The 72089-nt window shown below is 35.6% G+C and overlaps 5 protein-coding genes across 6 annotated transcripts; 3 read left to right on the forward strand and 2 right to left on the reverse strand.

Annotated features, from left to right (window-relative positions):
* Window positions 1-5753: 5753 nt before the first annotated feature.
* LOC108783105 (uncharacterized) lies at window positions 5754-12846 on the forward strand. Its single transcript, XM_018551584.1, has 9 exons — window positions 5754-8763; window positions 9028-9272; window positions 9345-9522; window positions 9866-10044; window positions 10165-10346; window positions 11106-11217; window positions 11293-11475; window positions 12366-12608; window positions 12749-12846. The coding sequence occupies exons 1-9, from the start codon at window positions 5754-5756 to the stop codon at window positions 12827-12829; spliced, it is 4413 nt and encodes a 1470-aa protein (XP_018407086.1). The 3' UTR covers window positions 12830-12846.
* Window positions 12847-13218: 372 nt separating this feature from the next.
* Window positions 13219-17391, reverse strand: LOC108783106 (partitioning defective 3 homolog). The gene is made up of 3 exons (XM_018551585.1): window positions 14538-17391; window positions 13526-14047; window positions 13219-13464 (listed from the first exon to the last, which is right to left on the reverse strand). The coding sequence occupies exons 1-3, from the start codon at window positions 17389-17391 to the stop codon at window positions 13238-13240; spliced, it is 3603 nt and encodes a 1200-aa protein (XP_018407087.1). The 3' UTR covers window positions 13219-13237.
* Window positions 17392-19446: 2055 nt separating this feature from the next.
* On the forward strand, window positions 19447-22448 carry LOC108783075 (UBX domain-containing protein 4). Of its 2 annotated transcripts, none has more exons than XM_018551527.1 (7): window positions 19447-19646; window positions 19852-19986; window positions 20121-20563; window positions 20637-20909; window positions 21001-21318; window positions 21391-21623; window positions 21806-22448. In XM_018551527.1, the coding sequence occupies exons 1-7, from the start codon at window positions 19565-19567 to the stop codon at window positions 21939-21941; spliced, it is 1620 nt and encodes a 539-aa protein (XP_018407029.1). In that variant the 5' UTR covers window positions 19447-19564; the 3' UTR covers window positions 21942-22448. The 2 variants fall into 2 exon arrangements, with proteins under 2 accessions (XP_018407029.1, XP_018407030.1); XM_018551528.1 differs by having other exon boundaries at window positions 21001-21309.
* A 2594-nt stretch (window positions 22449-25042) lies between these two features.
* On the forward strand, window positions 25043-34650 carry LOC108783093 (homeobox protein ceh-19). The gene is made up of 5 exons (XM_018551555.1): window positions 25043-25231; window positions 25645-25767; window positions 30880-31106; window positions 33697-33833; window positions 34362-34650. Exons 1-5 carry the CDS (start codon window positions 25063-25065, stop codon window positions 34573-34575), a joined length of 870 nt encoding a protein of 289 aa, XP_018407057.1. The 5' UTR covers window positions 25043-25062; the 3' UTR covers window positions 34576-34650.
* Window positions 34651-35637: 987 nt separating this feature from the next.
* On the reverse strand, window positions 35638-37411 carry CycH (cyclin H). Its single transcript, XM_018551503.1, has 6 exons — window positions 37160-37411; window positions 36611-36835; window positions 36353-36526; window positions 36047-36272; window positions 35850-35961; window positions 35638-35779 (listed from the first exon to the last, which is right to left on the reverse strand). Exons 1-6 carry the CDS (start codon window positions 37274-37276, stop codon window positions 35638-35640), a joined length of 996 nt encoding a protein of 331 aa, XP_018407005.1. The 5' UTR covers window positions 37277-37411.
* Between the last annotated feature and the right edge of the window lie 34678 nt (window positions 37412-72089).

Consider the following 72089-nt stretch of genomic DNA (forward strand, 5'->3'; position numbering starts at 1 on the left):
CTCACGAAGTCAATGGAATTAGGGAATAGAACAGTTTCCTTCTTCTCCAAGAGTTTTCGGCTAAATGTATATATATATACATTTAGCCGATATATATATATATATTCCTAAATAATACGGAGTTAAAATAAGAATTACGATCTACATGGAATACGAATCCTAAATGCAAAAACACCGCAAATATAAAAATATCGCGTGATGAATTTCGTTATTACTATAAATCGTCACATAAATGAATTGTTATCAGTCTGTCACAGTAGTTTTATACCTCGTTAAATAATGAATATACGATGTTTTGTATTAAAGTTTTCAGTATGATTATCATATTATCTGTATTTTATTTTATATTAATTTATATTAGTTTTTTGACATCACTTAATATTCTGACTATAATTACTGTACATAAGTTGAAAAGCAGATCTAATATTTTCAAATGTGGTATGACTTTGTTGGTTTGCAGAGATATATACACGTTGTTAATCGTGCGCTATCAATGCTTTTCTCTTCACGGAAACGTACATGGTCGTATTCAAAAAGCTAAATTGTGATTATCTGACTTACATGTATTTCAACGCCAGTGATAATTCTGAAGAGGACTCAATAGAAGAGTTGAAACTAGTCATATTTTGTATTCGTAATTCGTAAGATCTTAAAGTAGTTATAAGTAATTTTTAAGTTATTTTTGTTAACGGTTTAACTAATTATACGTTTATTATGTAACTTACAGTATTATCATTTAAAATTACCTTTACAATACCCTTTTTCAACGTTGATCATTTTTATACAAAGGACCCTTTTTCTTTTCAATTTTATTGAATTGTCATATACATAGTCAGTGCAAAAAGTACTCGTATAAAGGAAATATCCTTTTAAAATATAAACTTTATTTTTTAAAAATGAACATTATTAGCAGCGATGTGGATATACAAAAATGTGCAATAAAATATATTTTATTGCAAACGATCGTAAATAAAAAATTGTATGATTTCGGTCCACAAAGAGTATTTGCACAATCGACAAATTTAAATTTCTGCGATCAGAATGCGTTAAGTTCTTTTGTTCGTATTAGAGGATACAACGCATTATATAAAATTATTAATTAATATTTATCTTTTATAAATAAAATTTTTTCATAAAAATTTTCTTTATACAAATATTTTTTGCATTTACTGTATAGGAAAATTATACTTCTCACGTCATATAAACAACCAGTATACTAAATGGGTGCGATTAACAAAACAGTTTTATAACTGTTGTAAATTTCTTTAAGTAATTTATGATTGATTCTTGCCCTTTAGATTCTTTGATTGCTCCGTCGAAATTTTTGCATAGAGAAATTTCCTCTGAAACGCAGCGAATTTTTCGGTTAATAAACTTCTGTATGCAAAGAGCTATATACGATTGCGCAATTCATTATTTTATCATCACGAAATCATATTGATTATCTCGTTATACGTGTCTATAATTATAGTATAATTTATATTTCATCGCTAAGCATTAAAGGGAAACTATTCGTCACGCTCGTCGCGAAAGAATATAATCGTGCGATTTCGCGAAGTTATCCACGAAAACACTTGAGTTGCGGTAATTGCGAGGTCTTCACCAAATGATTATTATTGTGATTAAGGTACAGTAAATCTTTCGTTTATTTTCACCAAGCGCGGATTCAGCTCGTGTCTTTGTTTTACATCCCGAACCCTGAATTCCCGATGAGTCGTCCGAGCGTCGAGGAAGTCGATCTTGTTCCGTCGCTTCGTATAATTAAGGAAGATTGGGAAAGGATTATTTCTATAACTCTATGTTCTACCAAGCAGAACAAACTACTAGATACTAGATAGTATCTTCTTGCTATTTGCAAAACGTGGATGAATCTATGTAATCCGAGCGAATCATTCGTTCAATAACAGAATTTAATTAATTTTAATGGCACGATCGTTGGTTGTGCAGTTGCAAATTGCTCGAATAACACGCTTCTTCCTTTTGTTGTTCTAATTGGTTATGCATGTTCTCTCTCTCAGTAGATTATGTTCTTGAGCTATGGCGAAATAGTTGTCTGCATTTGCGCTTTACACGAAAATGCGTATGTTTGTTTGTATTTACAGAATCGCTTTAGTTTTTATGGACTTAAGTCTATAAAATAAGTATACTGAATTAAACACGTAAAATATAATGATATAATAAATTAAATATTAATAAATTGTAAAATATTGATGTAAGAAAAGAAATATAAATTCTTAAGTAATAAGATATTGTATACCTAATAAAATTAATATAATTACAGAAATTTATAGTTTACAAAGGCATTAAATACAGCCATTGACAAAATTATTAGGCACCCTTGCTTTTTCTAAATTTTTCACAACTGAATGTACATAAGCTCTCTATTTGCGTGTTGTTTTCATGCTACTGACTTTGTGAGAAGGTCAAGCAACTGAGGCATATAAGTTTCTTAGAGAAATGATAATATGTACAAAACTGTTTAGTGTGCATTTCGACTTCGAATAATACGGACGTTATCAGTCTTGTTTCGAGCAATTGCTAGGCAATTCTTTATCTTATTATTGTTAACATATTATCCGAGATTTCAAAATATGCCTAAAACACGCGAGTTGAGTGAAGGAAAACGGGCTCAGATTATTGTGTTGCATTCCATAGGATTATCTCAAGTGCAAATAGCAAAAAAAATAAAATGCTCCCGTTGCGCAGTTCAAACTACAATAAAAAGATATAATGATACTAAACAGTTTAAATCCAGATCTGGAAGAGGAAGAAAACGAAAGACTACTGCCAGAGAAGATCGATATTTAAAGCAAAAAGCATTTATAAAGATAGTGTTATTTATTTCCTTATAAATTGAAGAAATTGTTAAATAAATAAGGTGCCTAATAATTTTGTCAATGGCTGTAATTATTTTATCAATAGATGCATAATATTTCTAAAATAAATATGATCAATATCCATTTATACAAATTTGAATTATTATATATTATTCGCAAATAAAAAGAAATTTAATAAACAAATGTGCAATGTGCATGTGGCAGAAAAAGAGAGATTTCTTTAGTCTGTACGTCAACGCGTTAAATGCGAAATAAAATATTGAGAAAGTTACTTTGTAAAAGAGTAACTATAAATTACAGTTTTATTTTAAACTGTTGCAAGTTATTGATCCTAAAAAGTAACACGTTACATTTATTTAAAATGTAATGAGTTGTTACTTCTCAGTTATGATTCTGTTCATTTTTTGTAATATTTTGCAATGCTATTTTAAATACAAGAATCTTACAGGTTTCTAATATTGTAAAATCGCTTTACTTATTAAACATTTGACTCATAATATTTATAATAATAAAAGTATGTACATTTACAATTAAAATTATAGAATCAGTATTGCGTTTATATACGAACAAAATTCTAGGTTACTTCTTAATACAGACATTTACAAAGAGTGTGATGATTATCAGAGATAAAAATATACATTGTACATATATTTCAATCGCAAGAAATAATCACTGATTCACCGAATTTTATTTTGGTCAGTTTATATGTCGACGAATGAGTTATAAAGTATAACTATAAAAATAGTTATTATTAAATAAATTTACATTAAATAAAATTACATATAAAAAATATAATATCCTCAAATATAAAAAGGTTAACATTTATGATCGTGTATTTTACGTCATATGTGTTTTAAAAGTCATATTTACTCTTTTTTGTTTTAATAGACCTATTAAATTAAAAAAAAAAACCATGATTTAATATTCTTGCTAAATATTATTTATCACCTACGTGAAATAATTAAATCTCTCTCTCTCTCTCTCTTTCTCGCATTGAAATTTATAATTAAATATAATAATTTAAAATAATTAGTATGATGGAAAATATCACAAAATTCCATATGCCTAATGACAGTGTCGCTACGTCTGCTGCTTCTACAAGAAGTTCCACGTATTTTTAGAGAACGCAGTCCGCGAACGTGATGTGCAAACTACGAGTTTATTTTCGGTGGAAATCCTACATGTTGCGGGGCAGCATCCGATCAGCTTAAAAAAAAAGCGCGTGTCTGTGTTGCGTGGGTTTTTCAAGGCCACAGAGAAAGCTTTTCGGGATCATTGTATTGTTTGCCGCGTTTTCGGAATTTTGTCAAAACTCTCGGACTCACGCTCTGACTCACTCGACGAAGAAGAGTCACGCGCTGCCACAGTGGCAGCGCCTGGTCATCGCTGCACTAGTCCATGCCCTCTCACGGGATTAGTCAAATCCCAAAATAATACCTCACATGCACCGCGCGATGCAAATGGACATGGCGATGTAAATCAGACGTTTTAAGATCTTTTGAACTTCAGATTCAACATAACCGGCTTGCTCTACTGAGCATAGATAGTGCTTAGCATTATTACGAAAATAAATACGATTGTGAATACCATGTACTGCAAACACAGCTTCTGTTGGAGAACGAACGATGTTTATTCAACGCGTTGAAGAGCTCACGTATCTACTACCTATTTATATGCTACATCATAAAAATAAAGAAATATATTTTTTTAGTAACCTATGAAGCTTCTGAAATGTGATACGAAAATAATTTCGCGTTAATTTCTTTTGTAATGTTATTATTTTAATTATTAAATTATACGTTTAACTGATAAACATTAAACAAAGATCTTACTAAATATGAAAGAAGCGCTATTTTCGGCCAAAGTTAGATGTTAAATCAACACATACATATATTGTATATATGTATTCTTTAAATGAATTTATCTGAAAAATATAACTGCGCGCCGATTACTTTTGGACTTTCAACACAATCAATCTGAAATATTAATAATCCTTCCATATTTCATAAAGAAACATCTTAAAACCTATAAAGAAGACTTACAATTGACGAATAAGTTAAAAACACATTAGCTCGTGCTATATAATTATTTTAAACAATACGATATTGCTAACGTATTATCGAATTTCTAGGATAAGCTAGATCGACATTCATCATTTTCCCGCCACGCCCGCCCATACTTTTTCATTAGTCCAAATATTTCAGATGCAGCCGTTGTTAAAATATCAGAACGGAAACTGTACTGCGCGCAGAATCGCATATCACTTTCAATCGGAAACATTTCAACGTCAACTAAAGCCCGAGGCAACCGTACAATGGTATTTTTTTCACGAAGGCTGCATTAAAAAAGCGCGCACGTTAGCCCGTATTTCTCTGTTTTGATTTTGGCCGATGGCGCGCGGTGTGCAAAGTGGACTTGAAAATAACCCCGCCACGAGAGAGACCACCCGATCTATTAATAGTTTACCGACATGAGTATCTTTGTCGCCGGTTCGGCATCGACTACGGGCGATTCGGCCGCAAAATCCGCCGATATACAGTCCGCGCGCGTGCACGCGTGTGTCGTCGCCCGAAGACGTCGTCGCGATGCAGCTGACACCTCCGTTGGTTGAAGCGAGCAATGGACGATTCTCGACGCGGATGAGTTAGAAGCTGCCAGTTAAATACGCGAGAGCGAAGGTCGGATGAGAGGAAGTGCGAGAGAGGAAGAGGGTTCTACAGCGAAATGTCTATTCGGCGGACATGACCGTCGTCGCGCGGGGGACTCATCTCCGATTGCTCCGAGATTTTTGGCGTTCGCGTATAGCAGAAAACTGGAAGGAACTTAAAACCACGTTTCGAGTGAATCTAAATAAAGAACTATGCAGTGTGGCGGCTGAGGCGGGGAGCGGTGGGATATGTGAGAGAGTGAGTAAGAATGGTACAGCAAACCGCATACAGCAACGAGACAAGCGCATCCCTCAATGGAGTACCGAACGGCGACCGCAGAGGAAGAACGTCCGGTCTCATCGACGGTGTGGTAGCACGTAGTGCTGTCGATGGTGGTGAAACGACTTCTCTAACGCGCGGCGGTAGCGGGGGTGGCAGCGGCCGGTTCTCCCTGTTCAGGTGGTTCAAGCGAAATCGCGATTCAACCGTGGAGAAACGACGGAGAACGAGCGCGAGGCCGGACGACGATGGCGTCGTCCGACGACGTAGCAGCATCTCCTCCAGCGTAGAAAGCGTAAATACTTTTTACAGTACTACCACGGTCCGCAGTTTCGCATTTCATACGGGAACTCTGGGCCGTTGCAACGTGCTGTCTTTGGATATACTGAAACAAGCAGCTGAAGTTGGTCCGTTCGCTGCTGGAGCCTCGAAGGTGTACTTGGGTAACAAAGAGAACAACGCGTCGTCGGCCGTCGCCTGCACGTTACCGATTAATGTGCACTCTAGAAGACAAGACATCACCGCCAGGTACTCGTTGCAACCAACGACGTTCAGCTCATGTGAAAACTTCCTGACAACTGGGAAGAATTTATCAGATTCGTCGAGAAGATTTGATGAGAGCGCGAGAGTCAATGGGTCCACTCGGCGACGAGTTCACGTGAAGGGAAAACGGAAAGCACCCAATCCTCCAAGCGCGGTGGTGAAGATCGTGGAGGTCAATGCACGCGAAACGCCGCCAAGGAACAGCAATAGACGCAAACGACGGGCGCCGCGACCTCCTGAGAAAGTGACTGTGGAACAGTCAAAGCTCGTCACCAATGGCGACGGCATGGAAGTAGAAGACAGGCGGAAGGATGTCGATGAAGGGCAATCGATCTGTAATGATACACTAATCCTTCAGGGTGGTATGTTGCTGTCGAAGAAGGACGTTTGCGGCAGTCCAAAAGCCGCGAAAAAAAATAACAATAGCGACCCAGAAGCGCCGTCGAACGTGACGGTCCTGCAAGAAAGAGCACAGAGTCCAATTAGTACCCTGAACATGCCTCGACCTTGGTACAAACGTAACGTCTTCGAGCACTCCCGCGATTCCGGATCATCCAAACGAGGCGCCGTCTTTCGCAACCCCATGACATCCGCCGAAATGAAGGACGAGTGTGTCGGAACGAATATAAATTCTTCTCCAAGTTATTCCATCGACGCGTCCCTGTCAAGGCTAAATTTTTTTCATCGCGGCGAGCGGCAGAGCGACGACAGGAAACGACAGGAAGTTAAACGAAAATCCGGCTTGTCTATTCTAACGAACATCAGCGAGCTGGATAAAGAAGCGGCGGCGATCGTACAGGAAGAGCAGGCTCGAGCACGGGCGTCGATGTTGTTGAAGACGTCAAAATTTGCTGAAGAATTCGAAAGGAGGAACGACGTCAACGAAGAATTAGTTCAGGACATGGTTACCTCGACGATTGATAATTCATCGCCTAGACGAGGCACGCGTGCGTTAATCTCAAAATTCAATGCCATCAGCAATATCACTAAAGTCACGGTCAACGCTAATTTCTTCGCTAAACGGGATCAATCAGGTTATAAGTTTGATCGCGATGCAACAAGAAACGACAGATTCGAACAAATCGGGGATTGGAGAAATCAGAGATTCTCAGTGCAACAAGATCTCGGTCAAAGCGTCCGCATTGATAAAGATATCACCAGGTACTTTTTGCCGCAACAGAGATTCTCAAAAAATAGAACTGAATCAACGAACATGGATGTAAAGTCAGTAGATATCAAAATTACTTCTAGCAAGGAACAAAATGATCAGCTGATGAAGGACGCGTCTAGTAGAATATCATTTTTACAAAGTCAACTCGCTGCGAATCGCGCGAATGAGTCTTTAACTGTTCAGAAGGATATTACGTTTCCGGAAGAAAAGATTAGATCGCGGCAGGAAATTACCAAAGAAATGAAGGGCAAAGAATCGCCGAGATTGAACAACGAAACAAGAAGAAAATTTCTACATTCTCGTACTCGTAACCTACCCGAAAGTACAGGAACCGCGTTAGACCTCTTAAGAGAGAAGACGGAGGGGGAGAAGGAATTTTCGGACATTTTCAACGAGATCGACCGACAGCTGCGTTCTAGAGAGTTCAAACTCATCGAGCGGAGACCAGTAGCCGAATCTGACAATGTCAGAGACAAAGTTCCAGAGGCTGAAGCCGTATCGAGCAAAGTGGCCAAAGTACTCGATATCCTTGTGGAAGCCGAGAAGGATGGTAAAACGAGATCGACGATACAGCCGGAAAGATCGATGCAAGACAAGGGAACGTCGCGTTTGATTGATTCAGACCAGAAGGTGAAGTCCAGCAAGACAAAATTAACCGCTCTCAATACCGTCGAGGACCCAATTACTGCGGATTTGAAGGAGATGCTGAAGGAGATGAAACACTCGTTACCGAAACGGCCCAAGTCGAAGAAGACTGTGTCAAACGATGTTCTCGAAAAGGTTGAGAAGCGCTCGCCCCTACCTACAAACAAGACCTCTTACATTGCTACGACGAGGATAGCGACGACGTCGAATGATTACGAGACAGATAAGCAAAAGGTATCCTCGTCAGCGCAAACCAGTGGAAACATCCGTAGATTAAATCAACCTTCTACTTCCGCCGAGCGACCGTCTACATCGGGATGGAAACATGAGAATGTACTCTACAAGACTTCTGGCAAGGGTTCGGTTCTTGTGAAGAATACTTTCCAACTGATACGACCGCGTGATTTCGCCGAGATAGAAGCTATGAAGACTACGAAGGAGGTATGCAAGGAAAACACTTATGCCAATGTGATAGAACCGTCGCTATACGCAAATACTCACGTACCTCCAATATCGCCAAAACAACAACCGGATCCGACGACATCTAAGGATATTTTGCAAAGTAGTCATCCTAAAGAGCGATCCAATATTGCAGACGAGAGTAAGATCATGTTGAACGATGACGAGCTTACAAATGAAGGTAATTTCGCAGCTTATATTTGCTGAAATGATAGTTTTATTTAAAAAAAATGTCTATTCGTGACAAAATATCTGTTTCAATCTATTCGATTATAATAAGGAAGAAATATTCGAATAAATAATCTCTTTTAAATTTACTTTTGAAAGAAATCTACTTTTGAAATTCACTTGTTTCAATAAAATAGTTTCTAATTAATTTTTATTTTGATTCAGTTTTTTTTTTTTTAATTATAGAAAAAACTCCAGAATGTGGTTATTGTTGCAGACGATAATTCAACAGCGAGAAACATGAATACTCTGGCCATAAATCGATTATTGAGAAAACTGGAAGGGGCCATCGCATCGGGTCATCATCAGCAAGCGGCGGGATTAGCGAAGGAATTGGCAAGACTCAAAATCCATTGTTCCGTGATACGACAGCGTTCGGCGGCGCGTTTGAAGGATCAGTCGATTAAAGTCAATATGTATATCGAAGATAAACTCGCTCACCAAGGGCCCATACCACTTCAGGTAAGTAACCGATACTCTGACGGTTGCTCGATATGCAAACAAAACGTTTCATGCACCGGGCTGTGATAACAGTTGCCGACAAGAATGACAGTAGCCGAGCTGAAGACAAAGATACATACGGAGTTTGAGATACCCACGAACGTGCAGCGATGGATCATTGGGAAAAACTTGGCTGATCACGACGAGACCACTCTCAACGAATTACACGCAGTGGATGGTTCGCCGGTGTTTCTTTACCTTGTAGCACCCGGTAAATTTGATTTATTCGATTGAATATGATTCCTCAGTAAACAAAAACTTATTCCGGCATTTTTTATTTTAATAGTGTAATAATGTATTATTATTAGTTATATTGAATTCAATTCAAATAAAAAAATATCAGAGTTTTTTATTAGTCCAGCTGGTTCACTTTTACCGCGCGAATTTTTATTTCAAAATTCTTTATTCTAAACGCAAAATATAAAAATTTCTTTTAAATATATTGTCATATATATATTACATAATTAATTATTAAATAGAATTTATAGAATATTTTTTATGCTATCTTTATATCATTACTTAGTTATAAATTGTAATATACTACAATACTGTAGATAGTGTTGCGATGCGTATCGACAATGCGGCGCAAGTGAACAAGCCACAGCCAGCAGAGGAAGTTCCTGAGGAACTGCCGCAAGATCCACCAATTTTGGAAATTTTGGAGACAATCGAAGAAAAGCAAGAAACCAAAGAAATAGATCAAATAATATCAATAACCAATGAACATGATGAGGTAATAAATACATATGTATATTCGCGATCTTCTAATTTTCATTTGTTTACCTTACAGTTGTATATTGATCAAAGAGGGAGATATGTAACGTACGTTTTGTATGCTTATATGGAACAATAGCAAGAAACAACAGAGACGGACATGTCGGAAGACATCAAGATAGGACGATACGAGGAACTGATATTGTTGGAGAATTGGGATGTCATTCCAAATTCCGAGCCAATCGAGTGCCCAATATGCTTCGTTACATATGGTCCACGAGAAGGTGTAATTCTGAGGGATTGTTTACACATGTTCTGCAGGTAGAAACCTTTAATCTTCACATCCCAGCTTTAATTACTGTTTAATCCGTTAAGAACAGGAACCAATTTCAGTAGCTGTATCGTGCTTTTGCACAGATGCTTTCCCTGTGTACAGGGACAACCTACAATAGATCACTTTCGCTCATTGTAGCTGTTCGCTAGAATCCAGTGAGAAATGACCGTCAATTAGACGTCGAATTGATGTCAACATCATCGTATCGATGTTGATTCGCTATCAATTCAACGAGTCATTTCTCTCTGGAATCGCCATGTATAGATTCTAATTTATCCTAGCGAAATGTATTTATACCTAATTCGAGCGTTTAGATAGACGTTATATATATTAAATTGCGATGCATCACAGATATATTTATCTGCTCTATAATACGATGATTCATGCATTCATACACATTACTAACGCGACAATTATGCTAGCTTAATGCTAGCGTTTTCGCTAAACACTGCGATCGTATGCATGAATATCTTAAGATGAGTTCAGAATCGTCGTCCGGATGCACCCAGATGTTGCTCTATTCTTGTTGTTCACGAATGATAAACAAGGATAACACGACACCTGGATGCGCTCACATGATTCTGAACGCAGCCCTAGATCATGTAATAAACTTCACAGAAAGAAAAAACGCACGATGGCTCGCAGTTATACTTTTCACTTGTTTATTCATTAATCAAGAGATAAATATGAGTTACTTTCTACGTATAATGAATTTTCGTTGTATGATAAACTTTTGTTATTCAAAGGCCATGTATCGCCAATACGATCGCGTATTGCGAAGAAGCGGAGGTGAAATGTCCATACAGAGACTCCGACTATACGTGTGAATCGACCCTTCAAGAACGTGAGATCAAGGCGGTAAGCTTCTGTTTAAGATTATCCGACTGAAGTTTTAATAAAGTTTGTGATGATTCTATTATTGTTTACACCCAGCTCGTTGAGCCAGAAATTTATCAGCAGCACCTCGCGAAGTCGATCGCGCAAGCGGAGAACAACGCCGGAAACAAAGCTTTCCACTGCAAAACACCGGACTGTCCTGGTTGGTGTATTTACGACGACGACGTGAATAATTTTTTATGTCCTGTATGCGAAGCTAATAATTGTCTTACCTGTCAGGTGAGTGTCATTTGTATCCATCGTAAAATGAAGAGAGAGAATGCTAATAAACTTAGAAAATTTGAATAACAAAAATGTATGATAAATATGAAAAAATTACTATTATAATTGTGAAATTGATATAAAATTTATATTTAACAAAACAGTATATATGTACAATAAAATTTCATGTTTTATTTTCACTATTAACAATATTATATAATGAATTGAAATGATAATTAAAAGTTATTTAAAAAATATATATGTATGTACAAAAATATATATATGCATGTAGATCAAGAGAATTCTTTCTTTGTGTTATTTCGATCGTTTTTCACATTCCAATATAGTTTTTCATTTTAATTACACAGTGCATAAAATATTAATATAATGCTTTTATTAAAATTGAGATGATACTTAATTGAGAAGAAATGTTTAAAAATTCTATATCTCTTTTTTTCTCGTAATATATTGCAGTACAGAATGCATTTAGCAAAGCATATGCTTAAAAAAGATATTAAATCCAATAAACATCAATTAAAAGTAATGTAACATCAATGTTATAATTTAGCATCCAACACTGTCAATGTTATGTAAGATATGTGTTACATAATATTTATATTGTCGAAGGTAAAATTATAACACTGATGCTACATTACTTTTGTTATTGGTATTTAGTAACAAATAAGATCAATTTATAATAAACATACTCTTTAAAATGTTTAGAGTAAATCTTACTTTAAAAAAAAAATCTTACTCTGAAATCACACTTTTGAAAATTAAAAATTTAATCACTCTTTTTCAAGACAAGCTCAATTTTCACTCTTTAGAGTAAGAAATTATTCCAAAGAATTTAGAGAGTAGATTTTCAAAAGATAAAATAAAGAGCTAAATAAACTTTGATTTCAAAGGTTGTTCATACTGGGAAAAATTGTAAGCAATATCAGCAAGAATTGCAACTTTCGAAAGAAACTGATCAGGAATCTAGAAGGACAGCAGCAATGCTCAAAGAGATGGTCGATAGAGGAGAGGCACTTGCATGTCCCACGTGTGCTGTTGTTCTTATAAAAAAATGGGGTTGCGACTGGCTGGTTTGCTCTATGTGCAAAACAGAAATATGTTGGGTAACCAGAGGACCGCGTTGGGGCCCAAGAGTAAGTATTAATTTATTTTCTACAATTTTTATTTAGATCTTCGAGATCTTATAAATTCTAACAAAATTTGTTAAATATTAAATACAATAACATCATATTTTATGAGTTTATTGATCATACCCATTGCTTTTTTATCGCAGGGTAAAGGGGACACGTCCGGTGGTTGCAAATGTGGTGAAAACGGAATTAAGTGTCATCCCTGTTGCAATTACTGCCACTAAAGAATTAAAACTATAATAATAAGCAAATAGAGGAAGTTTATGGTGACAATAAGATGTTCTAGAAATGCTTTTATATTATATGCTTTCATATTGACGCGATAATTCACAGACTCGATGAGATATGCGAAGATCTTTTATACGCACGTTTAGTGTAAGCTCGGATCCCGATAAATCAGTATGCAATAGAAATTATACACTGCTTGCTCAATAATTATAATCTTATCGCGACATCGTCTTTGATAGGATTGAAAGTGAGATTCTAATAAAAAAAGGAACACACCTAACTTTATATCAATGTTTCTTATTTTTATCGCAAATACAAAGTGTAGGGAAATAAATCATACTTTACTTAAAGCTTTCGATAAATCTAACGTATAATAAATTATCGATACAAGCAATTTTTTGCAATTATACAGGCACCGATTCTTCGTTCTCGTTAGAAGTTGTTTTATCTGTACCAATCTGTTTTAATCGAGCAACTAATGTGGACTGATGATGCGTGAGCTGCTGATTCAAGTTGTTGCCGCCTGCATTCTGTAACACTTGAACAAGATGAACCCGCGATGATGTAAGATCCATTTTACCGTATTTCAAAAAGTCCTTTTTATTCAGCACTTGTCCTTCTAGTATACCAGCTATAAAAAAATAGACATAGATTTAGTATCATTTATTTTAACGTTTCTTAAAATAACTTACCCAATAAAATAACTTGTGGAAACTTTCTAATAATTTTTTCAAAGGCAGCGACATTTATATCAGAACCAAATATGATGCAAAATCGCGACGAATACAACGGCATTGTTGCCGCGTAAGGTGAATCCGTCAATGCTAATCTCATAATCTTATTGCCATATCGTTTGAAGTACATATTTGATCTCCTCAATGGAACTGCTAGCTCAAACTCATCCTCTGATGTCATAGAATTTTGATGGCAAATAGCAATCATTTTGGAATTGTCAAACCAATTGCGGACGTCACGTGCTATTATTCTTTGGTAAGGATTATAAAGTTCCTCCTCTTTCTTCTTGTTCGTATTTTTTACTGTTTTGGAGCATAATTCCTCTAATTTCTTGTCTTCATTTTTTAATGGATAAAAAGGCGTCAGAAATTCGTTTACCAATGCTCTCAAATAATGCGGCTTTCTGGGTTTTTGTATATTAATTTTGCCTCGAAAACGCTTTTGTTGATAAAGGATTGTGTTTGGAGTAATCTGAAATGCTGAAACATAATAAAAAGCAATATCGTTAAAAATTATAATAAAAAATTAACTGCGAAAAAAAAAGTCGGTCAATTAAAAGTTTATACCTACCACTATGATTTTTTTGTGCCTCTTTTACAATGTTTGTCCTCTATATTCAATTGACGTTTTGTTACAAATTTAAGATACTACAGGTACAGTTAAATCGATGAGAACGACGACAATGTATTTCGAAAGTTTGAACCGATTTAGCAAAAGAATATAATTCCTCTTTTGAAAATCAATTATTTAATTCCAGTGTCATATAAATTACATATATAATGTTTATATCATAGTAAGTACATGATCCGTATCAATTAAAGACAAGTACAAAATTATATATACAGAATTATTTACTTTCTTTTAATGATATAAGGCACTTTGGAACAGATCGTATATATATATATATATAGATAGATAAAATATATATTTATATATATATATATATATATATGCAGCTGCAGTAATTACTAGTTTCGTGCCTTGCTTCTATGCTATCTCCAAAATTAAGTGATTTCCTATTTCTATTCAATCGAAGTATCGACCGAAGACCGTTTTTCTTTCGCTTATATCGATCATCCAATGCTGAATTAAGAGAAGCTTGTTTTACGTCTCCGCGACTATTCGAAAAACCTTCTCGCTCATCTTTGATATTATTGCTACTTGTAACTTCACCATGTACATCGTCTACGAGCCAATGTTTTTTCGGCGAAACAAACTTATTATTGCATCCGGGTATAGTATACATATATTCCGATTGAGCAACATCAACAGACTTTTCATGGTGTCTTACGTTGTTGTCGGTACTTGTACTTCCAACTAAGGCCCCTTTACTTGAATGTTTTTCGAAGTTGTTCGACTTGCTGCTCCTCTTCGAGTAATCTCCTAAATCGCTGGAGTGATTGTTTGTTTGGCTAGTTGATTTCTGGTTGGCTTGATCCGCGTTCTTATTTTCTCTGTTTTCACGCAACTTTTTGTTTCTTTTATAAGTATCTGTGTTTTTAGCGTCGAGTGCTGCGTGCCGTTTCTCAGACATGCTCTGTCTGCCAAGAGCATCACGAGAAAACTTATTTGACGAAGAATTTAATTCCTCCAGAGATAACTGGCTGTCATACGTAGGATCTCCGGAATATTGACTGTCTTTATCTTCGGAATTTCGTTTTGCGTCATTTCCTTGAGAGCTATCGTTGTTAGATTCTTCTAGCAATATTGTTTCAACTCGATCGTCGCGCATTCCTATAATTTTCTTTATATTATTAATAGGTTCTATCCATGTCTTATTAGTAGCAAGACAATAACTTTCGTTCCTTAAACTATTCTTGCTATATTGCTCCGTCAGTCTATCAATAACAGGATTCCATGGTGAAGCTGTTACGCAAGATAATAATCCACCATTATCTAATACATCGGTTTGAGAATTTAAAGTGTTTTTCTCCTTGACTATGCCGTCATTCATTTTCGTAGAATCCGATATGTATATGCTACTAACAGATTCTGGCTTACGGTGAGATTGCAAATTATCTACAGTATTTTTCTCACTTGTATTCTCATACGATGATACCCTCCTAGCTATTATAAGATTAATCACGCCAGTTACTGAGCTGTCTGTGTTAAGCATTGCTCTCCTTAAAGTCTCCATTGCTTCAGAATTAGATAATCCCAACAAAGATACGCCGTTAACTCTGAGCAATTGATCATTGGTCCGCAAACGACCGTCCCTGGATGCTGCACCTCCATGGATAACACTTTTTATAAAAATACCTAAATCCATACTGGTGTTATCATCGGAACTGTTAGTTTTGCCTTTAACGCTAACACCTAAACCAGCCTTCTCGGAATCATGTACTGGTATATCTAAGTTCATTATCACACGATTCTTCCGTGGAGATAAAACAATATCCTCAGAGGATTTAATTGGTTTGTATGTGCACTTCTCGTAATTATGAGTGCTTACTTTATCTTGTACTTCATTCTTTTTCGTTGGTGATCTATTTAATGCGTTCCAATACTTTGAATTATCTATTATTTCAGCAGTCGGTGGAGTAGATGCTGCAATACCCTGAGAATCTGGAATGTTTGAAGAAATTTCCTCTTGACGTGATACTACCATTCTTACTTTACCACCAGCAGGAATACTTCTGAGCAATGATACAACTTCTGCTTGGCTTTTGCCAGTCATCTCCTTATTATTTACTTCTAACAATCTATCACCCGGTCTCAATCTGCCATCTTCTACTGCAGCACCTTTTGGTAATATATTCTTAATATATATAGGACAATGTCCTCCAGCAGGATTATCACGTGTGGTAACACTAAATCCTAAGCCGTTACCTCCTTTTACTAATTCTATTTCTATCATCCGTCCAATTTTCCTAGTGTTCGCAGTCTGTAGAAGATTATAGTTGCTGCATTGAAGTCTCTTGATATTCTCATCACCTTCGGTTTTCTCCGAACCGCCACTGGTATTTCCATGATTTTTATGCAAAGCTTTTTCGTTTCTCGCTTTCTTCTTATGTTTAACAACGGAAATTTGTAGACAGGGATCATTCATACATGTTCTAAAAATTTCTTGGACCTTTGGAAATGGTATATGCAACAAATTATGACCATTTATTTTAATAATATTGTCGTGTAAATCAATTTGTCCGTCCCTGGCAATGCGACCATTTGGTTCGATACCTTCAACTCTAAGTCCTTGATCATTGCCTAATAAGTCGTAACATGGCACCACATGGAGTCCCAGTGGTCCTGCTTCATTTTTTATCACAATTTCTCGCACCTCTTGGTTCCCAGATTCAATGTTATTGCCAAATTCATACGAAGCTTTAGAATCTTGACCTAAAGGTTCCCTACGTCGAGACTCTCTTGGTAGAGATTGAGCAGAATACGTTGTGAGAGAAGGTTCTCTCGTTGACAATGCATGCATTGACAAACGCTTGGTACTTTCTCTCTTAATACTACTAGACACAGAGGAATGGATATCAATTGGATAAGCTTGCTCCTTGCCATCTCTATGGAAGAAGTCAGGACTGTTGGTGCCAACTGAGCTCGCACCATCTCCACCTACATGATTGACATCGGAGCTGGCAAAGTGAGCTACGATCTGCTCTCTGTCATCGGCTACGTCACGCAATCTGTCATCTGGATCCAACAAGCCACCACCAGTCAACGAAGACAGACTATTGATGATCAAGGTGTTATCATTTTTGCCAGTGGCTTTTTTGTATCTCAGGATGGCCTCGTGCATTAGATCCTTGACCAGTAGACTTCCATCTCCGCAGGGGACCACCACCCTGACGTTGTCGAAGCACACGGTTACCTTCATGCTCGCTCCGATATCATATTATATGAAGAAATGAGCACGCGCAGATATGTACAAAGAAATATACGCGCGAGGGTTTACGCACGACGATTTAACGCGACGGGGTGGCGAAGTAACGTAAAAATTTATGCCCGTCGGCCGAAAGGCGCGTATGCCTTGTCGCACGTGCTCCGGAATGTAGCGTATCGCGGAATTGATGTGAGTAACGCGATTATCGCGCGTTACTTGAGTCGCACCTCCCCATATCTCCGGGAGTATGAATCACATACGCAACGCGTCGGCACGCTGCGACCTTCAAGTAATGGGAGCGACTTATCCGTAGGCCGAGCCGGCGACACGACGGCCGATGCGAGACGCCCGCGAATGTTGAAATCTCGGCAGGATAACTGATAAGGCGTACGCGTACGCCCAACTTTATCGCGACATCAAATATGCGGAATAGACGCACTCGCCATTATAACATTTTCAATTCCACCGTTCCGCCGTAAGTCGCACAACCGAAACGATGGAATTGAAGAAAATGGCGGCGCACACGCGCGGCCGTCACCTGCGCCACCACCCTCCTAGGCACATCCTACGTACCGAACGATTCCTCGATTCTCGAGCGACATGCGATCGCACTTGCTAAACGTCATGATAGGTTATACGCACCTTTTTTCAGATACTGTGCCATTCTTGAGGAATGTGTTCACTCAGTCGTAATATTAATAAAAGCAACAAGAAACTCGTTACCCGTAAGTTACTGTAACATCATTTACATAGCACAGACTGAGCAGAAATGGTTCTAGTCCGCCGTTTCTTGTTCGTGGCATAACTACGTAGTTGCAGGTTTGCGGGCTGTTTACAGGCGCATTCGCAACGAGCGACAGTTGCTCCGAGATTTAGAACCACACTTTCACCAACTCCGATTAACTTAATCGACCAATTAGTCCATTGGAATTAACCAATCGCGTCTGTCGTCTAAGATAAATGATAAATGCGATTGGTCAATCCTGCAAAGTTAATCGAAGTTTGATGAAGGTCACCTTTAATAAAAAGGTATCTATGTATCTTCAGTATAACGATAGAATATTTATTTTTATTTAATCTGGATTATCATCTTTTCAATTTAATATTTAAAAAAATTTAATAAATCACAATGATTTAATTAATTGGATCGACAAAATGATGTATTAGGCTAATTTACATGAAGGTGGCAAATTTAAAGGGGTGGCATATTTGGAAAAAAATTCTAAAAAAATTGTCGGTTTGTGCCAGACGCGAATAATTGAGAAAATTGTCCACTGATTATTAGATTTGAGTCAGGATGTCGTAATTTTAATTGTTTATCTCGTATCGATTTTATTTGTTGCTGTATTATTAATATAAATATTTTAATAAAGCTGAATAAATTGAAAACTTAAATGATTTTATTGATATGTAGGCTACATATATTTTAATTTTTGTAATTATAATTAATTTTATTATCAATTGCGTATAAACTATAGAAGGTAATAATCGAACATAAAATTTGATTAATTTAATTTAAGTTGCATTTAAAGCTTGAATAAGGAAGGTAACGTATTAATTAATTGCATTATAGGGTCTTAATTCGGCCCTGATTATGTCCAACAAAGATTATTATGCATCTCCGCGCTTTATAACATCTAGTCGTTATAAAGCAATAAGATCCACTTTTGTGGACGTTTTTTAGGACGTTCTTTTATTGGAAGTTTATACGTTGTATGAATCTTCACGTTAGATTTGATTTATAACGAAAATTTTTATTAATTCTCTAAAAAATAGTCCAGGTTTGCCACCAATGATATATTATTGTATGTCCAATCATCCAGCATAAATAAAAGATTTTGTTTTTTAAACTGATATCATATATTTATTAATAAATGAGATCTTAAAATATGCCAATTGGTAAATAAATATTCCATTAATTACGATAAAAAAATACATATTTAATTTAGCGATAGGTGGGAGTAGATCATTGTTGTAAATGTCGTCATCAGGTCTGTAGAGAACTATAGAGAGTGACGACTCATCATACACCTATCTGAACCTCACTCTGAATTTGAAACGTCAAACCATCGCAAAATTTCTAGTGTTTCACTCCGCAATTTCTTCATTACGTCATCAATATTGTTAGAGATTATAAGGAAACGAAATATACGAATATTCTCATATAATGAAGTGGTTTGCGGGAAGTATTAATGAGGCGGTTGCGACGTCAAAATCAAGGAAGGCAGTTTTCGTTGTATTCGTAGAAGGTATGTAATCCAAATTCTAGGTTAGATTTTACTCCAGTTTGATCCGACTCGAAATTATCTTTTTAATGTAATACAAATATATGTATATAATATGACATGCGAATACATGAAATATGTGAAGTACACAAAATGGATACTTAAACAAATCAACCATATTTACATAAATTTTGACAATTGTATAGATATTAGCATAATATTCTTTTAGGTAAAGATGACACATCGGTGCAACTTGCTCAAGCAATTGATGCTACGGAAGTCTCCTCTCGTCTGGAGAGAGAACATTTTATTGCTATAAGATTAGAAAGTGGATCCGAAGCATATAGATTCTTTGCGCAAATTTGTATCCTCTTATATAACATTTATATCTTTTTGTTTTAATATTAAGTTTATCATATTATATAACATTTATCTTTCTGTTTTTAGTATTGTTTATGTTTATCATATTTTAATATTTTCCTTAAATTTAACAATTAGACCAATTGGTACCAGTACCATCCTTATTTTTCATTGGAGAAAATGGTACACCACTGGAAATTATTGCTGGTAGCGCAACTGCAGCTGAATTAGCATCCAAAATTGATAATGTACTTACTAAGGCAGGGAAGAAGAGTAATAAACAATCTTCGTTAAACTTGATTGATGCAGAACAAAAAGCTACAGCTGCCAGTAGCAGTAGTAATAACAATGCTGTTGAGACTACATCTAATATAAATGATAATAATTCTAATCCAAATACAGATTTAACTTCTGACATAACAGAGTCTGTTACATCAGATATTTCAAATAACGAAAACTATGTCACGGAAGACACAGCAAAATCTGCAACTTCGTTAGATACAGGGAATCAAGATAATAATGAAGCATCAGCAAAAGTTGAAGATGAACAAGAAAATCAAAATAAGGATTTGACAGCTGAGGTATGTGGATTTATTTATTGAAAATATCAATATAATTTTTTAATAACAAATTATATTTGTCACATATTTTTAGGAAAAGCTTGAAAGAGCACGACAGTTAATTGACCTCCAACGAAAACAACGACAAGATGAGGAACAGAAAAAGGAACGGGAACGTGAAATTGAACGACGCAAGATGGGACGCGATGTGCAAAAAATACGGCAAATGCAGCAAGAGTTAGAAATAAAACAAGCTCACGAAGAAAGGATGCGAGAAAAGGCTGCAGAAACTGCAGCTCGTGAAAAAGTCAGGCAACAAATCGCTCAAGATAAACTAGAACGAAAACAGAAAGAGCTTGCTCTGCAGGTTAACATCATTTTAATAATTTTAATTATTTTAATGATTTTTATATTCAATTAGAATCAAATCTAAAAAATTCTTTTATTTTCTTTAACAGCAACAAATGCAACAACCACAGAATCAAGAACAACCCAAATATAATCCAGCACCTAATAATAATGTCATTGTGACTAGAATTCAATTTAGATTACCGTCCGGCAATTCTCATACAGGACGATTTGAACAATTCAATACTTTGCGCACCTTACGCACCTACGTTACTGAAAATATCAATCTACCCTTCCGACAGTTCGCCATGTCAACATCATTTCCTAGAAGAGAATTGACTAATGAGGATAATGACAAAACTCTGTTGGAACTAGAATTGGTCCCGACAGCTGTTATTTTAATTCTTCCTTTGAAAAATGTAAATAGAGTAAGGTTTTCTTTTGTTAAGTATTACAATTTTAATTATACTCGCTTTATATTTTTTTAAATATATTTTCAGTCTAATGTCACGGCAGTGGTATCTTCAGCACAAGACGTTGGATTCTTCTCACGCTTCATATGGTCCTTCTTCACACCCGTTATTCGTATTTACAATTATATAGTAGGTTACTTTTCCGGCACTAACGGAGACGCAAATCAAAGCGGTGATTCCAACAATGATTCCGTAGAAACGGCAAACAACTCCGACAGAGCTATTTCACCAAATCGGCGAAATGTAGTTCAACCTTCGGGGTAGGTTTTTTCCAATAAACATGTTAAACAATCTTGTAAGCCCGATTATAAAACTATATAGAATTATATTATATTTGAATATATTTAACAAAATTGTATATAAAATATGTATGTAATTTTTAATATATAATGAATTTAATATTTATTTCATTTATTAAATAAAAGTTTTATTCATGATACAGTTTATTTAGAAGATACTTGGGTAATCAAGGAGGGACAACAATCAGAGCGCAAGGGAATATACACAGACTACATTCAGGTGGGGATGATAATGATGAGAATAATACTTGGAACGGTAACTCTACGCAGCAAATGTAAAGGAACACAAATCTCGCTCACAGCAAGGAATAGTGTTGCAAGCAATCGCTATTCACACATACACACACACACACACACACAAAATCAATTACTATTCCTTATATAAATCGTTATGTTGTAATTAATATTCAACACTTCTCACTCTTTGTTGTATAACACGTTAAAACTTATCTGCAACATATTCTTCTTTAATGCACGAGCATTAAATTTTAACGAGCGAGTTCTATCATGATGGTAACATATTTGTTGGTAGCATTGCAGGAATGAATATTTATTAACTAATACAATATTTTACAATTAGCAATAATGTGAACATTATCTGGATTCTTATCGTAATATATAACATTTATTATAATGCTAAAGTGTAGCATCAATGTGCGCATTATAATAAATGATAACGTATATTTCAAGAAAAAAGTCGTGGGAGTATTAAGCCACAAGTGATATATGGACCAAATGTGAAAGGTTCGTAAAAACTAACGTGCAAATCACAAAAGTTTCACGAATGTCTTGATTTTAAGTACTTGAAATTTTAATATCGGTTTTTTTTATTTTAAGTTTAATGAGATAATGTAAGTTTTTCTCTTTTTTCTATTAGATTTAAATCTTTTGGATCTCGGATCAAATAATGGAAAATGTTATCCGAGTGCCCCTGTTAAAGATAACGATTAGATTAATTATATTAATATTCAATGAATATATTTTTTGTTAATATTAATAGTATACAGATGCACGGTCTGTCTTGCGCGTGTAACACTTGCACGTGACACTTTGCGCGATACTACTGTATCTCTTGATTTATTATTTTTTCATTATATTTAATAACATAGTATATATGTAATTATGAGTCGAGATAATTATATTGTCAAAATAACTAGATACCGGAATCCATATGTGTAAAGGCTTTGTGAAAGTAATAATATAATTAGGGATGGTTATTTTTTTGAAAATAGCAAATGAGCACAGAATATAAAGAATGCAGGTCTATCTTAATGCCTAAGGAAATAAACAAAGGTTTGTGGCATTATCTCGTTTTCATTAAATTAAATCCTTTTCCGTAAACTTAACGAAATATGCACATACATATACATATTTATGTTGTATTATAAAGTGTTGGCGATTTATATTAAATTACGTTTAGTAGCTTTCTAATATCTATGTACTAAACATGACGCAACTTCAACTTTATATATTATACATATATATAAGCGTAAATACAACGTAAAGATTTTTCATGTGTTGAAACATGACTCCAAAAATATGTTCAAGGAACCTGTCGTTCCGAGTCGCGTATCATGCGGCAAATGTGTTTAAGAGGAATGAAGATATATCTTAACTTTACACTTGCCACTGGCCAATTAAGCGTGAAATTAACAAACATTTTGGCTTACCAGCCACCGCGAAGGTTTCAATTTTCTGAACGTGAAACGGCAACAGCCTATCAGAGTAATGCTATACATTGGTAACATGATCTTGTAGTTACACCCATTGATAGTTTTTAGAGAACTCTGTCCGCGCTTCACAAAATTCTTGTGTTATAAATCAAATGAAATAATTCTCGATCTTCGATTGAGGCAAATATTTTTAGAAATTAGTTTATTTAAAAAAATTACTTCTTATTGTAATTAAGGAGTTTAAATTATACTTTAGCTTGAAAATTATTTAAGATATAATGATTTAAGAAATTGATTTGTGTAATAAAATTCTAAGTAGATTATATTAATTGTTATATTTTGAAAGAAATTTATAATTATTAATTTATGTCATTATTCTTCGTACATCAATTCACCTTATGCATTACTATTAAAATAATCTCATTAATTATTTATTAAATGAAGGAACAAGTATATCGAAATGGCGACATGATATAAATTCACGGATATTCGCGGACACCATTTCTTGACTGTGTCTAATAATACATCGAAGGCCCAGTTTTTCGTGTTTTAGGCAACGCACTCAAAATGATCTCATTATTATATATATGATAATTTGTAAATGTGTGCATCACGTAAGAGAGATGATTTTCACAATAATTATCATTAACATCAAATTATCACCGAAATAGCGATTTTGAAATGACATGAATTCGTCAAATGCATTAAGTATCACGTTATTGAATTATTTATTGGACATTAATATAATTATTAGTTTAACATTTTCCAGATGATATAATCAATATATTTTTGTAGGTTTTATTCCTGTTACGCTTTATAATTAAATAAGTACTTAACTTTATTTAATATAATAATAGTGTACACAAGTATTTTTTAAATTCAAGTCTAATCCATCTGTTGTTACTTAAATATATTAAAGTATATTGTGTGTGTAGTCATAATCTATGATCTCCTTTTCCTCTGCTCTTTCTATTAATTATTAAACTTTATAACTAAATCAATTTCGTATCGCATCTGCTACCTATCATGATTATTAAACGGCGTTCCGTGGCAGTGACAGAAATTTATAGTCACCTCATTACCACCGTTTAGTGGTCGCTACCGTCTCGCGATACAAGATCATTAAAAGCTCCTTCCAGAAACGCACGTGTTTGCCAAGATCCGCCCAGAGGTTTGTGTTATTGGTCGATCTTGCGATGACGTCGTGAGCACGTGGCTCTAAGATACCGCCTCAAGGAACGAAGAATTTGACTTGAGTGCCAAAAAAATATTGTTGGACACCGTGAGTAACCCCGACAAAACAGTCACTGGTTTCGGTTCTAATCTTCCGAACACATCGAGGGGTACCAATGTAACTCCTTGATTCTTTTGATTGTCAGAATCATCGATTCTTGTTTTAATTAAAATGTAAAAGTAACATATACATATTAACCGATAAAGAGAATAAATGAAATTGTGCAATTAAATACAATTTTAGTGAAGTTCTATTATCAATTATTTGATTCTTCAGACGTCGATTAATTAGTAGTGTAAAGTGGATCTTTTTTTTAAGTGAGTGATATTACGATTGATAAAAAGAATTTGAAAAGATAATTCTTGAAGAACACTAATCTATCAGTTGTAGAGAATTCTCAATTGGCGCGAAATATTTATTCGCGAATATCAAAAACATGATTTTATGTTACTAACAGAATATTCTATTGTTGCTTTGACAAAACGCGTTCAAGATGTCCGATGAAGAGATGAAAAAATTAGACTCATCGAAGGAAACGAATGATTCTGTGGAAAATCCGAGATTATGCTCTTTCAGCATCGAAAGATTACTAGCAAGACCGAGCAAGATAGAGGAAGAAGAAAATAAGTTCCCGCAACAGACCGATTTGTTTTGCCAAGAAAGTGAGTAACAAAGAAATTGTTTTCTAATTTCTGTTATAATTAAATGTTAATCATTTGTAGAAAATGGTAACAAATAATGTATTTATATTTTGCTTTTATTCTACAAGTTCTTGAATTATTATATTGTTAAAAAATGTCTTCATAATGTAATATTCTTAAAAAATTATATTTTTTATCAATTTATTACATTATAAGTCATTTATTATACATAATGTGATATAAAATCAATTTTTAAAATAAATTTTTGATTAATGAGAATTTTTAATCAATATAATATTTTGTTATTACACAACAGAAGATAATTTTCTGGCATTTTTTTTATTTGAAATTATAATAAATGTTGTAAGCAATCTTGATTCAACACAATTTGTGATGATTAAACAAAATAATCACATAATGAATTGGATAACAAGATAATGAATTGGAGACAAGAATGCTTGTTGCACCCGATTCATCCATGTCAATGGCGGAGGAAATCGAGCTCGATGATACTGACATGGTATGCTCAACATCTCCTGAACCAGAGCTGTATTATGGTGAGTTTCATTAGGATCATTACGCTCTATTATATTTTCTAACAATCGTATAAATATCCTATATTTGAAAGAATATTTCTTTTTCTGTTGTTTTAAATTAAAGTAAGAAGAGAGAATATTTTCCAAGACACAAATTGACATTAATAATAAAAAAAATTATTATAACTGTATCCTAACATTTACATGTTTAAATCATTATTTAAGAAATTACAAAATTTATTAGGATCAATATTTAATTTGAAATATATTTTTTCGGCTTATATTTATTATAACAGAATATATTCAGGTAATGCCCGCAATTTCTTTACTTCTAGATAACTTTTATCTAGGACATAAGTGACTAGCCTAAGTGTCTAAATAAATAATGAAAATATGTTTTATTTTTTAAGTACACAATCGTATTTTAAATAATTTTGTTAAATATTTAATATCATTTCATTACATAGATATGTGCAAAAAATAAATTCGCTTATGTAAATTTAATGTCAAAGCCAGAATTTGTACGTTACACAGGTGTAAAACACTTGTATTTATTATTTCATAAATAGTCTAATTAATAAAGTCATTTTAAGCAAAAACAGACTAATAATCAAAATTCGGCAATATTTCAATTTTATAATAATTATTGAAATATATTATTAGCCAATACCGCCATTATTGCTAGTATACATCTTATTCAGAAGCATTTGTTTTGTCTAATCAGATAACCATATTCGCCGATGGCAATACCGATTTTTAAATGTTAAATATTATTAATATATATCAGATGCGTCAAAATCGTTTAATTAAATGTCAGTGATATTTGCGTATTATCGTAATTAAGTAAACTTAAAAGTAATTTTATATTTTAACAATTCTGCTAAAGATAATCAAATTTATAAATACAATAATCTTTTCTTTTATAGATAATAATAATGTGAATGATACAGTAATTGAATAAGTTTTTTTTAGAAAAAAAAGTTTCGACTTTAAAAGAAAAGTTACCTTATATTTTACCAAAATACAAATTAATGAGCAGATTGTTTTTAAAAGGAAAAATTTTATATAATTATTTAACACTGACAGTTGCCTGTAGTATCTTCAGGAAGTTTTTTTCCGAATTGTCATTTATTATCTATAAAATCTTGATGGTGTTAATAGGAGATAAAAGTAGTCTTCTCTTAATATAATGATAAATTTATGCGGAAGTACACACGTAAAATCTTCAAAGATTACTTCGTCTTTGAACTCGAGAAATATATACCGTCGGGACCGATTTTGCATCGGTTAGCTGGCAACATTATTACGGATATTAGAGGAACTAATTGTTATAAAATCTACATGAGACTTCTCTTGCGGTAACGAATCTGTAAGATCGCGCGGAGAGGACTGTCGCCTGAGTTTGATCCATTACTTCCTGCAGGCTCCACGCCTACTCAATGTTTCTGCTCTTCGTCCACTATTTATCTGTCTCCCCTGCTAATTCTGCCATGCAGCAACTTTCTCTTATTTGCAGTTAAATGTAAAAGAACGGTACTGGTAATGCTTCTCCAAAACTTTTATGAAATATTATTTTCAAAATTATGCTTATAATAATCAGAATTATTTACATTTCGTATAGTATAAGATCGAACTTATAAAAGTCCAAGAAACAAAAGCTTTCTTTAAGACGTAATAATGGTTAGTTTATTATTTTTGTACACAGTTCATTATATTATACTACTATAATATAATTTGCTCAGTAAATCTTTTCACATGAAATTATTTCCAAGAACAATTGTTACAAAAATATGATCTTTAGAAGCACAGCATTTGCATTTAACATATTTCAATTATTATCCAAACGTGGCATAATGGAGAACTAGTTTATGTTTTACGAATAATTAATGAGAGTCGAGCGACTCAATTCTGCGGCATCTCATATACGTCTTCGAGGACCTCAACGACTAATTTCCATCCGAGGGCACGTAACCACGTCGTGATTTACACACCGTAATGGCCGACGCGATAAATTCGAGATCTAAGGAGAGGACAATTCTCGTTTGCGTCGTGTGTTGGGACTGAGACATGTGGGACGTAGCGTCCAACTACAAAGCCGTCAACGTGACACGTAAATCTTCGTGAAAGAACAACATAAAGAGCAAGAGGTGATACGAGAGAAGCACTTCTTGAATGAGTCTATTATGATATCGAACGACAATTTTGCATTCGTATATGACACTCTTTTTATTGTATTTTTAATCTCGCTTAGATATTATATTTCTCAAAATCGACGTCGTGACAAAATGTATCATAGAAATGAAAGTACTGAATGTCTAATGTCTCTCCTGAAGTGTTAGAATGAATTTCCAGATATATCAGATGTATTCTCTTGCTTAAGTTATTAATAATTGTTTGTTCATAAATTGATAAGTAATTTAATTGTCTATATTAAGATCTTGAATGGGGCAACAAAGGACCCAATCATAAAGTCGTCTTCGGGACAGATTGCCAATCTTCGCGACTCGCGTATAAATTAATTATACTCGCGGTTAATGGCGAGTGCGGCCAGCAACGTCAGACGAATGAGATTTTGGCCGCGCTTTATCTCGTACTTCTGCTCGTGTGCCATTCGTCACCGAATAATTAGGGGACAAGTTCGCCATGGCTCGTGGCAATTAGGTAAACTAGAAGGCGTGGTATTCTATTTCCGCGACACGTTCAACGTGTCTCTGTTCCTCGCTCTTCTTCGCCCTCCGTGTTGTCGACTCCTTTTTGCGGTCGTTTCCTCCGCACCAATCCTTTCCTACTGCTTTCCAGAGCTCGTTCGTCAATGCAACCGAGTCAGAAACTCGACGACAAATGAGCCGTGCGAGACTCGCCTCTTGCAGACTCTTTTCTTCCTTTACTTTCTATGTGCTTTCGTTCTAAGCAGGTTGTGGTAATTAAATATGCATTGTCAAAAGAATAATCCACTGAATGAACTTAATCTTATATATCTATATATATTATATGAACACATATATTATAAGTTTTATAAAGCGATCAATAATCTGCTAAAATGTTATTTAATGTTAGAGTTACATGTTCTTAGATACAAGTTAATTAAAATTATTTAATAATTTATGTTTTATTAAATACATGCATATAAAAATTATATTGTTTTGATCAACGTATATTTATGCTTAATTGATATTCGTGGATTTAGTATATTATAAATTAATATCTCTGCTTAAAGTAATTGAACAATTTTGTTCATTTTATAGATTAAAAAAATTATTAAAGATTAAAAATATAAAAAAAGTTACGCTAATGTTTAGGACAAAAAGAAATTTCAAGTTTTTATGATATACGAAGTTTCACAATATTGTTTCAATATCGTAAATGTAAAATTAAAAGATAATAATTCAGAAACGAAATACTATCACAAGAGATGACATAATTTTCTTTTGAGACATGGATAACTACATCGAGTATGCTTGTCAGTAGTGCGTTTCGCGCGAAGTGAATTAGAGGCAGTACAGTTTTAGCCGACAATTCTGCAATACGACTATAGGCGAGGAAGCCGCGAAAAAGGCGCGAGAAACGCGACAATTACGTCGCCATCTGACAATTAGTAGCCAGTAAACGACGCATCTTGGCATAATGTCGCCACGAATAGCTTTTGCGGAATATTTATTATCGCAGAGCACGAGAAATCACCTGAACCGTAAGTTGAACTTTCCCGTTTTTTTCTTCTAAACCGAATGGTTTTCTGTCAAAATAACTTATGCCAATGGGTTTAAATAATTATGGAGTAAGTATTGGTTTTATTTTAAAGATTTTATAATTGTCAGTTCCTATTTTTAATTTTGTTCTAATTTTTAGGCCGGTATTTATAAAATTTTATTTTTAAAATCGTCTTAAGAGTACAGCAATCTTAAAATGTCATAAACTAATCACAGAACTATATTAACAGCAGTCTTAAAATAAAAATGGACTATGAATGTACTTTAAATTAAATTACAAATAAATTAAGATACAATATTTCAATTAAGATATAATTATAATTTCAACTTTCAACTTATAATTTTAATATCATATATACATATAATTAATAAGTAAATTATACTTTTTTGAAATTAATATTTCAAATTAATTACATAGCACTGCGCTATTTAAACAAAAAAGTCACTTGAAAAGCTGTTGAAAAATTCTCGAGATTATTTCAACGACGATCAATAACAGTAACACAATATTCTCAGCGTTCGTCGAAAGCGTGAAAGCTCAGTCGGCTGTTGCAATGCCACACTTTTTCGTCGGATGACGAATGGGCAGATAATTAGAAGATGATCCTCCGACGTTTAAGAGACCGCGGTCTTGTTTCTAACCGCCTAAAAGCAAGCCCGAAGACATTTTTCATGACACGCGGCTCGACGTCGTGTACAGCAAGTCTTGTAAGCCGGGATAAATATAAATATAAACAACTTTGACGTACAAAAAGTCACGAGATTGATGAGAAAGAGGATTCCATGGGGGTAATTGGAGTCCGCTCGCACTCAACGCGTGTTATTCCCTTCTTTTAAAAGTGATTAAAAGGATAAAGATATGGTGTCCGCGAGATATACAGCAGGTTGTGGATGAATGATGACGCGGTTTCTATACTCGCATCAATTATTTGCATCCCGTTGTGATACTTTTTCTTTTCCATGTCGAGGAAACTTGCGTTTTGTAATTTGTATAGTACTTAATAATCGAGTTATATTTTAGATGGTTTACTTCCGATATATCAATACATGCATCCGTTTATCAAAAAAGAGGAAGTTATACATGATGCAGATATTAAAGTCCTAATTGCATCTTTTGCATGATATAAATATTGTTGATACACATGCCACAAAAAATGATATTGCTGAAGTACATATAAAAATTTAAATAGACACACACTGGAAATAATTTTACTGGACTATCAAAATAATTATGTAGAAAACTGAAGCACGATGATCAATGCTCCATGAAAAATTTTTATTTCTAGTAACTAATTGAGCGTACTATTATACATAATTATTTTGATAGAGTTTGAAAAGTAAAGAGCTTTTTTTAAAAGAGCTTCTGTTTTAGCCATTTTGTTCGTGTTACTTATTCCGATATACAAGGGACGGAATATTTTTACAGAAGCGTGCACCAGCAGTAGTGGCGCGAATTCAACCACGAGCGCGGACAGGGATGTTCAGGAGAAAACCGTCACCGCTATTAGCGACGACGAAAGGAAGAAGAGGCCACGCACGGCATTCACCGCCACGCAAATTAAATCCTTGGAGGCGGAATTCGAAAGAAACAAGTATTTGAGCGTGGCAAAACGGTTGCAGTTAAGCAAAAATTTAAAGCTCACGGAAACACAAGTAAATCTTTTACTTTCTCCATAATTTCTTCTTAAGTTATAATTTGTCTTTTTAGAAAAGAAGCTATTACACATATTGTGATATTATATATATTACAATTTTCAAGACTAAATATCAGCTATCTTCTCACTCTGTTTTACAAACACTATTTATAATTCCGCCGCTAATTAGTTCAGTATATTCCTATTATATTGAGCTCCACGTCATAAACAGTGAACAATTATAATTCGACCGATGAGGATAAATTTAATTAAGTAAGAGAAATCCTATTTTCGGCCAAAACGGATCTTAATGCTTAAATATTTCAGTGTGAATTTATATGCATATCCAATTTCTGAAACTGTACGTCGAAATCTTTCTAAGTCTTGAAAGACAATCATGAACAGTAATAATATCACATATTAAATTGTCCAGAATAAGCTTTTCTTATAAGAATATTAATAATTTCATGTTAATAAGATAAACAGCTAGTAAACTCTATAACGTATTGCCCGTACCGGAAAGCTTGCCATCGTGAAAACAACCAAGCCTGAGGATTGCTTTCTCTTCATTTTCTGTAATGTACTACGTTCTCTATTGCTCCAATATTCCTTGGCTCAGATAATATACGCAAGACTAAAAATCCCCGCGTAGAACTATTTTTCTCAGCTTATTCTTGTCGAGCAGAATCATCCCCTTGCAAGCTTTTCAGTATGTTAAAGAGTTCACCGATTATAGACAAGTTTAATTGGAATAGAGCGCAGAAGATCGAAGCAGTTATATCCAAAAACAGGATACTGTACTCAATAAATCGCGATAATGAGTTTGACTTCTGTGAATCTTCCTCAACACCTGAAGGAGTTTAAGTTGTACTTCGAGTTCTTTAAAATCAACTAATTTTAAATTATGAGCCTGTGGAGCACCATATGTGTAGGCGCCAAGTCGTGGCGCCATGGGGGAGGATCGTCCTTTAAAACCAATTAGCACTTCTACCCTTCTTTCTTGTGAACTGACATGGAAGGAAGCTTTTTGTCATATGTATTTAACCTTTTCAGAAGTTTTTTTTGTCCGGAACTCGACCATAGTACTTAATTAAAATAAAATAAAAAAGAAAACTTTACGCAAAAAGTATTTCGTAGAATTTAGAGCAGCATATAATATTAGAAATTATTTTATACGTTATCAATATATATTTACAATAATTTAATAGTTTTCATTCATTAGTTTAAACGCATTCTACAATTTTTTTTTTTCGTTGTGATATCTTGCTTTTATTTCTGCATCCATAATCATGCCACTTTCTGTATGATATTATCTTCTAATATTAACCGGTCCAGAAAGAGCACTCTATAATTTTCTAACATGACGATTCCTCCGCAAAGCTCGGAAAGTGCAATGGTTGCGTAAGTCTCGGCAATGCACTTTATAGCCTGTGCTTAATACTCGCCCGCGCTTTAAATTAATTAATTTACGACCCGCACCCTCAGAATACTCGCCATTGCAGAGATTGCGCTACGCCGTCATCGCCAGTTGCTTACCGGCAATAATTGCCAGCGCCGGTCGAAATATCGCGAACGAGCCGGATAATTATCTCTGCAATCGCGGTCGAAAGGAAGAACGATCGGACGACGGATCAGAGGCAAGAAAGAGACGCGTCGTGCCGCAGACATAACTGTCACAATATTTCTCGGAGTTAACGAGCCAGTTCGAGAGAGCCCCTATTTTCCCCCTTCTCGCAAGCCATCTCGTACGTTCCGTCGTCGTCGTGAGGCTCGCATCCGCCGCGGAACAAAATGTACCGAGCGACGGCTGTTGCGCGCCGTCGAGGCGACGAACCGGAGAGGCGTCGATTTTTTAATTAGAATACGTCGTCGGCTCCTTATGTTCGCGAACTGGCTGGTACCGCTGGTAGACACTTTAAGAAATTTTGATCTGCACATAAAAGATAGTATTATTTTTCTACAATATGCTACTGCTTGTTAAAATTGGAGTAAAAAAGAACAATTTTTTAAGCAATTTTATAAATAAACGTAAAATATAATATATAAAAATAGTTAAAAAATTATAGGACTCTTAATATTCAAAATACAACAAAGTGATACCAAAGGCTAATAAGAGTCAAGCAACAATAAAAGAACCTCCATAATTAAGTTAATATAAGTGTATTAAATATAAATATAAAAAACTACAGGAAATAAAAAGCGTTCAACACTACGAAATATAATACATAAAAATATATAAAACAATATATAAAATCTAATATATATAAAGTAGAAATTTTTAATATATTTTTGTTCGTATTATAATTATAAATCTCGTATCAATTTATATAAATAGTATAATTATAAATTTTGTATTAATTTATATAAATATCCTTCTATCTTTTTTTTTATTTATGTTTATTTATGTTAATTGTGGCATATATTGTATTATCAAAAACGACACTAGAACTTAATATGCATATATAATCATAAGCACCAACGGCAGAACTTTTTAAATATAAATTTACAACTAATACTTAATCTCAGTTAACTTAAATACTTCAATTAATTGACAAATCCATATGTTTCATGCATTATGTATAAAACTTTTTTAATTGTATCTTTTACAGATAAAGATATGGTTTCAAAATAGACGGACTAAGTGGAAAAGAAAATACACTAATGACGTCGAGCTATTTGCGCAGCAATACTATTCGAGCTTAGGAATTCCAGCACCACGACCAATTTTTGTCGGTGATCGCTTATGGTAGATTTAATAAAAAAATTTCCAGTAGTTTCCAATAAAAGTTTTCTTCTTGTAAACAATACACTATTTGTTCTGCGAGATTTTATTACTAATATATTTATATATATTGTAAATTATTGCAAATTTTTATGAAAAAAAATATAATTAAAAATAAAAAATATAAATGTTTCTTTTATTTTTTGAAATAATAGAAAAAAAACAGTAGCAGAAATATGTTATAATTTGATTCATTAATTTTAAATTTTCGAATTATAATTTTATCAAATGTTACGGGAAGTTAAAGTTACAGAAAAATATTTGACTTTTTCGAAATTATAATTAAAATTTCGACATAACTTATTTAAGGAAAAGAATTGATCCAAGTCAATCACATAAGAAAAAAAAATTAAAATACGAGTTAGACGCAATGATCTATAATATTAAAAAGAAAATCAATAGTTTTGCGATAATTTCATGAATATATATATACATTTTCCTTCTGAATTAGTTAAATTATTATATTTTACATTAACATATGTTTTCTTGCAGGTTTTTCAACTATCCGGGACAGCCACAACCGGGAGTACCATTGATTCCGCAGCATTTAACACCGTTGCCATTGCCTCCTGCATTACCTATTATTCAACCATTGCCTAGCAATCTATCGATGAGACAACAAACATCCATCTTTCAAAACGTACCAACTAGTCACCTCTCACATCATCTAACTCAAAGATTAGACTTCAGGCATCATGATCCTTAGCTTAAGGAGGAAATTCGTCTTCAAAATTATTGATAATGATTGAGCCACATAAAATTAATTAACAATTCTTTACGATACATAATACGAGACTATGAAAGCAGACTTGTTTGCTAGTGATAACGATCGCTATGAGTAGCGTACTTTTTTTGTATATCGCATGCCACATCAAGATACCAATCGATTACGCAACATATAACATTATTTTAATTTTTTACTAAAGTTAAATTATATAAAATATATATATATTTTATCATTAAACATATATTATTTTATATATTTATATTTTTTGGTTTTAAAATAAATTCAAATTGAATACTTGAGAAATAGAAATGACGTTTTGAGAAAATAATCCAAGTTTTCTTACATAGAGCAACCGAAATTTGTCGAAACAAAACAAATGAAATCAAGTTTATGTAATTACTTTTATTAATTTTCGGAATATGTATAATTTAAACATTGATAATTTGATGCTTCTGCCTAGAGTAAAAATAAATGTTTGCTAAATTGATATAGAATTCCATTGGTTATAAAGATAATTATTGCCAAATGTATACAAGTCATCAGAACCCCAAAGGATTAAATCATTTCATGGTATTGTGAAATGAAAAGATATTAGATTATAATTTAATTTAAATGTATTAATTGGGTAGGAAATATAATATATGCTAAAATATATTCTAAATAAATTGCTTTGAGCACAAAACACCTTTTGAATAAATGTGTACATACAATTGTCTTTTCATATATGTATTTATAACAAGGATACATAGTATACTTATAAAATAATTTTTTAATATTATATGATATTATATATGAACTTATATAATAATATAATATTTGTAACTCAATTTTTTTCAAGAAAAACGAACAAAATGAAAATATTTACATATTTAGATAATTTAATTGATAAATGCAGACAAATATCGCTGTAAAATCTAATGTATAAGAATGAAAAAAATAAAGTTACAAAATATTTTATATAATTTTCCTATACAAAGAATATATATAGAATTTCCGTGTAGGATTATATAAGAAATATTCATTATCATACAAATTTTATCATCATAGAGTAGAGGGAGATAAAATTTTATTAACTCCCAAAATTTTGTCATCGTGAGCTGCCTGATCTTGAATAATTTTTGCATATTTTTCATCATCCTGTAAGTCCTCTTCAGCCAGCATTTCCTGCATTCTCTGTTTGTATCTAAAATTTTTTAAACTTATACAAATAATCATAAAAAATAATGTTAAATGACTTACATTTAAATACTTACATTTCACTGTCAGGATTATTTTCTTGATTTCTGCATTTATCTAATTTCTTCTCTAAAGCTTTTACTACTTCTCGTGAAGGTGGTTCCACACATTTAGCCATCGAACGTATTTCTATAGGAATTGATTTGTAATTATAAATAGTTTGCCTATAGTGAGAGTACATACAAATATCACGCAATTCATAAAATGTGATTACTTCGCACAGCTTCTACAATCCCACCCAATTGTTCTCTTGAAAATAGTATGTCAGTAACATAATTATCTAGGTTTGCAGAAGCTCTGGATGCTGCATGCAAAGTCGCAGCTAACGCAACTTGACTTGGAGCATAAAGAAGAACACTGTCTGTCAGAAACACTCTTTCCAAGAATTCATCTATATGTTGCCTTAATTTTTCAGGATTTTCCAAAGACGTGTATCTTGTCTATAAAAACACGCATAACATTTTTACATCTGTCACAAATAGGAAAAAAACATACATCAGTAGTATCTTTATATCAAAACCTTTATATCAATCATCAATCCCTCCACAGGTCTGAATGGATTATGAATAGTAAGATTATAATTCAACTGCTGCATGAGAAGTAATTCATTATTAAGAATTATATCAGATGCTTTTTCTCTATCTCCCTTAATATTTGCCACAAATTGAGATATGGAGACATTAAATTCTTCAACCTAAAACAGAATATTTTTTATGTGAATAAACTGAAATTACAAATGACACTATATATAAAAATATATATCAAGAAGAATAATTACTTTGCATGCTAGATAAACGCAAGTGACCAAAATCTCTTTTGGATGATAATCCATCACACTGTTTCTGAGATAAAATCTTTTAAAATAATGTAAAGCAGTGGCTACAGTAGCACGAGGCATTGGTGGATTGAATCGACGACAGAAGTCTCTTAATTGTAATTCATAGAAACGGAGTAATGTACGTTCTTCTGAGTGCGAGAGAAAATATTCCTCTTTTTCTTCTAGCTGTATTATAATTAAACACTTATAACACTATATCACTTGTTATTATATTTCTTAATTGTACAAGTTGTATATAAACATATTTTTTTAAATATATAATTAATTTACTATTAAAGAGATATTTAAAAATATATAGCAAATTTGTATTAGATTTAAAATAAGCAATGTTTTATACATATATGCATGTATGTTTATTTGTGTCTACATAACCTAAAATTTCATTGACACAATGTTTAGTCACAGTAATCATAAGTACAATATAAATAGATATGCTGATATTGTTGCTTGAAAAAGTGACAGTAATTAATTAAGAAAAAGTAGACTCACAGTCATGTTTGCACCATGCTTTGCGATAAAATCAGCGTTGGTTTTCTCCCTCAACATAGTCAAGTCGCTTTCATCGCTAAATATCCAGTATTTCTTTTGCGAGCTATATGGAAACATCTTACGAGTAATAAGAAGGAAAAAATAAAACAAATGCGAATTGCGATCAATTATTAGAATCGTAACACACGCGAACTAGCACTCTTCAATTGTAAATATAAACCATAATATGAGATAAGGGTATGTCATCCAATGTTATGCTAATTGGTGGCAGTCTGGCAGACCACTGGCAGCAAGTACGTCATATTCGTCCAGTCTCGGCTATATCCGGAACGATTCGTGTCCTGTGAAATATGTCTATACACTAGCAGACTGTATAGGAAATGGGATAACCTTCCTGAGCCGCGCCTATATGATATGTCAACATACTACAATGAGGATTTTGTGTTTTCATTGCAAAGAAAAAATGAGTTATGTCAGAAAAGCATGCTTGAAATAATACATTCAAATTTACCGTGTAACGATGATGTATGCTTGTTAACAATTCTGATTGGCCATAGTGGGCGTAAATTTGCGCACAAGTATACTCTTGCATTTATTATAATATATTAGTTTAGTATATATTATAATAAATGCAAAAACGATCTTAATCGAGCGGTAATAAGATTTTTTAATTAATAAATTTCTAGTTTACAATATTATATTAGCATCATCACTTGTTCGTCTGATTATATTAAGCGCAAGTGTTACAATAAACGACGTTCTGAATAACGTTGAACGAGTTCCGAAACATTCGATATTATTTTTATACTTTTATATATTTTTATTTTATGTCATTTCTTAGTAATATTGTAAACAAGAAATTTATTAATTACAAAATTTTATTACCGCTCGATTTAGACTGTTTTTTCTTTATACTTTACATTGCAAAAAACGAGCGAAATCTAATTATAAACTAAAGAATTAGGCAAAGCAACTTTATTACACGGCAACTGTCAAATTAAGTGAAAGCTGGACGATTAAAATTTTACTCTATTTTTTTGTGTAAATGTAACAACTACGTATATTTTTTATTCAACATTTTGATTGCACTATATAACAAAAGTTTATGAACAATAATTATCGTTTGATGTACATTATCATTCGCTCAACAGGTATTACTTTCTGATAGAAGCAAGTTGAAGGGATCTGTTCTAGAGTGCAGCATAAGTCATATTTCCGAGCTTTTAACGAATTTGTGTCTTATTTTCATCGCTTTATCATTCTTGCGTGAAAAATATTGTGTGCTTGTATAATATATTTGCATTCAAATTTTAATTAAAATTATAGATACATAAAATAAAATTGCAAAGAAAAATATAAACTATTAGATCTTACCAACAATATTTTTATTTTTTCTTGCATTTTTTATTTCTATTAATAATTTTATGTTTTACATAGAGAATTCATTAAATGTCAAATAACAATTATAATCATTATGTATATTTTTGTTATGCAATTTTTGAAATAGGAAAATATTTAAAACGTGTATAGTATTTATGTTTAATATAGATATTAATTTGTAGCTGTTGTATTGAATAAAAACGAATCAATTTTTTTTAGCACTAACAAGAATCGTAATTTTTAACATAAAAGATTCTAATCATTAACTGATTAAAAGCTAAAATAATAATGTAAATTCATAAATTGAGTCAACAGTCGTCTAAAACGTCATATTTCAAACCAGTTGCAGCACACATTGGAGAAGGATCGTTGCATTTTCTGGCAACTGGCACGTTGTTGCGAGTAATAAACAAGATCACGGGACCGGGGGTCTCGATGGCGGGACATGAGGGTAAGGGACGAAGGGAGGCGACGGGAGGAGATTTTAATATGGACGCCCCCGCAAGCGGTTGTGCGTCCGATCTGAGTAGGCGTTCCTACGACCCTTTGTCAACCGACAACGCCGCTGCATCTTATCGCGCGATCGTAGTCGGGGATCTCCCCATTCCGCCACGTTCGGCCCTCGAGGCCATCGCTGTCGCTGCCGCTTGTTCAAGCGAAGAGACGGGGCTCCTTTCCTCCCGTTACATCGACGGTTATAACTCTCCGCGTCGTTTTTTCCACGTTGGTTTACGTCGCCGCAACTTCGTCGTCGCCGTCACACCGCGATCTGGCCCGCCGATCGTCTGGTATCGCAGTTGCCATCCCACATCGATCAGAGATGGGAACTGGTTCAGATACTCAGATTTACATACGAGGATACGATACGCGTGGATAGAGGCGCAAGTCTGATTTATGACATTCGATATTTTTCGAACGGTTAATTGTATTCGGCAGCGGCAATAAATCGGTTAATATTTATGGATTCGACTACCTGCGAATATCGATGATTTATGTTTAATTAGAGATAGGAGAAATTACAGTCTTTCCACTTTTATGAATGCGATATAATGTAATAGATAGAATACCTCTCAGACTTTCTTCGTTATCTTGCTTATAGTCGATAAATATATTGTTTTCTTTTTGATGTTTTTCTTATAAAGGAACAAGCTGAGTTTATAATTTAAATATGTATGAATTGTGCATCTCTCTAAACATTACCAAAAATATAAAAATTTTACAGATTTTATTATAACGTTTAAATATTTGTATGTAATTTGAACATTTTATTTTCTTATTGGTTTAGAAGTTATTTAATTTTTGTTAGTCTTGATTTTTATATAAAATTGCTTTTTACAATATTTATTTACAAATTTGATGAGAAAGTAACATCAAAAGTTAAATTAAATTTTAAACGTATATTGAATAAATAATAATAAATATTCATGCTAAAACCATTGATGTAAGCCAAATTATTTTTTGTAATTGGTTGTAAAGCATATTCACGGGTTAACATCATCAAAATTTTTTGAATGATGTTGACTGATATTAGCTTATTTTGATTGATTGATATATCTTTAGCTGATATTGTATAGCCAAAACATCTTTAAATATTTATGGAAATTGGTTGCTTCATTTTTTAACGGTGTATCGATCGTTTTTCTAACATTGTGGTACACAACTACGATTTATGTCAAGGGCTCGTGCACTATCGATTTGCTGTATCACCAACGTTGAACGGTAACACTAAAAGCTCTCCCGAGAGTTGGCCGTAATAAGATATAAGAATCGAAATAAGATATCGGATTTGAGATTGGTAGATGAATCCACAAGGACTACTACTGGTCGAAAGTTTCGAGGAGCTTTTAATTTTCTCGGAAATTCCATGGTGTGGACGAAGAAAGAGATGAACGCCCTCTAAAAGTGAAGTACATCCGCCATTAATCTAATATTGCGGTCGCCGCCGCCCTCGACGTTGCGTGCTGCAGCCCGGCCGTGTCAAGCTTCGCTCCCTTTGAACGAATGGAGTCGCGGCGAGGGCACGTGAACGCGTACATACACGCGCGCGTTGTGTACATATCGGCATCGTGGTGTGGCGAAGAGAAGAAAGAGGAAATGGGAATGGGTGCGATGTGTCGGTCGCGCTAATGCGAAATCAATGCTCGGGTTAGCTCGCGAGGTGTGATGAATATAAAGTGGATTACCACTTGCACCTCTTTTCAGACTCGCCACAATCAAGAGGAACTTCCCAGCGAGTCGCGAGCGCAGGAGATATTAGAGAAGAGGTGGTATTATGGCGCTCCATTTATATTTTATACAATAACTTGCGGTTAATGATCAATATTTAAATTTATACAGCTTAATGGTTACATTCGTCAATTTTATTGTCAAAGTGTTGTTTAATTGATTCTAGCTGAAAGTTGCGAAACGTGTCACACTTAGGACATTATTTATAAAAATATACGAACACTGTATAATAGCTCGAAGAGAAACAAAGATGATAACGTGATTTTTCACAGAACTAGATTTAAAAAGTTGGTCTCGTTTAAAGAAATACTATTTATTACAAAAGTAACAAAACAGTAAAATATTCAAGAATGTCTGAAAATGTATAAAATATATCTACATAACTTTTTCCACATATAGACTGCTCAATACTAAAAGTTTATAACATATATGTAACATAAATAGAACTATTAAGCAAATTATTCCATAAATAATTACTATAATTAGCTGTTTAATAGCAGAAATATTAAAAGGGGCTGTTTTATCCATACTGACCATAATATTATCTTCTCCTCTAATAAATTATCTGATAATTGCAAAACGTGACAGATATTTGGTGTTTTCCAGCAGAAGACATAGGCTCGTTTTCAGAACACGCTTACAACGATATGTTAGTGTTATTACAACGCTCTAACATGCTACAGTTTACGTTACACATACTATAGAATTTCAGAGATAAAAGCGCGCTTTTATTAATAAAAACGCGTTCTGAATACGAATCATAGTGTAAAGTTCGTGTCTCACTATGGATTGCGGACGCGGATTGGATTGAGATTACGGATTGTAGATCGGAATTCAGCCAGTCAAGATAAAGCTGCTTTGTCTTGACTGGCTGAATTCCGATCTACAATCCGCAATCTCAATCCGATCCGCGTCCGCAATGTCCGTAGTGTGACACGGGCATAACTCATGTCAGTAATCATTTTACCTTTGTTTAACATTGACAAACAAAGATACAACGATTTATTGCATTTTATTATCTGTGTCTCTTGCTGAAAAGCACCCATTGATACCATCGGATGTTGTTTGGGATGGAAAAAAGACGGTTTTGACATATCTACCTATGGCTAATGTTGTGTGCTATCATATGTTTTAGCTCTAATGATGATATTACACGCGTCAGAATATTTTATCAATGGATGCATAGTAAACGAGATAGATATATGTAAATGACTTTACTTTGCGGACTATCTATATACATAACAATTACTTTTTAGGGAAACTTAAATAAATTATATCAACCACAAAACGTTGTTAACATGCGTTATTATTATTATACACACATTTTGTTATTTGATGATCGGAACTGTCTAACAATGTAATTTATAGGAGATCTAAAAGTTTTTGAGATTACTGATTTCAATTCTGACCTTAAAATAAAAAAAAAACATTTTAAAGAAATTATTTGATTATTGTGGTCTCAGTTTTAAAAGATTCTTGATATCGTTGAGTTTGAAGGTAGCCTAAAAATATTTACTTATTTTTAAAAAATTCTGTTCGTCCTTTACTGAATTTACTATATTATTTTTAATAACACATTTAAATAAAGCATTATTAAATTTATACGTATAGGCCAAATACAAATCAAGCGAACAGCACAAAATAAAAAGAGGTGATCTCAACGGGGTCGTCAGTCCATAAAAGGTTAAAAATTTTCTCGTAATTTCCTGTATCTCCACGATTAAAACGTTACGTAATTTCCAATGATGGACTTCTGCTGATAAGAACTAAATGAAGCTACGGCGATTCTTAGAATCAACATGCAAATATATATAATAGATGTGCGATCTGGCGCATCGCATGGTACAGTGGTAACATTGTTGGTTAATCAGCAAAAGGCGGCATCACGCTCGGTTTTAACACTTACGATCGATCTACGCTCACGCGAACTCGGATCAAAAATGCGTCACTCGACATGACGGACGTCATATGCCTGCATATTATATCGAGCCAATGATTACCGGGCTGTCTTGCTGAGAGAGTGACTCTCGAGTGAGACTTATAGTGACTTTTATGATCTTTCATAAGTCAGTATTCTTGATAGTTCATTTTTGCACGTATTGTCAGCAATGTCAGCTGTGTGAAACGTCGGAGCACAGCTTGAAAGTGTGAAATAGAAATATTTTTATGCTTCTCGAATTCCATAGAAAACCAGCTTTCGATAGTGACACTTTTCAATGAACGCTCAAAAGATGATGTATAGCAATAATTGTGAAGATTGTTCGACACATATATGTTTGTCTCTTTAATAGATGTATAGTCTGTTTAAATGTGTGCGTAAATATAATCAAATAACTGATTAATTAGACGATGTACAGTAATTATAATAATGGTAAATTAGGTTGATAGATATTTTATCATTGAGGTCTCAGATACTGTATTCGCGTAATATACCACGTGTGAATAGCTATTTAATTCACATTAATTAGCAAACAGTCAATTAATTAATTACCTACCTGCCTGAAAGGATAATGTATTTAAAAATATTTTATACGTACATAAGTAATAACACCGTAGGGAGAATCGCCGCCATCCTTCTGTACACGTGCAAGAGAATTAAAATCTATGAGTCGAGGAAATGTTTCTCACAGAATTACAGCTAATTAAGGAACTTGTAAAAGTTATATAAATCGCAAGTCGTTTGCGCATAGATTCTGATATGTGCAAATAAATAAAACTGGATAAAAAGAAACATGTAAAAAATCAAAAAGAAAATAAATCGACGTCAGATTTATGATAAGATTATATGGGTAACAGATTCTCGTTAATTCTTTAATCCGTCATTAGATTCGTGTTAACAAGCAATATTTTACAACGGTAGCAGACATTACACATTATCTTTTATCAGGTGTCTCGAATAGCGTTAGTTTATTAGTAAAACGATTATGTAGGTACGTTATGGAGCAATGTCTGCACGCGGCATCTTAAACATGTGTAATAAAACATATATATTTATATGTATTAGCAAACATATATATATATATATGTGTGTGTATATATATCAAATGCAAAACCAAGATAGTGCAGTAGCTTGCACAAGAATGCATGCATATATGTATATACATACTTAAGTGTATTCTTTACATACATTATCATGTATTAATCGTATCTCAAATCTTTCTGGCAGCTAATCCTGAATTATTTATAAGTGAAATATAAAAATTTCAGAAATTTGGAATCAAGATTGAAATTAATATGCATTTCTACGGAGTTTTATAATTTTGAAAAATTTATATTTCAGTGTCCAAATTTCAAACTTTATAGATTTTTAGAATTTAGCCATAAATATGGTTTACTCATTAAACTATAGCTATTTTATATGTCTAAATTTTTTTATATTTAAATTATGGCTATAAATATTTGTAAAAAAATTGAATTTTCTGACATATAGATTAATACTATTAAGATGATATATTTTTATATTCATTAATAATCATTATTGTATTATCCATTAATAATCATTACTGTATGAGAATATTCGCATTCATACGCATCACACAGATACATAAGTATCGTATCCACAGATTGCTGCGTATTCAGACTCGTGCTAGCATTCACCGATTATATCGCAGATATGAGTCATAACGTTTAACTGAGATTACGGTAATTTATCAAGACTGCCATAGACTTTCGTTATAAATCCAGCATTACTTGACACATCGCGTCAGACACTGGCGTCATTGACTTTTACATTGACATCCTCGCGAGACTTCTCATGTTGTAAGATACAAATATAAGATATTTAAATAAAAAAATCAAACAATTTTATTCACTGATATCTTACTAACTATATCCGTTTGTTGCACATTGCTGTGAGTAAAGATAATAATCTCATAATTTATAATAAAAAAAAATGTCAATTGTATCGGTAATATATTTTGACTTATTCTATCATATGTATTCTAACTTTGATATATTGTAGCTTATACATACATGGAAAGAATAGTTTCCTAAAAATAAGTATATGTAAATCTGAAAATAAAATAATTTTCAGATTTATATTTAGCTAAATATTTAGACACTTTAGCGAAACTGTACGCATTCTTTTCATGCATGTATAAGCCACAATAAAATTATCTTAAACATTGTACATTTTTATCTGCAAATTAATCACGAAAATAACAATAATTAGCAATTTATATAACAACAGAAAGAAACGGAACAAAAGATAAACTCGATGCAAGTCCGCGCTGTCGCACAGAGCAATGACCCAGTCATCCTCTTTCTTTTTCTCCCCGTGATTATACACAGTGGCACGACATACGCAGAGATGACCGTCTTGATAATTTACAGAATAAATAAGTCGATGGAAAAACAAAGATGAAGACAACCCCGTGGGGGTTGCGTACACCGACCGTCCGTCAGCAGGCGCCCGGTGCGTTTTTCACGAATATTAAATCGGCTCGGAATCGCCATCGCCCCGCCATTGCACCGAACGACGCTGCTAGATACGTATCTCGATACATATCGGGATGATCGCGCGAATGAAATGGCGCTCCCGAACCAATTATCCTTCTCTCCAATATCCACAACGGCGGGGCACCGACTGCTCCGGGCGACCGAGATGTAGATGATGCGCTCGTTGAATATCGGCCGCGACGATGTCCGACGCAATGAATGGAGGGTACGCGCCGCGTACGACGTGCGTGTGTGGGATAATTGCTCGCACGATTTTGCGTAATGCGGTAGATACAAGATTGCGAAATCTCAGGATCAGAAAAGCGCTTCATGGAGCGCGGCAAAACGCGCAGATCAGCGCACCCCTACATCCCGTAAATCAAAGGCGCGCGCTACTTGTAATAATTCCCCGATGCTAATTACGTGCCGCGTAAAGTCAATCTCGATACGATGATAAGAAAGCAATAACGATATATAACCTGATAGTCATGCTTCAGGAGTGTCATAGTAAAAGACTGGATGTGCGATGACTTATCGTCTGTTGCGATCAATAGAGCCGTCTTTACCTTGTTGAAGCACTTATAAAAATAATTTACAACGTCTACTGCAATTTATATTTTAATAACTAGAAATAATTAAAATCATCTACAACATCTATATACTACAATTTATATTTTAATAACTAGCGAATTATAATGTCATATCGTGTAAGTAATGTAAAAATAATACTACACAACACCACACAAGCTTTGCTCTCTTAAATAAAAGTAAATGCACTTTAACATTTTTTCTTTTCCCAAATGCATTTTGTTAAACACACATTTGGCTGCCAACGCCGGGAACAGAGAGTAGTTAGTGATTGAAAGTAAGGAATCGACATGTTGGGGAGTTATACAAGGACTTGCGGGAGATGGCAAGGGAGGTACTCGAAGACGGCTGTTCCAGAGCAACCTTCGCCCCCGGCGGGACCACGGCCGGCGAGACGCACGTTGAACAACACGAGGCATCGCCGAGGAACAGAAATGTACGAGGGAGCGAAGGGAGAGAAGCAAGCCTCTCGGAGAAAGAGTAAAGCGGCGGTGGGTTGTACACGGTATAATTACAGAGGGCAGAGCAGTGGCTAGACCCACTGCAGCAACTTACCGTTGCCCAAGGCATCAGCGTACACGAAATCGGCCGTGCCCCGATCCCGCTGCGACTGCGGTCCTAATTCGTATTCGTGCCCCGGGTGTAGCAGATAGGATACGCCTCGAAAAACGGCGGAAGGATTGGCAAGAATCTCCCGCACTACGCCCTTCTTTCTGTTCGCCGCGCGTTCTTTCTTCTTTTGCTTCTTCTCCTTTGCAATGCAGATCTCGATAGGATAAGTAAGAGTCTTTTGTAGGATAACGTCTCCGTAGGTTAAGTGAAAGATATAGGAGGTTGAAGGAGGACAAATAATAACGTAGCAAATTCTAGATGGATTGAGTGTTATTATAATTTTAGTATAACATCATTTATATTATTATATACGTAGTAGCGATTCAATCGTAACATTTGAGACATAACTGATCACGAAGCGTACACATGCATTAATTACCCCTCTTACCCTCACACGAGCAAATTATATTTTGAACCGATATTTCTTTTTATATACGCAACACGAAGAAAGACTTGACCTTTATGCTTTTATTTTCACTCCGACTTAATACGCGCGAACAAGAGTGGCGAGTCTGAATCCTCTAATTTTGGTTGGCCGCGGCCACCGATAATTAACGAACTATAATCAGTGGGCTACTCTACGTAACGCAACGTAACGAAACGTAACATGGCGCCTTTCGGGCCTCGTTGGGCCGTATTAAGCGCTCTGCACACTGGTGTAATTGCACATGGTACAGGTACATAAGAACAATTTATCAGATGTCACTAATTAGATTATGATGAGGCCGATCTACCGTACAATTACTGATACTAAATAGAACTTCAAGTTTTGCGTTTGATAAACAGTTTCTGTGATTAACTGATTATACGCGATAAATTAGTTAAGTCCTACGCTATTAAATTCCAGTTCATTTGTCCTGACAACAGGAATTATTAATATATATATTTCATCATTAACTTACTAAAACACCTTTTAATCTCTACCATTGCTAAGAATCATTGAAATCTATTAATGTAACTTTCTATCTTCATGGCTTTGTATCTTCTTGAAACAATGTTTGACGACAGCTATTAATTTTTCATACTTGAACATTTATACGGGGAATAAAAATACCATTACTTAAACGATGATCTTCCGAGATACTAAATCCCATTTCCTTTTCCTCTGGTAGCAAGGGAATACGTACTATATGTCCTGCATATGAAGGGGCGTTTCTTCGGCGACGGATGAGAGCAGCCTAAACATTTCGCTCTTACTAATTACACGGTGCTGCGGTACTGCTGCGAACGGGAGCTGAGGGCCTTGCGGCGGTAAAACCGGGTGAGCGACATTGCAAGCGCGATTTGCGGATTCGAGTCGCGTGAGATGTTTCTTCGCGGTCATCAGGAGAAAAGTAATACGTACATATGCGTACATACATACGCAAGCAAAGTACCTACAATGATGAATGACGTGCGTGAGGAAAGCGATGGAATTTATCGCCGGTAGCATTCTACGCGTCTGTGACAGAAAGTACCGCGAAATGATTGCGGAGAACCACCATCCCTTAATGTCGATGTGTTGGTGTAATGTACTATTTGGTTTATGATGACTGACTTCGAAAAAACGTAATGAGTACTGCATTCGTATACGCTATAGTGAAGTAGATCCACTTTTTCGTTATCACTTTCATATTTCTTTCAAGATTTGTTCCTTTTAGCTACTTCTTTCAGTTCATCACAGTTATCATCCAACGTGAAAAGAAAAAGAGAAAGGATGAAAAATTACACTCCTCTCAAATGAACTACTTTCTATTATATTCAATGGAATTTCGAACTGCTAAATCCACCATGTAAATATCCTAAGACACAATTTGTGCACAAGTGCGAATAATATAACACAATATTACATAATAATAAATATTTCTTATTATTTTAATAAAAGTTAATAAATCAACATTATTGTTGTTAACCAATTCATTTAAAGAATAATACAAATTTTATATTTATCTCTTCCATTTTCTTACAAATGCTCTTTCGTATTTTCTACCTTTCTATTCTTTTCTGTCTGTTTTTTGTGTCCTGCAATTTCGCGATAAGAGTTTAATATGTTTATCTCCCCTATCTATTACTTCTTCCAACAAACCTCTATGTTTGTTCGCTCTCTTTTCCCGCTGCGTGCATTCCCCTCGAGCATTCAAGCAACCCCGCTTCTCCTCTTTTTTTATCGTAATCACTCCCTAAGAAAATGACATAGAGCGTAGCTATTTCGTGCAGTTGTTAATTTATCGAGGCTATTCGTATAGGGATCGATTTCTTTCGTTCGCTCTATCAAAGTTCTTCCGCATGAAGGTTTCGAAACTGGATCGGACATGACAGCGGTACACAGTGGACGGCCTGGTGCGCACCCTGCAAGTAGAAATTATCCACTTTTACGGTAATTCGTGGCTTCCGACGCGCATGCGGCGCCGCGCAAGATGGCCGCCGACTCGCGAGTCCCGATTGGCGACGACGGGGCGGGTTATTTGAGCGGCGGTTGGTGGTTCAGCGTTACCCGGCGCGAGTAATTTTGATCGTGATTATACTAATTTCATAGTATGCCCCTTCTCGGTGGCTTAAAGCATCGGCCGGGTTCACACGAACGGCGACGCGAGTCAGGAGTAACAGTGCCCGCGAAATACAGAGCGGTTCGAGGAGTCTTCTCCGCGTCGGTCATATCCGATTTCCGAATTTTGAATACCGATCGCGACTGCCTATCGATGGACCGCGCTAAATTCGAGGTAAGTTTCTCGTAGAAGATACAATACACGAATAAGTCGACGTAGTTTGCTTAGATAATATTAAGTTGGTATAGTTCTCTTACGATCAAAAAATAAAAAAAAGAAGAAAATAAGTATATTTTTATTGTCCATTTAAATTATAAGAAAATAATTTTTTCCGTATAGGCGCGTTTGTTTTTCTTCTCCAATGTTGTTATATTATTTGACAATTACTGATTGATTGTCACACATGTGATTTACCGCGTATGCATGAATTCCATGCGATTCATGTTTTTTTTTTTTTTCTATATATGAGCGGAATAGAAGCCGGAACACGAAGAATGCTGAGCGTGCGAAGCAGCCGCTATTGCTATTAACGTCGGCTATATTGAACCATAATTGTCCCGCGTTGTTAGTGCGGTGTATTCACAAGCGAAAGGCCTCCGTTTCGCCTTCGTCCCTCTGTTCCGTCCCTCCTCTCTTCCTCTCTTACTCATTCTGCGGTTCTCTCCTCGTCTTGCGCTATCACTTTCTTCCTTCTTCTTTCTGAAATTCCTTCTCTCGTTCTTCCTCTTTCTCACTCGTGCCCCCGATGCCTCTCCTCTACTTCGTAAGCAACAAGCGGAGCAGCGCTGCCGCCGCCACCGTCGCCATCGCCGTTTTGGTGGGGGCTAAATTACCACAATTTTGTACTTTTTATACCGCGAGGGAAAAAAAAGAGGATAATTTTTGGTAGAAACGCAACAATTTTATCGACCGTTGTTATGTGAGATCAGTTGGTGTCTACTGCCGCTGCGCGTTACACCTGTCCGCCTCGTGCGCTCCGATCCGCAACAAGACCATCGTGTTCCCGAATGTCACTTTAATCAGGGGATGATTCCGCGACTTCTTTAGCGCCGAGACGCGCGTCGGTAGCCGCCATCTTGGCGACCTTGAAAAATAATCCATGTAGAACCCGTCGCGCGTCAACCCACCCATCGACCTTGCGATTGCATTCATCGAAATTGTGACAGGTGATGTAATACCGATTGTATTATTTTACTATTCCCTTATGGTGACATCAGAGTGAAGTGTTCTCGCTCGCATGTGTTATAAGGACGCATGAGAACCGTGGAGTATCAAGGATACTTTTAGCTTCAAGACATGTGCGTGATTACTCGTGCTACCTCTAGTGCGTGCAGCGCAGACAGATGGTCGCCATTTTGAAGAACGTTCATCCTTCTCCCGCTAGGCGTTACACGCAATTTTTACATGTTGAACAGTATTACTGTGATAGTGAAGACCAAGTATGATTTCCCGTAAAAGTTTACTTTCCTTCTTCTAAACTGTTACTTTGCTAAGTGTTTTACTTCGAATGTTCGGCATAATGGGAATATGCACATGTGCGGTAGACTTACTACCTAAGCCGATGGGAATAGTCTTCTAAATAGGTTATAGCTTAATAGCTACTTAGGTTACACAGACCGATGATATCTGTTTCAATGTTTCAGTTTGTTCAAGAAGAACCCTTAACATTATAGGACTTATTAATAAGATTGTGAAAATCGATATGCAATTGAGATATTTGCATGTGCTTATTACAGTGACACACATTTTCTAAAACAAATTAAGTATTATTCTTCCGTAGCTAATAAAACTGTCATTCTTTTATTTTATTCAGAGATTGATAGCTGATCAATTGCGGTAGCTTGAAAAATAGATTTTATATAGAATTGACCGTCTCTTGGTTGATAGAAACAATCAATCAGCTACTAACAGACGACTTTTAATTATTAGTTGTCGCTACGAAAAGAATTCGCTATCTTGCACGGCTTCTTCGTCTTCAACATGTAGCGCCTTCTCGAATGAATTCTTCTTAAATTCCCTGCCGGCGGCAGGAGCATCACTGTCCCGGGAGATTTATATCCTTGGAAGTTACATCCTCACGGGGGTGTTCACTTTGTGCTCAAAGTTTCTTTTCTTCGTCGGCTTATTCAGCCGTGAGCATTTCTCTGCCCTACGCAAGAATTTCGGATACCGAGGTTATTACAATAAGAAAGAAGGAAGTTCAAGAGGGATGTCGATGATCCTTTATTGCCCCCAAGGCGATCAAGATGACGTAACGTTGTTAGAACTTATCTGATCTAGAGCTGGATGCTATTAAAGACTTTGATGCTATGAGGAGGGCATTCTTCGCCCTTTCAGTCATCGAGGAAAAAAATGAAGAATGCAAAAAAATCGATCGTGCAACCGTTCTCAGAAGCTGATTACGATGTAAAAATTAAAACATAGATTTTTCTGAAATTTATTTTTTAGTTGATGGTAAACTCGTCTTGACAGATTCATCTTCAAACATGTGTTAAAGTTAAACGCGGGTATTATCTTGACGCTGAGATATCATAAATACCATGGTATGCGACGAGTGGCACTTACAAGCGCTTATGTTTACTCGACTTATGACCGTTAATGGATGCATAAAGACGCTACTCATTGTCCTGGTAATTTCAAAAAGCATATAACAAGTCAGCGTTAAACCGTCAGTTTACGAAATCAGATAACACGGAGGATACTTATTAAACGCATTATTCTCTACCGTATCATAATAGTGGTTGGACTTTGAGTGCTAAGTATTGTTGTAAAGGTAATGTTCAACGGTATAAGAATTATTTGGCTGATACATAACCATTGAAATTTTATAATACAACATATTATATACCGCAAATTTATCAAATCCATAATTCCAGATATATATCACTTGCAAATAGTTTACAGTTCACATCTCAGTTTTTAAATCTAAAATTAAATTTGTTTAAGTCTAATACTTATTGTATATAATTACATGAAATTCATTACATTTACGTATACATATATAAATGTTACGTAAAATTATTTATTTATTTACATTGCTAAAGTAATGTTGAAAATCTTGTCTTAATTATTTATTTTGCATATTACAACTTTTATATGCACAGTAATATTGTGATTGCTTTAATTTTTACAATTAATTTACCAAAGTAAAATGATTATTACTTATATTCAAATCCATAAAATTAAAAAAATAATATCGTTGTATAAGTTTCCGTTTGCGATTCTGCTATTATTCGATGAGTTATAGCAAATATTTTTTTTCGACGTGAAGATCTTCCGTATACGTTATGATTCTTCGTAAAGTCGATGAGATCGACGGTCCAGTTGCGTCCATTATTGATGCCGAAGGTATCTATCGCTCCCGGGCTTGGTGGACCAACATCGAAAAAAGGGGGAGACGAAGGCAATAAAATCGCAAGGGCGAAAAGGACGGAGGTAAATAACGGTAGAGGAGGCGTGGTTGGCGCGATGCGGCGCCCTCAAAGCACGGTCGTCCCTCGAGGGTACATCCTTTAAGAGCTCGAGGTACGGCGACCGTCGAAACTGGGAGCCCCCTAAGATAAGATCCTCCTAGTTATCGAACGGACTCCCGTTCTTGATCAATGTACCGAAACCCGTTCACGGATTTCGATGGAGCCGCGGGCGAGTCGGTCCACCTCCCGATTTCATCTTGTGTCCGAGACACACTTCAGCCTTGAACTACCACAAGGACGCTTAATCGCGATCTCGAACACGCGGATGTCCTTGATTGATTTTAAAAAGTTCTCTGCCGATTGAACTTGCCGCGCGAGATCACCGTCGGCGATTTCTTCCGCGAAGCATGTACGTCGCAACGCTCATTTGTCTTTCCGACGGCAAAAACATTAGCACCTGCTACCACTCATCGGTCTTCGCAATGATATTAGTACTTTTGTATAAATTGTGTGGATTAAATGGTCAAATGCTCATGTATTTTTAAGGTAGTAAATTATTAGATGTAACTTGGAAATTATTATACGTATCATGTAAATTCATCCTGAACATCTTGCGTTTGTTGATCGGACACGAATGACTAAGATGGAAAAACTTGGTTTGGATTAGTTTGTCTAAAATTAATGACGAAGGGCGCGCGACATCTACTCGTGTCTCATTTCTTCGAAAACGAGACAGAATACATCCGTACCGGATAGAAGAAATGGTCGAAGCACGCCTAAAGCCCCAGGCTCTAAATGGGCACCTTCGACCCGAGCCAGCCGCGGAGGATCATTTTAACGATAATACGATGAACCCGCGGTCACGGAAACAAAGACTGAGATGTAAGAATGAAGGAATATACGTCGTTTAAGGTGGTAATTACAGCCTCTTTTTATATCTTTCCTCTCGCAACCGCGCGGCAGATGCGGCTAATGATAGCCCGAATGTACCGATGTGTCTCACAGCGACGGGCGACGCGACCGGGTTCCTCGGATTCTGGCGCCGTCGATCAGGCATTACGGTCGGCTACCAATCGAGATCGTCGGAACATCGCGTGTGATCCTGATGACGGAAACCTTCGTATGAGGAACTGCCGCCGAGTGTGAAGAATTGAAGCCTCCTCAAATTGGCGGCTTCGAATTTGATAATTTTCTATGGAACCTTCCGCGTTGTGCCTTTCGACGCGTGCGTCGATAATAAACGGTTATCATTAATTCGACTAATATTATTAGATCGAAGTAATTACAAAGTAGCTTCCAAATTTCCTCTGTAAACGATTTTGAAAAATTAAATTTTTTTCCGTGTGTGACTTGTTTCCAGACATTTAGATAGTTCTGGAACATGTTAGAATATTTATTAGTAAAGTAGCTACTCAGATGTTATGATTTTATTTCTTTTACTGCTGTTTTCTCACTGTATTTATTACAATGTACATGAATTATGAATTGACTAACCTACTTCATTTAAGATTTGAGTCGAGCGCGAGGAAGTATCTTTTCCGTTTACAATTCTACGAACGCGTATAGAATTGCTAAACATTGTTAAGCACATACATGCGCGCACACACAAACATTGGTAGAATATAATAATTATAAATGATAACGACGTATTAAATTCCCTGTCTATTGTTCGTGATAAGAACGATCTCGCGCGTAACAACTGCATATATCGTTCGATCTGGATAGCACTTGGAAAGAAACTGTGCGGTGTCTCGGAACATGCGTTTCACGCTAACCACAGAATTCCGAGAAAGTCGAGAAGCGGCCGAGTTTTAGGAGAAAAACTCTGGAATCCTGCGAGTGTTCGTTCCTATGTCTCTATTACATTTCACGAAAGACCCTATCTATATGCAGATTTCACGCGGGTTTTGTCGCCCTCGGTGAAATTAAACCTTGCTGCACTCTTTTTGCACGCGATCCCATCCGTAGCGGAGTATCCGTCTATACGAAGAAAGTGAAGAAACGATGTTAGGCCTGGTCCTGACCCCGCCCTGCGCCTCCAGCAGCCTCTAATTACCAAAAATTTTACGAGCCGCGTTGCGGGTTCTGTCATTTGTTTGCTCAAGCACGCCGGAAGTCCGAGCTAATTGATTATCTGCTAATTTGTAACGTTGTCTGCTTAGAAGATATGGAGACCAGTCCTGGTGTTATCTTCTTTCTCTTCTAATATCGTATGCCGACTCAATCAAATGGTTCTTAATTATTTCATTTAACAGAATAACGGGAAATATCATTGATTTGTATTATATACGTATATCGTTATTTATTCTATATATACATCAACTTGATTCAATGTTTTCGTGTGATTTATATTTCATCGCTTAAGATTAAAGAAGAAAAAAACCAGAATCTTGTACGAATCTAATTAAACTAATTTTAATTTGGAATTATAGATTATATTTTGATCACAACACGAATGTAAATAGCGTGTATCATTTTATCAATTGATGGAATTTATACGGGGAAGAACTTTTGTACATTGCGATCCGAACAATGCATACGCGTGTTTTCAGATGCCCGACACGCGATCAATGATTGTGGCTAGGTATAGGCCAGGTGAATATACAGCTGTTCCGTCCATGAATTTCTAATGCCTCAAAAATCGCGGCTTACTCGAATGAATAATAAATAGTCATGCAAAGTGTTCGTGTACAAGAGGATCGATTGGTTTTTTTCCCTCAATTTTTGAACTTTTGTAACTAAATAAACGATAAATATTAACGATTATAATTATTTGTTGATTCATTATAATAGTAAATAGAAAATAACGTTACTCATCTGTGTATACATCTCAAAAATAATTATTTATTTAGAACAATGAACTCTTACTAGTTTTCCGTTATCTTTTGTACATACGTTAGGCCTTTTACTTGATAAGAAACGGAACTATAAATGCATCAACTTTCATTCACATGAAAGTAGAAGCGAGTGATGTTTACCCTTGTCTTATTAGCGGATTGGATAATTGTATCAAACTCGATCTGATACGACGTAATTTAAGGTCGTTGACTGTAGAGCGTGTTACTTACAGTTCTACGATGATGAGATTTGTCTGTCATTATGTTATTTTTACCTTCGTGTTGATTTCAACCGTGGGAGAAGGGAGAAAAATGGTATTTAGATCCAGATAAAAGTGTGCCTTCAGGAGGTGTGATGGAATATCGTTAACGATTAAATAATCATTACTCTTGAAGTATCAATCATTCGGCGTTAGATACTTACATGATTAAGGCCTATTAAATATACATTAATGTTAATGTTCTTTTTCATGGATATTAGATAAGGAAAATTTTCTTAATTATTTATTAATATATCTTCTTAATCATTCATTAATATTATAGAAATTGTTAATTTTTCCTATTTTGCTCTCTTTTTTTTTTAACAGAGTAACAGTAATTGTACGTATTAATAGAAAAGTTACAACATAAAGCAAAGAATAAGAAATCTTACAAGTATGCCATACTAGGAGTGGCGCACTGAAAGGTTAAGAAAGCAATTTTAAATGTGTACTTAAAGAGTTCAATAACTAGAAAATGAAGCTGATGATTAAATTGAAAATTGACGTAGTTGGGAGTATTCAAGAAAGGTTATTTCACACTGAATTAAAAAATTATTCGGACAAATCAATTAGTCTGTATATTTTTATTTTAAGATAATATAAATTTGATTCGTTGTGGGACAAGCAACAATTTCGAAATCTTTGAAGATTCTCGGAGAGAGAAAAAACGAGACCTACCGGAGAGTCAGTCGTGAAGAACGTTATGCCTTGCTGAAATTTACTCGGCGCAGTACAAACCGCTAATTATTAGTCACAAACCCGCTAGTGGAAGTCACTTTTTCGTAGCTTTCTTTGGAAATGCATTCCATAAACCTGTCCTCGGCAGTGCACAACTTTAAAGGGACATTTTTTCCTGAACTCGCCCTTCTACTCATTTTTCTTTATTTATTTTCTCGTTTCGCTTATTTTTCTCGATATACGGTTATTGAACGATTACGTATATGATAGAGTATCACAAAAAAGCTATCACATGTCAAGGAATAATATTTCTAGATAAGTATAAAAAGTTTTGGTATCTCCCTGTTCGCATTTTCATTAAATCACAATTTTTTTAGTCATATTATTTTTCTTTATAATTTAATTATATTTATGTTATTGATAAGGATTATTGGCAGGTATTTATACATATATTAATTAAGAAATTATGCATCTATATAACTATATATTGAAAGTTGATTTGAACTGAACAGCAAAATGATATCGTTATTGCGTATCCACATGATTAATATGTCTTATCCTATCTATGCAAATCATCAGTGATACAACATGTTATTACTATATTGCTATATCTATAATTTGCTCATTATTGGTTACCTAACAGACTGCTTACTTTCACCGTGCCGCCGTACGATGTCCTACCGGACACTTCAGCCTAAATAAAACGGAGCTGTTCTTGTTGTCAAACGACGTAAGCAGTTAAAAGAATGTAACGTGACACGATGTGTACAATAAGGTAATTTTCAAAAACGCTGTCTTGAAATCACCGGCTTTCGGGGTCAAAAGCAGCCGCGCGGCCGCATTTCGCCGCGGATTGCAGGAACTTGGGCGCTCCGCGTTGACCCACTCTACGCGGGTCCGGACTGTAATAACACGGCAGCACGAAACAAACCGACGAATTAGTACTATCGGGTTCTGCGAAAGCGGTCGACAGACGGACGTTACCAGAACGAACGAATGAACAAACGGACAGACGAACAGACAGCTAGCGCGAGGGCCAAGCGAGCCGAGCAGAGCGAGGAAGAGACCGTGGGGAGCGCGAGACCTGGAAAGGGCCTGGTCTCGTGCAATTACGGGGCCTCGGCAACCCCGGCATTATCCCCAATTATCCGCGTGCGTTTTGAAGCTAGGTTTTCGGGTCCCCTCGGGGGCCAGAATCCGCGCGCGAGAGCCACCGCGAGGCATCGCGACCCAAACGTCCGCACAGGCCTCGGAGATACAGAGCACGTAAGGGGAGGAAGAGGTGGAGATGCAAAGGGAGACTGGAGCACCGGCGATCCATTATGTGGCGTCTGCCGTCAGACACGGATCGATTTCACCGTTTTGGCGCGCGGTGTGTCTGGTCTGCGCGTCTCTTCCTACGACCGCAAAAGCCACGCGATCGGAACGCTCGCATACTTTGCGGCGACCATTGCGGATAGTGCTAAGATTCGACAGTTGTGTGACTTTGAGCATCTGAATAAATATCGCGAATCCGCGAGAAGATGTTTCATTTTTCTCTCTTTCAGAAAGCGCGTTTCATAAATATTGTATATTTCAGCAATGTTCTTAAAAATAGTCATTGAATCCAATTTTTTTTTACGTCTGTACTCTTCTCAGATGAACCAATCTTTAATTACATCGATCTCTAGCATCCAGTAAACTATTTAATAATAATAAAACATCTGTGTGTGTATTCTTCTATTTTTTAAAATACACTTTTTATTCCCACTGAGAGTTTTTCCATTTGAGAAGAAAAAGTCTATAAAACTAAATTTGATTAATATTCTATTAGAAAGCACAGAGATGTGGCCAAGAAAATATCTCCATTCGACTGTGTACTAAATCGAAATAGTAGATCTATTACGCGGCGTCTGGCATCAGCCCCGAATCGATACCGACAATTCGAATCTGCGAACCTCTTAACCGCAAGGCATGCGACCGATTCGCTAAGAGAGCTGATGCAGAGCTATTCTGATGACCGCACGTCGAATGCCTCCGGTGTAATCGTGAGCGGAAGGACGAGTGGAGGAAGGTCGAATAGACGATTACAGCTGCTGGATGAAAACCGTTACAGATCTACCGCGAATGGCTTTGAGGCAGTTAATGTAGCATATCGATTATGAAATCGTTTATTTTTTTATTGGGAGTGTTGTAACCATGACGTGGAAAGATAAATAGGACGGCGATGCTCCAAATGGTGATAATGGCTAAAGATAAGGAGGAGTTGCCGTCGATTGAAATTTATCGCAATATTCTAACGGGAACACTATATAGTGTAATCGAATGTCGTGAGATGATTTTGAAGGTAACAGGACTAATAAAGAGACAAGTAAACGATGACAAATATCGGAAGTGGAATGGCTGTAAATGCATTTTTGTGGTCGTGCACTCCTTTTTTAGAAATTAGATGTGGTGCTTATACTTTCGAAAAATTTTGCCGTAGTCTCGCCTTGACGATGCCGAAGGATAGAGAAGATAGAAAAATAATATAGTAAAAGAAAATATTCCGAATAAACCGTTATGATGACACAGCGTTAATAGAAAATTGTTTATCGCATATTTTTCATACCGTTAACTTCTCACGAATATGTATGTAATTATTATGCCTATAAATATATAAAGTAACCGGAAACCGATCAAGTAAAACTATAATATCAAAATATAATATCTAAAATGATTTTATTTAGAGAAGTGATAATTAATATTCACAAGTTATTTGTTTGATAAATAATTATTTATTGATGTATCCAATCTGACATGAAAATGATACAAAAACAAACTTTTTAATCTATTCGCTGTCCGACGAGAAGCTCAAGCATGATTTTATCACAATTTCTGAATATGACATTAACACAATTTATGTAAATGGTTCGGACTTCAACACTCTAATATAAATTTTATATGTAATATTTTCTCTCATGCATAAATCATAATAAAGTTCCTATGTAAAGTAACCGAAAGCTAATCAAGACTGAAAAACTTATAATATTTAAATATATAATATATAAAATGACTACATGATAGTGATAATGAAATATATTCAATAACTATTTATTGATATATGATATGTGATCAAACTTGAATATTACAATTTTATAAAATTTTTTAATCTACTTGCTGTCCAAAAAGAAGCTCAAGCGCGATTTTATCGTAATTTCTGAATATGATATTAACGCAATTTATATAAACGGTTTAGGCTTCAAGACTTTGATATAAATTTTATATGTGTAACCATCTTTCATTCATAAATTATAACAATTATGTAAAGTAATCAGAAGCTAATCAAGATTAGAAAATTTATGATATTTAAATATTATATGATGTCTAAAATGATAATGATAATCAACTTCATCTAATTATTGATTTGATAAATAATTATTTACGAATATTTACGATCTGACTTGAATTATAACTTTCTAAAACAAATTTTTTGATCAACTCGGTATCCAACAAGAAGAAGCTCAAGTGCGATTTTATCATAATTTCTGAATATGACATTAATGCAATTTATGTAAATGGTTTGGGCTTCGAGATTCTGATACAAATTTTATACGTAACTCTCTCTCATGCATAAATAATAATAACAACTAAAAGGCGGCTTAGGAATCTTCCACTTACGCGTATTACGCGTAATTAAGTATGACCGGTGTGCTCGGAATACCTGGTATTAGTCGACTCGTCTAAACGAAAACGAAACCGAATAACACATTTGTAAGTGTGGTGGCTAGGCGCTCAACTAACCACCGTATAGCTTACCATGTTCCGACAGAAACTTCCTAGGTGCCTGGGGAGGGTGTAACTTGCCGGACGGTATCTTTCGTAAGCTTTCGTTGATCGGCGGAGGTGATCTAAGCCGCTCAATCATGGAAGGGCTGGGCTGGGTGGGCCATGAAAATAGCGCACTTTGGAGGACTCGCTGGGCAAGTTCCACGGAACGGTTGGCGTGCCAAGAGAGATTTACAGTCTCCGCACCGGAAAAGGTACCAAGAGGGCGGCCGGTGGAAGAATGGTTTCCGGTGAACGTAGCTCATAGTCCAGGCCCTTAGTACGTACATCCACAACGACCGATATACGTATGCCAACGTCTGCAGAACTAATGCTGAATCGTATAGTAGACACGCTCGGATACGTGCTTGCATGCCAGAAGGATTTGTATCTAAAACAGATTTCTCGCCCGCATACATCAGAGCGTGTATTGCGTACGGCAGGAGACTTGATGCACATTCGAGGGAATCGAGGTATTTTTTTTTTTTTTTTACCCGAAGGGAGACTTCTCCAAGCGTTTCCATCCGACGGAAGTCGCCGGTTCCATAGTTAACACCACGCGATTCTCGCAGTGTGTATACGCGCTCGCTCTTCCGACGGCTTGTGTCGTGTTACTTCGGTCGCTTGGGAAGTGTTTGTGAGAAGATATACAATGGGGGATTGTTTGATTTTGGAATTGTTAGAACGTAATGCGGGTCACAAATACTGTATAAAGCCATAATTTTAAATGAACTATACGCATCATCGTGATTACGGCTTGAATTGGGTGAACACCACTTTGTAAACGTGTAATTTTTGCTGTAAATTCCGCACATGTCTCAAATGGTTGAAGAGTAACATTTTTCTAAGAAAGTAAAACCCACTCGCGCTTTGTTCCACCTTAGAATCGTGTTTTCTACTTCCTCTCGTCGCACCGACCCTTCGACACAACACGGGGAGTACTAATCGAACCACGAGCGACTAAGATCATAACGCGCAACGGCGGCGTGAGTGCACTGTTACTCATTTCGCGAAGCGTACGGTCTGTTTACGCCGGCGATTACACGCGAGGCTAGGAGTTAAAGTGTTAAAGGGATTCCAGCTTTTGTTCGCTCTCCGCGTTCGGGCGTGAACCACGTGTCGGTTATGGTCGAGCCTGCTATTTCCCCGCGGACGATCCCTTCAATCAGGAATTACGTACAGCACGCATGGTGCCCGCCACCGCCGCCGCCGCATATGCACGGCTTACAACTCGCGGCTTACACCTTTCGAACACAATTTTCATAATGATATGCGAGAGCAAGAGAGGTCGAGTCGCGCGGCCTGCTGCATGGCTCCACCTGACACACACAGCGGATCACGCGACAGATGACCGGTCCCCAACCATTATACACCTCCGAAATACACCACCAATATTCTTCGGGGATATAATGAGCGTCCCGGTAGGCGAACCGTCTACCACCGTGTCAACTGCGTGCACAACATTGACATTGTGCACTGTCCTTGTCGTCGTTACCAAAAGTTGAACGGTCCGATGGTTAAAAGAAGACAGAGGGAGCCTTGACACAGCAAAGTGCAACGAACTCCGCCGGCCGGTCAAATTGCTACCTTCTTCAGCACACCCTTCTTATTGCGGGTTCTTTAGTTCCATCGTGGAAAATCACTTTGAGAGAGAGTTTCCGACGGAATTGGATTTAAAAAAAGACACGCAGTTATAACTGGAACATATGGCGATCCATACACTCGCGTGGTTAGAGAAGAAGGAATTTAAGATTAAACTTTCATTCATGCATACTTGATATGCGTTTTTTGAATTTTGTAAATAACACAAATCTTCTGCGCTTACATACATGGAAAGAATGGTGTTAAAAAAATATGATACGAATTCGGATATCGATGAGAATAAATGTAATTACCTAATCCTTTCATGACTAAACAGAACTAGCAGAACATATATGTGTGTCCCGCTAAGAATTTTAATCGATAAATTTGATGGGATGTCTTTATTTCACCTGTAATAAAATGTTCATCAATGAAAATTACAAAAAAATTAAATCGAAAAGGTTAAGCAAATTTTATAGTGTTTAAATATTTTTATGTGAATACATATACATATGTGTGGTTTCCGAAAACCATCATGCCGAAATCTTTTTTAGTCTTGACACGTAATTATGGAACTAAAATAATATAATATCATTTATTAAATTGACAAATAATTCAATAACTTTTGATATAATAAGCATCTTTATGAGAATATTAATAACGTAATGTTAATGATAAGCTTCAAAATAGTTTTGTTAAAGCGTCTAAAAATTTAGTTAGATACCGATTTAAAAATCATTTTATTAATCATCAAAATCGTATGTAAAATACTTAAACATACCGCAAAAGTTTTGATATGCTATCAATTAATTTGAGCGTTCTATATAATTATTTTGATAGTCGATAAAATTATTTTCTGTATCTAGCTAAATTTTTAGATATTTTAACGAAACTATTCTCTCCGTGTATTGACTTTAAATCGTTGTACCTTGTTATTAATATTATTGAAAGTAAATTTGTGATTTCTAAAGCATCAAAGATAAAAGGAGAGGAATATTGCATTTAATGCGAGAGACCATTACTTGCACTTAAAATAATCAAAAGATGGCGGAAACAATTACGTAAATAAAACATAATGATGTTGATGTGTCTAATAATTTTCAATAAATAATTTTTGATATTTTATTAATAAGATAAGTGTCTTGGTAATATTATCCGATACCGATATTGAAAAGGAAGATGCCCTCTGTGTCAGCTGTGAAACAAGATAGCGCATTTGCGGACGAAATATCAAACTATCGACTTTTCTCTATCTGCCGCGAAACTAGCGGCCTTGATCGTTCCACGTAGGAAGTTCATGACCGTGATCCAGGAAGATTGCATCCGAGTCTGCGGGCGGACTCGGTTGGAGTACAGCGAGATTCTCACGCGAGTTTCCGCGTGCAGGCGTACCGCACGCGTACCTCGCATCACGGAGCTCTCGGCCATCGTTTTCTTGCCGCGCATGCAGCTTTCGAAATATCGTGGCGAGCTGCGCTCTACGGTTCGGTGCCTATCAATCACTTGACGCATGGTCCGACAATAAGACTCCTCGAAAGAGAGAGCTATTATCCTGCCAGACTCTGGTGATGCACGACCTCCGGGCCTCGATACTGGATCTCAAGTCCTCGCCAGACGACTTGTGAGCCGCACGAAAATTTCACAATGTTTTGCGAAATAGCGAGAACAAAACTTCGATGCGATCGTAACATGATAGAGAAATTCACATACGTTTCGCATATTTATTTTGATGCCAGTGAATAATGTAACTTTGTTGTATAATTAATTTTAAGGAACGTTTCCATCAAAATTTAATTCAAAGAATTAATTAATTAATTTAAGGGATTTTAAAGAATCTGCAAGAGACACACGATCTATAATATACATACATTTACGCATTTTTTCCGATATTTGAATATACGTACATGATACAGAAATATTCATGTGCGTATTTTATACGTATACATATATTTTATATTCTTGGAAAATCTTTCTGAGTTATTTATTATAAAATCGATATTACACGAAATACATCATAAAAGTCTCCTTAAAATGGATGGAGTAATATCGGTAAAAGTACACGTTGGAGGGAAGAGAATTATGATGGGCTCTCTCAGGAAGCTTCACGTTCGTATTAAATCTCAGGCAAGTACGACGGCATAATGAAAAATCCGACAGTAGACATAAGTCAGGGCCGTCGCGAGGAAGAGTGATCGGGCTTGTTCTCCTCGTGAATATTCATCGATCTCTGCCGCGTTATACAATGGCAGGACTGAGAGCGGCGAGTAGAGAACGAGATTCCGCACTATTAGTGCGGAAAGAATGTTCGCAAAGATAAGGTATTCTCCGCTAGTATAACATGTCCCGATCCTCGTGGAACATGTTAGAATCTTTGTCGATACTTTCATGTACATTTCTTCAAATAAATAAATAGTCTTTCCTATACTAAACTTCATAATTTTGTCAATTCTTTTGCATATTGTTTAAATTATATTAACCGTAAACTTTAATATGTTTAAAACATATTAAATGGTAATTAACTATGCATCGTTTTTTGCTTCACTTTATACATACAGCATCCATATAAGTATATCTTATCATTTTCAATGTATGCTTAAATATTAAGGAATCAACTATCTTAATGTCTCAATACATAAAGAACTGTATAAATATTTCTTTGGAGTACTAACTTTTAGAAAATTTCTCAAGTTCTCAAAGCGATAGCAGGGTTCTTGAAGAATCGCGTGACAGGTTAGCATCCGTGTATCCTCGAGGGAGGAAAACTCGTACGTATGTTGGGTGTGCATGTAACCGAAAGTGCATATACAGTTCCAAGATCTATCGTTACGTACGGAAACGCATGCTACGTACTCGCCGACGGCGCGAATCGTCACGAACGCAAGTATGTACAACGAAAGCTATGAAACCAACCGCGGGGAATTCACGAATCACGCGACACTCGTTGTTCCCGAGGTTAACTTCCTCCCATGCTCACGTTCACTTTATTAATTCCATCAAAAATTCGTAGAAAAAAAACAACTCACCGCATTGCGGAATTGCCCTGTTAATTATTCACTATCATCGCACTTTATTGCGTTCTTCGCATCGGCGTTGCACGCGGTTCCTTTGCACGGTTGGATACACAAGATGCGTCCTCAATTTTTTATCGGATCTTATAACTTCGATGTCACTTTCATGGCAAAGCTTCATATTATACTTTATACGTTATATTCTTTTTTATTAATAAAGATAGGATACATTTGCATTGTTATATACCGTTATATTCATTAATACTTGGCGTTTCGATTGAAAGAAAAATTTGTTATAATATTATACATACGTTCATTTTTAAGTATATTTTTACATAATAATTTGATACAATGTCCATGTGTTAAATACGTGATGAAACATTTCAATAAATAAGAAACGTTTTGAAACATTCCAATAACATTGTAGTAACATTGTAATGTTTCTGCGATGCTGCTGGAATATTTTAAAATATTTCTTGCTTATTGGGACGTATAATATGGCAGCGAACGATTAATAGAATTGTTGTAAACATAAATGCAAATTTTATCAATTTGCAATATAAAACTAATTTTAATACTAAGTTTGTTAAAAAATAGAAATGTCAAAAATCAAATATCATGCACGTGTGCAGCATATCGCGCGTACATATAAAAAAAGAATGAGCTTTATTCAGAAAAAGTGACTAAAGGCTATATTTCGGACGGTTTTATTGCATTTCTCGTTCACTCTCAGATTTACTCACGGGGTATAGTTTTCTTCGAAATGACATGCAAATGCAATAGGTATCCAAGGCGAGTCTGGTTTTTCAGGGCGTTACCCTCAGAAATTCTGGTCGGTTGGTTGGTCGATGCAGAACGTCGAGGGCGGTGCATCTGTCGGCGGAAGATTTATATCCTGAGGCCGAGGTTGTGCTTCTACCCATTCCCGACTCGCGGTTGTGCTGGGCAAAAAGCCAAGCTTCGTTTTACAATTCGTGAATCGACGCCTTAAAAAAAAGATCGTTTCTTAAATTCTTACGTTATGGATTAAAATGTTATTCTAACAGATTTACTTGCATTTGCGCGTATTATACTTATATCAAAGTTGAAGCGTTAACTCAGTAAATGTATACACTTACTGTAGTCTGCTGTAATCAACATTTACTAAAATTAACACTTCAGCTATGACATATGTGTATAATTATTTAAGTTCAACTAGTTATAACTCGGATAATATCAGTAAAACTAATTGTAAATTGAAGTAAAGCATAACAATATAAATCAAACGCAATAAAATGAGTATTTACTTGCATATGTAAAACATGCGCGAGAATTTTCAACGATTAAACCTATAAGAACGCCTATTAGCAAAATTGAACGACAGTCTTTGTTCATTACGATCCCAGGAAAGTAATTAACTAGCACTCAATTAATTATATATTTACGGCTATCGTTTTGCGGCACGCGAAGCATGACGCTCGTATTTTAATACTTTGTGGATCACATGATATAAAGATTCGAATGTAGATACGGTGTTATAGAATTAAATGCGGTTTACTGTCGATATATTAAGACATAATTCTTATGTTAAACTGCAAGTAAAATAAATTCAAAAATTCATACTTTAATTGTATGCAATGAATTATTAATCTATTCTTATACATTCAAACAAGCGTTTCATGTATTGATCATATAAGTTGAGCTTTAATAAGGCAAAGTGAATAAATTTAATGTTAAAAAATATGTAATTAAAGAAGACATAACGCGCGTGCAATATTCATATAGGTAATAATAATTATGATTTGAGGAGGAGTTGAAATCCAATGATCCCGCTGATCCTTTCTGCAGTATACGAACACCGGGCATTAACATTACCACGGCGCGTTTCAAAATGGAGGATTCCGGCTCGGCGAGAAAACGATGCGATGCGCGGTGCGATTATAACTCGGCCGCGAGGGCCGTCGGGTCTATCAAAACCCGCTCGGCTATATATCAATGCCATCTATACGTATAATTTCGATGTCGACTGGCTCTTGGTTTTATTTGCCACGCGTAAAAGTGAAGGCGTACGCGCTGCAATGCGAGATTTGATGTTAGGTAGACGTAGCACTGCACTTTGTTCCATTCTTTTATACGTCGATCCAGTCCTTACGAGGTGATGGAATAGGCATACCAAAGAAAGCCTTTGGCTTGTAACTCGTTATTATTGCTCAATACATCAACACATGAAACATGAAGGAAAAGAAATTAATTATTATTGATTATCTGTCCAAGTGTTATCTACTGTCAGAAAAGAGCAATGGTAATCCAATTTCTTAAGTTAAATAACATTTTGTTATTTTTAACTTCCATGTGTGTCAAAATGTAAATCAATCCATTTCATAGATTTGCTTAGTTTCGAAAGTATAATAAATACCGTCTATATTAATATATTCACTTAGTAAATAATAAACTAAAATTTAAGTTGAATTTAATACGTTCTTTAAATTACATCGTTTTATCTTATTGTTCCAGTTAATTCCAATTAAAGATATATTGAAGAAGTAGTGATGTAAAATCTATAGAAATAATTAAAATTATTTCAAGTCGAGTATAATTTGACTTTATGAATTTAATGGTGCCTAAGATTAATAACTTATAGTTACATGTGAGAAATACGATTGTATTTACATCTGTTACGTTTTATAATACAAAGTATAATTCGTATACGGACATCGCGACTTGTCGTCACATTGTCATATTTTATTTGTAATCTAACCACCATCGTTGTTATACAGTTTAACTAACTGGAGATCGGTTAACTAAACATGAAAAATACATAGCGCGATTAAGGAAGAACTCTATTGGCAGTTAAATGATACGGTATTATAGAAAGTAATAAATGTCACATTGTGATTTAATGGCCCTGCAATTTTGATCACTTAGTGTAATAACTGTCGCTGTGTTACAAGTTATAAAGATATAAGCAGTACAGTGTCAATTGGTGTTGCTTTTTGTTGACTTTTATTTATCGAAGTATAGTTTATATTTCTTGACACTTTTCCTTTGACAAAATTGTAAATTTATACGGTCGTGTATATCCAACACATCAAAAAACTATCGCTGTACTATGAATTATGAAGATCATAAATAGCACGCGTGTCAAATTTCCTTTTCCTATGATTTTAGTGGTAACATCAAGTTTATATAGTCATGTATATTCAACTTTTTGAAATAACTTCTTTACACGAGTCTCTTATAGATTTTTAAATAAGCTTCCATTGGTTCTTTGTGTTGCCATTTTGACTGTACATTCGTAGAATTCGCGTACGTTTCAACAATACTCTTCCCCGCCATTTTGTAAGGTCTCGAAGGACCAGAGCGCGGGCGAAGATACCCATACACCACGCGTTCTTCTTGCGCCGAGATCGGTAATAACCCAATAAATCAGGGTACCCCAGCCGGTGCAATTACGTTCCATGGCTGAACCCAACCCCTCTCGTAAATATTGCCCTCTGCGCACCGACGTAGCATCTTCGCCAGGTCCACCGTCGTTTCTTCCTCTCTTGGTTTCCATTTCTTTTTTTTTACAACGGTCTCACGACCCCGCCGCAACGCAGGGGATCTTTCTCGTGCGCATCACGCCGCGCTAGGGTTGTCGACGATACTCTCGTGCCTCATCCCCCTCGCGAGCACTTCGTTCGTGTTCTTTTATTACCGCCCGCCGTGTTCTCTTCCCGCACGCGGACACTGTAGAGAGACCATGGGAACCGTCGTGGCGTGGAGTGTTCGAATCCTTTTTGGGGGGTTTAATTGCCACTGTGCGATCTGTTAATTCGCGAGTGTCAGCTTGAGAAAGCGAGCCGAGAAGCGAGAGGGAGGATTTATCTTTCCACCGTCGACAGCATCGACGTGAAGATTCTACGAAGTGCGTGTTCGTGAAAATATGGGGGTCGAAACGCGATGGACAAGAGTGTGTCTGGGCCCTATGAGTGAGCCGTATAGAAACAGCAAAATGGCGAGAGAACCGAGATGATTTTATTACAGAGTATGTGTGTTAAACAAAATGGAATCAATATAAAACTAAGATCCTTGACAATATATTGCTACAGCTGCATTTAGCAAAATTTATTTTGCAACTGTTGATAGTTTTTCGTCGCTGTGATTACATCTATTTCTATATAAAAGTGTAATTCAATCAGCGCGAAGAAAACTTCCAACATTTGTGAAATAAGCGTTCTGCTGAACGTGGTCAGTTTCCTAAAATGTTTCGTTGTTTGAGATTAAACTGATCGCGAAAGTTAATAAGGTGTATCAATAATAAATAACGTACTTATAATATTAATGTATTTATAAGATTTTCTTACAAATTGCGAGTGTATATTAAGAAAAAACTACTATAGTTTGAATTTTAACTTTATTTTTTGCTTCTTTCCGACAATGGCTTCGTCAGACGTAGCACTGATGAACATTTGCACGATTATCTTTCAGGGTGACGAGGAATTACGAGAAGGACCCTACTCATAGCGTTTTCCGAAAATTGTCGTCAACATGCGATGTCGTGCACGCTCCACACATGGCATACGAGAGGTATACCATCACAGGAACGCAATTCTATCAATTTCGTCATTCTCGAAGGGGCAGGAGATGCGCGTTCGTTACTTTTGACAGCTGGCCTACATTATTACGCCAATAATACATCATCGTCGCGCAACGATCTGTTTGTCAGGGTGTTCACGACGAATTATATTACCTAAGTAGGAAAGCGTAAAGCGACACGAGGCAAATTATATCGTTTGGTGGCACTGAAATTTGTACGAAAAAGATGAACGGTCGGCTAATGTCGCAAGCGATGCATCCGAAACGGTCTGTATTGCCCGACAATTATTGAGACAATTCAAAACGAATGACACGCGAGTGTAAATAACACTATAATTTCAGCTTGTAGTACAAGTTGGAAAGGTGTGGATAGACATTGAATATCGTAAAACTTGCGTAACCCTTTAGCCTTACACGAATTAGTTGCTTTGCTTTATTATCTCTAGGCTTGCTAAGACGATTAGAGCGTTATGCATCGTATACATTTGTTTGATAATGTCAAGAACTTTTGCAATACTGTAATCCCTTCTATAGTTAATATCACGCGAACAATATGTAATAAGAACTCTGGATGATTGTTGGACGGAATGAAAGTGACATTATCGTTTCAATGACAATCGTTCTCAACCATTGTTCTTGTCTCAAGGATCACCTTCCTGATATTTCTAATTTATTATGCTAATCTCTGAGATTTTAATATTCATAAATTTGAACTTCGAGAAGTCTTCGATTATTCGCCCCTTCTGTTTCTTTCGTACATAGATACACATCTTGTTGCTGTTGATAGCGATAAATCCCCTTTGTTACAATATACCCACGTATTTTTTTATCACACATAAAATTAACAACCATTGAGAAAGTCGAGTAGTAATGGTATGCCTTTCTAGAGCGCTTTAGTTCGCCATCGGCATTTTGGCGTTAGGCGATAAATCTCGAGGCGAGTGAGCTTTAGGAGCCCTCGGTCGTGTTAGAAAAGAAGAAAGTAAAATAAGAAAACGAGGGAATGCGCGCTGCCAATAGATTTACGAGGCCATCCGTCTTCGTAGTACGCACTTGATGCTCACGCTCGCGATAAAAGCACAGCTCATCTACACGTGTATGTACATGTGCGTTTGTGCACACGGCACACGTATACATGTATACGTACGATTCTAGAGGAACGGTTCGTTATTATAACCCACGGGGCGTAATTGTTTCCAAGGAACCGACATGGAGAAGACCTTGCCTGAGAACCAGAGATATTAGCAGTCTTTCTACAGGACCTTTCAGCAATAATGCCAGTAGTCACGATCACTTTGCTTCATTCTAATTGTAGCAGCAGGAAAGAACTACGTACTAGAATTTGCATCGATATTGCGATTGTAAAGTGCCAGTGTCATAAGAAGGATGTGTTATGAGGAAAGCATAATTGCAAGTTATATGCACTTATATATCGTATGAAGATAAAACTGACGATTTATCGACCCAAATTCGTGCTTAGCTACCTCTATTTTTATTAAAAGCTCAATCTTAATTTCTGAAATCTTGAAAGAAACGCAAGGATAAAGTTAAGAAAAACGGATGAAAATGATTGATTAATTGACTTACTTAAACTCATTCATCTTTTAGCGCTTGTTTAACTTGTTTAACTTATCAAAACGTACAGGAAAGTATGTTAATACGAGCTATAATTTAAATTCGACCAAGTTGTAGCCACGAAACGATAACACAGCTCTACTTACACTGTATCAACATAACAGAGTGATAACACAATGGCACGTGAGCTTTATAGGATTTTGGTAAATTTAAATTTGAAAAGTTGCAAATACGTGATGACTCTGACGGCACCGATATCGGTGAGACCTTGCTTGAAAATGTCGTGATATTAGTTGGCTTCCGCGGGAAGCTCGAATGATAGTGCCACTAGTCACGACTACCTCGGTCGATTGTAATCTAGCAAGCTCGAAGGAAGCCCACGGTTGTATTTTTATCAGTGATCATGCAAAGCTGCCTTTTTTTTCTAGAAGCGTTAGGAACCTTCAGGTTTATCGGCGGCTTATCGATATCGCGACTCATTCGAACTTCATGTAAGATAATGACGCCGAAAATAATCGAATAAAATGGGCGATCTATGATACGCGATTAAATTAGAGACACGCCAAGCAAATAATAATGTTAACGTGTCTGATTGAATTTGTTACTCATTGAGAATGATATAATAAATTACGAAACACTCGAGATATAAATCAGTATGGCAATTAATTTTATTTGCTTCCAGATTTACCCCGCACGATGAAGACTGAAAGGATCTACAAGCCTTAAGATAACTACAGCTGGAAGATTATCCTCGGGACAGCTTTTTCCGATGGTGGCGATTGCATAATTAATCGAATAATATGCAAATTTCTTCGTAATGATACCCGCTGGACTATTAATCAAATTCTAAAATTATCGCACAGTTTCCATCATGAAAAGATGAAGAAAAACTCAATTAATAATTGTGTAATGTTACGCATTCAGAAAGCATATATTATTATACATTCCAAGCGGATGCCATCGCATGCAATTAATTATTTTTTAATATACAAAACATACATTAATACAATGTTTTGTTATAGAAATAGCTTCGTACTACGAGAAGATTTAAAGTCATCAAACGTAATCCAAAACGTAACATAAAAGTAAGTCACGAAACGTTTTAGCTTCCTCTTCGTTGTGTTTGTTATTTTCTCGGACACCAGATAATTCCAGAAAGTGTTTCCTTTCGGTGCGCAAATTCCATCCCTGTGGATCTTTTTTTAAGACGGTGCGAGATATAAACGCAAATCGATAGCTTACGCGCGAAATTTTTGCGCATTTCGCAATGCACTCGCGTGTTACGAGAAAATAGCGGAGATACGTGCGTCAGCGGGGGGAGAAGAAAAAAATGATTTTTTAGAGCGCGAACCCGGAATGGCGCCGGCGGTCCGGTTTAATCTCGACACGCCCATTACACACGACGTACATATTACATCACGATCGCACTCGATAGCAAGCGTATCTATACGAGCCCTATCCCCCGTG

This window comes from Cyphomyrmex costatus, unplaced genomic scaffold (genome assembly GCF_001594065.2).
Source record: "Cyphomyrmex costatus isolate MS0001 unplaced genomic scaffold, Ccosl1.0 scaffold141, whole genome shotgun sequence".
Taxonomy (NCBI): domain Eukaryota; kingdom Metazoa; phylum Arthropoda; class Insecta; order Hymenoptera; family Formicidae; genus Cyphomyrmex; species Cyphomyrmex costatus.

Bases quoted from the DNA above. Each gene is read 5' to 3' on its own strand.
- LOC108783105 (XM_018551584.1), top strand. From the start codon at position 5,754: ATGGTACAGCAAACCGCATACAGCAACGAGACAAGCGCATCCCTCAAT. The intron at 8,764-9,027 runs GTAATTTCGCAG...TTATTGTTGCAG, and splicing joins TGACGAGCTTACAAATGAAG to ACGATAATTCAACAGCGAGA. The intron at 9,523-9,865 runs GTAAATTTGATT...ACAATACTGTAG, and splicing joins TCTTTACCTTGTAGCACCCG to ATAGTGTTGCGATGCGTATC.
- LOC108783106 (XM_018551585.1), bottom strand. From the start codon at position 17,391: ATGAAGGTAACCGTGTGCTTCGACAACGTCAGGGTGGTGGTCCCCTGC. The intron at 14,048-14,537 runs GTAATTACTGCA...ATTATGTTTCAG, and splicing joins AGAAGCAAGGCACGAAACTA to CATTTCAGATTACTCCAAAC. The intron at 13,465-13,525 runs GTAAGTTATTTT...ATTTTTTTATAG, and splicing joins TCCACAAGTTATTTTATTGG to CTGGTATACTAGAAGGACAA.
- LOC108783075 (XM_018551527.1), top strand. From the start codon at position 19,565: ATGAAGTGGTTTGCGGGAAGTATTAATGAGGCGGTTGCGACGTCAAAA. The intron at 19,647-19,851 runs GTATGTAATCCA...ATATTCTTTTAG, and splicing joins TTTCGTTGTATTCGTAGAAG to GTAAAGATGACACATCGGTG. The intron at 21,624-21,805 runs GTAGGTTTTTTC...TTCATGATACAG, and splicing joins AATGTAGTTCAACCTTCGGG to TTTATTTAGAAGATACTTGG.
- LOC108783093 (XM_018551555.1), top strand. From the start codon at position 25,063: ATGTCCGATGAAGAGATGAAAAAATTAGACTCATCGAAGGAAACGAAT. The intron at 25,232-25,644 runs GTGAGTAACAAA...TTGGATAACAAG, and splicing joins CGATTTGTTTTGCCAAGAAA to ATAATGAATTGGAGACAAGA. The intron at 25,768-30,879 runs GTGAGTTTCATT...ATATTTTTACAG, and splicing joins TGAACCAGAGCTGTATTATG to AAGCGTGCACCAGCAGTAGT.
- CycH (XM_018551503.1), bottom strand. From the start codon at position 37,276: ATGTTTCCATATAGCTCGCAAAAGAAATACTGGATATTTAGCGATGAA. The intron at 36,836-37,159 runs GTGAGTCTACTT...ATTATAATACAG, and splicing joins AGCATGGTGCAAACATGACT to CTAGAAGAAAAAGAGGAATA. The intron at 36,527-36,610 runs GTAATTATTCTT...ATTCTGTTTTAG, and splicing joins GCGTTTATCTAGCATGCAAA to GTTGAAGAATTTAATGTCTC.